We start from the raw sequence: 72,089 nt of genomic DNA, 5'->3' as shown, positions 1-72,089 counted from the left end.
CAGGGGCTGCACCTAGGGATTGGGCCTGCCCTCTGCCACCCAGGAGCAGGCCTAAGCCAGCAGGTCGTTATCTCCTGAGGGGTCCCAGACTGTGAGAGGGCACAGCCTGGCTGAGGGACCCCCCCTTCCCCCCCGAGTGCACAAATTTTTGTGCACCGGGCCTCTAGTGTGTATATATATATATATATATATATATATATATATATATCCCATGGTGTAAAAGTACCACAGATATTTTTTTATACACTCATCTACTGATGCACATTTGGGCTGTTTCCAGATTTTAGCTATTCTAAATTGTGCTGCTATGAACATGGGGTGCATATGTTCTTTGTTATTGGTGTTTTGGGTTTCTTAGGATATATTCCTGGAAGTGGGATCCCTGGGTCAAATGGCAGTTATATATTTAATTTTTTGAGGAAATTCCACAATGTTTTCCATAATTGTTCCACCAGTCTGCATTCCCACCAGCAGTGTAGTAGGGTTCTCCTTTCTCCACATCCTTGTCAGCACTTGTCATTTGTTGATTTGTTGATGATAGCCATTCTGACAGGTTTGGGTGATACCTCATTGTCATTTTAATTTGTATCTCTTTGATGATTAGTGACTTTGAGCAATTTTTTATGTCTCTTGGCCATCTGTATGTCCACTTTGGAGAATTATTTATTTAGGTCATTTGCCCATTTTAAATTGGATTGTTTGTCTTTCTTTTGTTAAGTTGTAAGATTTCCTTATATATTTTGGATTTTAACCCTTTATCAGATGTATCATTGGCAGATATGTTCTCCCATACAGTGGGTTCTCTTTGCTATGCAGAAACTTTTCATTTTGAGGAAGTTCCATTTGATGTAGTCCCATTTTTCCTTAGTTCCCTTTGCCCTAGGAGATGTATCCATAAACATATGGCAACGAAAGATGTCAGATTTTGTCTGTGGTTTCTTCTAGGATTTTTATGGTTTCATGACTTACATTTACATTTTGAGTTTATTCTTGTGTATGGTGTAAATTGATGGACTAAATTTCATTTTTTGCATGTATCTGTCCAATTTTCCAAACACCATTTATTAAAGAGACTGTCTTTACTCCATTGTAAGCTTTTGCCTCCTTTGTATTAATTGAGTGTAATAGCTTGGGTTGATTTCTGGGTCTCCGTTCTGTTCCATATGCCTGTCCTTGTTCCAGTACCAGGCTGTTTTGATTACAGTGGCTTTGTAGTATAACTTGATATCTACTACTCTGGTACTTCCAACTTTGTTCTTTTTTCTCAATATTGCTGCAACTATTTGAGGTCATTTTTGAAGCCAGTCCTTAGTTACAGCCATCAAAAGATTCTAATGAAGTCAAGGATCTACCAAACAGAATTAATATCATAACTGTTAGCTTACTGCCATTTATACCTCTTTATATGGACGCCATGACAGGTTTTACCTCTCTCTCTCTCTCTCTCTCTCTCTATATATATATATATATATAATTGAAATCTTATACTATTAAGCAAGCCTCCCATACTTGAAACTTGTCCTCTGCTTTGTCTCTGAGGCCAAATTTCCACCTATTATCTCAAATCTGTTAACTATATTTCTATTCTATTACCTTAAGCCTGAATTTCTTTGTCAGTAACTAGCTTACTATCCCAATACTTCTATGGATGACACTCAGTCTTTTTGTTAGTTCTCTTCTCTCTTCTTCAGCCATGGAAAATGACATCCCATTTATAAAACCCGAACTTGTGCAGTGGTCTCTCTGCTTATTGATTCATGCAAACCAGAAGCCTGTTTTTCAAACCTAGCAATAGTGCCCAATATGAGTATTAGCCCTGGCTAGTGAGGTTGAGTTGGTTGGGCATTATCCCATGTACTGAAAGGTTGCTGGTTCAGTTCCCAGTCAGGGCACATGCCCAGGTTGTGGGCTCGATCCCAGGTAGGGGGCATGCAAGAGGCAGTCAACCAAAGTTTTGCTCTCACATCAATGTTTCTCTCTCTCCCTCTCCCTCCACTCTCTCTAAAAAATCAATCAATCAATCAATATAAAATTAAAATGAGTATTAAAGAAGGACCAATTCCCAGGCTCTAATGCAGAAAGTTCACCTGGCTCTCACTGTCTGTCAGTCTGTCGTTTTCATAGCTGAATATAGAGGCAGCTGCCTTCTGTCTGAGCTTTGGTTACTTATCTCTTTCTGAACCTACCGCTTTTGATTCACAGTGACATTATATAATTTTTCTCTCTCATTATCCACATTCTGAAATCATATTGGAACTCTTCATGTGCTAGATACTCTGTTAGACATTGGGCATATAACAGTAAATGAAACATGATCCTGACTTTCAAGAAGCTTTTCTCTAACGTGAAAGACAGGTAAATAAGCATGGCCGAACAGGTGAGTGCCAAAATAGCAGTGATAATAGCACAGGCCTTTGGGAGGAGGTTCCTAGAACATTTCGAATGTGAATGTGAGTTCAAAGGGACAGTTCATTGCAGAAGCCATGCATAATCAACCAGTTAACAGGGCCAAGGGGAAACATGCTGAGGCTTATCAGTCAATCAATAAAGAGAGAGGTCTTTGCCTCAAAGCCTTCTTATTACTTCTTACCTGGAAGCATCAGATGGTGGGAACCTGTTGCCTGAGAGTGTCATCACGGTGTGACTGCTAGTCTCTATCCCTCTTCCATTTGAGTGCTTCACATTCATTGCCTTCTCCTTGTCTAAAGCTTTTATCTTTGTGGTGGTGGTGGTACTGCATTATGCTTTGGAGAGCATTAGTTTTGAAGTCAGACTGACATGGATTTAAACCCTGTCTCTGCCCCTTGCTAAGTTTGAACAATTACCCAATCTTTTAAACCCCAACTTCCCCACATATCAAATGAAGCTAATAATCGTGTTTCTGTGAGATAAGGCATCTAGAGGGTGTAGCATGTTACTGATACATACAGGATACATAATAATTATTGGTTTCTAGTTCAAATTAGGGTTCTTGAACAGATGTGCAGCCAATTCTTGGAAATGCTCTTCACACCAAAATCCCTCCCAGATTTCCACACAATAGAGCATTCTTTGACATTAATAGGGGTTTAGGACAATTTAAAAGGCACAATCTACAATTTCTCACACTTACCATGTTTTATGCCACTGTGGCTTTGCCTCTGTAGTGACACCACAGAACTATTGTTACTCATGCTTAAAGGTTCCGTTTAAACATCAAGTGCTCTGAAGGGCTGTCCCTAATCTGTACTTGCCTCTCCAAGTGACAGTACTCATTTTCTTCCCTGTATTTCAGTAAATATGTAGTCCTTAAAATATGGTCCATCTGCATCTTATACTTTTCATAATATCTTTTTAGACACATCAAACTACATTTCAGTTATTTTTATGTGTCAACATATGGAACCTACATTTTATTTCCATGCCCATATTTGCAATACCTAACTGCATGCCTAGTAACTGCTTAATACATATTTGAGTAGGCAAATGGAAAATGGCTAGACAAATAAAGAAGTGATTAAATGATTAGGGAAAAATAATTTTTGTGTGTACACAGCTCTAACAAGAATTAAGAAGATGAGTCAGACATAGTCCCCTTTGTAAAGTGACAAATAAAACAAGTAATTGATAAATTCTACATAAATCAGAAGAAATAAATATTAAGAACTACAAATTTTGAACTTATGAACTTTATATACTGATGTAGTTCCAGTGTAAATGGATTTCTCATACCATACTCAAAAGTAAGAGAAAGACATATATTAAAGATCACCACTAACTAGCATTCCTTACTATGGGTGAAGAAATGATAGCTAGCATATTGTTATAGTGGATGAGATAACTGATATCAGCAACTACATGCCAAAACATCTCCTTTAACAACAGAGTTTTTCTTTTGTTACCATTCTGTAGTTAGATCTTAATGATTGATTTATTATTCAACCAAAGCAGTGGTTCTCAACCTTGGCTGCACATTAGAATCACCTGGGGATCTTTTTAAAATCCAGATTTCTGGGCCTCATCTTCCGGAAATTCTGTCTCTTTGTTATGGGGTGGGGCCACAACATTAGTAACAAAGAAACAGAATTTCCGGAGGATGAGGCCCAGAAATCAGGATTTTAAAAAGATTCCTAGGTGATTCTAATGTGTAGCCAAGGTTGAGAACCACTGAACTAAAGTAATATCATGTATTACATATTAAGATGTTTTATTTGAAAATGATTTAAAAAATAATCAAAAGTGCTGCCTGGATATTATTTTCTGCATGCCTCATAGTGAAATTCTTCTTTTGCATCTTTTAAAATAAATCTTAGGGATTCAAGTAAAATATACTGGTATGTTGAAAACGAATACCCTATTAATTAAATGAAAAGCAAGGCACAATTTGAATTTAGCTTAATAAGCAAACCAAAGTGAAAACAGCTGTGTCCCATTAGCTTCTGATTTTCTGCAAAATGGAGAGGAACTCAGATATACAAAAAGAATGTCTAAAATTGAGCAGCTTGTGGTTATGTTGCTATAGCTGCCAGAGGTCTTTCTGATGCTTTACTGGGTTGGCAAAGAAATGCAGTTTGCAATAGTTACAGTAAACACTCTTATTCACTGAAAGAATGCTGACATTTACCACAAGCCTTCCGTTTCTCTATAGAGTTAAAATATGGATGTAAAAGGAAAAAGAAAAAAATCAAATTACCTTATGAACATTGGATCCACTTTATATTAGCCTAGGAGGGAAATCCTGCAGTTTAAGGACAAACATAAGGGTAGAAATATTCCAAATCAGGTATATGCTACCTCTAGAAAGCTTATGTGGTGCCTCTGAATAAAAATAAACCCATTTGGGGACCATTTAGGAAGTGGAGGTGATAGTGATAGAAAAAAAAGGGAAATTGTCTTAAAGAAACTCCTTTCTTTAAGAAATCTCAATAGATGTACATAGCCACATTAAAAATAATACACACACAAAAAAAACCCATTACTCTTGCTAGTTTAGCTCTGCAGCTATAATGAGAAATATATCCAAGAGGAAATAATCAAAGTTAGAGAATAGATTATGTTCTTTTGGAATGGGCACCAACACTACCTCCATCCTGACATTTTTTAAATGAAAGAAACATTATTCTTTTCACAATAACTGATTAAACAGAATCATAAAAAAACTCATCTAAAGTTTAGCATAAGAAAGGGACTCTAGACTATGAGGGGGCGGGGACACATGGTCAGACTACTTTTCCTTTCAATTTGCCTCCTTTGATTACAATCAGCAATACCACATTGACCCTTGAAGGTTCAGGCTCAAATATGGACAACTTCTTAGCACAGAATAAATAACTCTATCAGCACATTCTTCTTGCTTATCTGCAGATATAGTAGCTGCTGTGTGCAACATCAATAAATGGAGCTGCCTTATTTCCATGATCGCATTGTCCTTCCAGGACTGCGAATAAGTTAATAAGGAATAGAATATTTGCTTTTTAGTTATAAGAAGATTGCAAGATCATAGTCAAATCGATTTGTCTGTAGGACTTGTGATGGCACTTGAGAACAGGCTGATGGGTTGCCAGTGGGGAGGGGGCTTGGGGAGGTGGGTGAAAAAGGTAAAGGAATTGAGAAGTACAAAGTGGTAGTAACAAAATAGTCATGTGGATGTATAGTACAGCACAGGAAATATAGTCAATAATATTATAATCACTATGTGTGGTGCCAGGTGGGTATTTGAAATATTAGGGGACCACTTTGTGAAATATATGATAGCCAAAACACTATGTTGTGCCCCTGAAACTAATACAAAATAATATTTAATTTAAACTGTATGAAAAAATATTTAAAAATTAAAAATATAATTAATGAAAAGTTCAAAAACTATTAAGAAAATTCATTTTCTAAGTAGAGATACTATAGTCAAAAGAAAAAGAGAAAATGAAAAGAAAAATATTAACTAAGGTAAATAATATAATGACTGGTGTTATTCCATAAAAATCAAGTAGGCTATGGTGGTTCTCTATAGTCAGAGAAAATTACCTCTTTATAATTTTCTCTTTGTTTCTCTCTCTCTTTCATTGTTCTCTTTTTTGATTTTTAATCTAGGAGGGAGTAACTTATGCAAAAATTTGCGTTCACCACAGCAATGATGAGTCAACATAGACTTGCATAGACTATATATACCTCTGGCTTATTTTCTTCCTTGTTGCAGGATTATTTTACAATGAATCCAGTGCAGCTTGTACATTAAAATAGTCTAGATTAAATGGATACAATATTATAAGGAAGCTAATTTAGACAACTGTAAATAATTGAAGATCTACTTTTATACCCAAATAAGCCACTGGTAAAATGTTTATTTGAATATATTCATATGTGTTATCTTAATAGGCACTACTTAGCTTATCAATTAATCTAAAGAAATGTTAAAGGACAAATTTATAAATAAAATCCCCATGGACAGAAAATAGTGTGGTGAAGGCCTGGGGAGAGAGGATGGGTAGGGAGGAGGGGGTTAGTAGGGGAATAAAGGGGACATCTGTAATACTTTCAACAATAAAGATAAATTTAAAAATAAATAAAAATGCGGGTATTTTCTTTATAGAAATGTTACAGTTATTCTGTTGGTCTATATAAATTTTCAAGAATAGAATTTCTGTGCTGGCAGCCTGATATTTATATGTGAACTATACCAGATCATCAGATAATTTAACTGATTCTAAAATTACAACATGGAAACACGGAAATGAAGATTCAGGTTAACAATTTCAGTTCTTCTAAAACAACAGCTGAAGTAATCACAGTATCAAGAAGATGCCCATGTTTTAATTCAGAAAGCAATTAAGCAAAAGCAGCTCTTTAGCTAAGGTGAAATAATAAAGCCAAGCAAGCAATTCTAACATTTTTCTTGTGGGAAGTGTGTGTGTGTGTGTGTGTGGGGGGGGGGGGGGGGGAGGGAGGAGGGTGTTTATGATAACGTGTGTTGTTGTTTGTTTGATTCTCTCTCTTGGAAGCTGTTAGATGACAGAAACAAAAGCTTAGATGTTATTTTTCTTTTAATTTCTTATCACTGTGTTTCAAACTAATACAAAAAGAACAGCTCTTCAAGTCTTAGCTCCATTGGTTTGAAGCAAGACATGTATTTCAGTGATGGGAACGCTGTCCCATGTAATGACTGCTTGTTGAGAATATGGACCACCAGTCTCAGGAGAGGGTCTTCACCTGCAGGTGTCATCTCTAAGCTGATATGCAGAACTCTGGGCCTTTTGACTTTCCTGACGACTCTGCCTTAAATGCAGGAGAAATTTATATTTTCACTTTTCAAGTTACCATTTTGAATAAAGTTCCCATTATTTCCCTTTTAGAATTGATTCAGAGTAAACTGTATTTTCCCAAAATAAAAGAAATGAGAAAAATGGTGAGTAATTATACATTGATTCAAAATAATGATACAATCGATTGAAAAAGAGAAAAATATGTAGATTTGACTATGTGAAGTTGTAATAATATAGTGTGGCACAGGCACAATGAACAAAATCAAAAGGCAAAACCAGCTGGGACTAAAAAAAAAAAAACACCTATAAAATGTACAATAGTTAAAGTGTTAAATTTTCAACATGCAAATAACTTATAATTCTTTAATAAAGATAAACACTTTAGTAGAGAAATTAAATGTAATCTAAATGGACTATTCATAAAAAATTATGAAAATAATAAACTTATAAAAGTTGACTTTTTCACCAGAAAGAAAGACCTATTGCAAACAAAAGTTATCTTTAAGTTATATGATGAGAAATATTATTACAATTGAGTGTCTTAGAATGATTACTATTAAACCCATAATTTAAAACATTTTTTTAAGAGAAAATTTTTCTGTTTTAGAGAACAGGAAATTGTTCTAGGAAAATTGATTGGAAAGGGGCACATAAATGTATTCATAAGATAAAAGTATGTGTAGGCTGCATTAAAGAGTTGTTACTAGTTGGAAATACCTATTTAATTACTGTGTGTCTTACTACAACAAAACACTAAAATAATTATATACTATATATGGGGTGTCCCCAAAAATTGTATGTACACTTTAACAGCTGATAACTCAATTTTGAAAATGAACTGTATGTTAATAAATACTGACTTTTTAATTATTCAAACATTTGTTTGGGACACTATATATATATATATATACATATATATATATATATATATATACAGACACACATGATACAGGCCTATGCAGCCATTAACATAATAATATGTCTTCAATGAAAAAGAAATACAATTAAACTATAGTAAATGAGAGAATTGGTTTATTCTTTTTTTTTTTCCTTTAATTAAATTTATTTATGTATTTATTTATTTATTTATTTATGTTTTATCTTTATTGTTTTTATTTTTTTTATTTTTTTTATTTTTCGCTTAAAGTATTACAAAGGGTATTACATAAGTGTCCTTTTTTCCCCCCCACCCTTGACAAACCCCTACCCTCCCTTACCCCCCAGTGTCTTATGTCCATTAGTTATGCTTATATGCATGCATACAAGTCCTTCGGTTGATCTCTTACTCCCCTCCCTCCTGCCCCCCAACTCTCTCTGGACTTCCCACTGCAGTTTGACAATCAGTTTGAGGCAGCTCTGCCTCTGTATCTATTATTGTTCAAAAGTTTGTAATGGTCTTTATTATCCATGAATGAGTGAGATCATGTGGTATTTTTCCTTCATTGACTGGCTTGTTTCACTTAGCATAATGCTCTCCAGTTCCATCCATGATGTTGCAAATGGTAGGAGTTCCTTCTTTTTAACAGCAGCATAGTATTCCATCGTGTAGATGTACCACAGTTTTCTAATCCATTCATCTACTGATGGGCATTTAGGCTGTTTCCAGATCTTAGCTATGGTGAATTGTGCTGCTATGAACATCTGGGTGCATATATCCTTTCTGATTGGTGTTTCTGGTTTCTTGGGATATATTCCTAGAAGTGGGATCACAGGGTCAAATGGGAGTTCCATTTCCAATTTATTGAGGAATCTCCATACTGCCTTCCATAGTGGCTGCACCAGTCTGCATTCCCACCAGCAGTGCACAAGTGTTCCTTTTTCTCCACATCCTCTCCAGCACTTGTCGTTTGTTGATTTGTTGATGATGGCCATTCTGACAGGTGTGAGATGGTACCTCATTGTTGTTTTGATTTGCATCTCTCGGATGATTAGTGACTTTGAGCATGTTTTCATATGTCTCTTGGCTTTCTGAATGTCCTCTTTTGAAAGGTGTCTATTTAGATCCTTTGCCCATTTTTTGATTGGATTGTTTATCTTCTTTTTGTTAAGTTGTATGAGTTCCCTATAAATTTTGGAGATTAAGCCCTTATCAGATATGACGTTGGCAAATATGTTTTCCCACGAGGTGGGTTTTCTTGTTGTTTTGTTGATGGTTTCTTTTGCTGTGCAGAAGCTTTTTATTTTGATGTAGTCCCATTTGTTCATTTTCTCTTTAGTTTCAACTGCCCTAGGAGCTGTATCAGTGAAGAAATTGTTTTGGCATATGTCTGAGATTTTGTTGCCTTTGTATTCTTCTAGAATTTTTATGGTTTCCTGTCGTACATTTAAGTCCTTTATCCATTTTGAGTTTATTCTTGTGTATGGTGTAAGTTGGTGGTCTAGTTTCATTTTCTTGCATATGTCTGTCCAATTTTCCCAACACCATTTATTGAAGAGACTATCTTGGCTCCATTGTATGTTCATGCCTCCTTTGTCAAAAATTAATTGAGCATATTGGTTCGGGCTAATTTCTGGACTCTCTATTCTATTCCACTGATCTATATGTCTGTTCTTGTGCCAGTACCAGGCAGTTTTGAGAACAGTGGCTTTGTAATACAGCTTGATATCTGGCATTGAGATCCCACCTACTTTGTTCTTTCTCAGGATCGTTGCAGCTATTCGGGGTCTTTTTTTATTCCAGATGAATTTTTGGAGAGTTCGTTCTAGATCTTTGAAGAAGGCCATTGGTATTTTAATGGGAAGTGCGTTGAATGTATAGATTGCTTTGGGTAGTATGGACATTTTAATGATGTTGATTCTACCAATCCAAGAACATGGTATGTTCTTCCATCTGTTTATGTCTTCCTCTATCTCTTTTTTCAACGTCCTGTAGTTTTCTGAGTAGAGGTCTTTAACCTCTTTAGTTAAGTTTATTCCTAGGTATCTTAATTTTTTTGGTGCGATGGTAAATGGGATTGTTTTTCTGATCTCCCTTTCTGAAAGTTCACTATTGGTGTATAGAAATGCCTCAGATTTCTTGGGGTTAATTTTGTATCCTGCTACATTGCCAAATTCATGTATTAAGTCTAGTAGCTTTTTGATGGAGTCTCTAGGGTTTTGTATGTATAATATCATGTCATCTGCAAATAAGGACAGTTTTACTTCCTCTTTTCCAATTTGGATGCCTTTTATTTCTTCTTCTTTTCTAATTGCAATGGCTAATACTTCCAGTACTATGTTGAACAGGAGTGGTGAGAGTGGGCATCCCTGTCTTGTTCCTGTTCTTAGGGGAAATGGTGTTAGTTTTTGTCCATTGAGTATGATGTTGGCTGTGGGCCTGTCATATATGGCTTTTATTATGTTGAGGTATGATCCTTCTATTCCCACCTTGCTGAGAGTTTTTATCAAAAATGGGTGTTGGATTTTGTCGAATGCTTTTTCTGCATCAATTGATATGACCATGTGGTTTTTTTCTTTCAATTTGTTTATGTGATGTATCACATTTATTGATTTACGGATGTTGTACCATCCTTGCATCTCTGGGATAAATCCTACTTGGTCATGGTGTGTGATCCTTCTGATGTACTGCTGGATCCGATTTGCTAAGATTTTGTTGAGGATTTTGGCATCTATGTTCATGAGGGATATTGGCCTGTAATTCTCTTTCATTGTGATGTCTTTACCTGGTTTTGGTATTAGGGTGATGCTGGCTTCATAGAATGAGCTTGGAAGCGTTCCTTCCTCTTGAATTTTTTGTAGTAGTCTGAGGAGGGTAGGTTTTAGTTCTTCCTTGAATGTTTGGTAGAACTCCCCTGTGAAGCCGTCTGGCCCTGGGCTTTTGTTTGCTGGAAGCTTTCTGATGACTGCTTCCATTTCTTCCATAGTTATTGGCCTATTGAGGTTTTTAGATTCTTCCTGATTGAGTTTTGGAATGTTGTATTTTTCTAGGAATTTGTCCATTTCCTCCAGGTTGTCTAGTTTGTTGGAGTAGAGTTGCCCGTAGTATTGTTTAACAATCATTTGTATTTCTGTGGGGTCTGTTGTTATTTCGCCTCTATCATTTCTGATTTGGTTTATTTGGGACCTCTCTCTTTGCTTCTTGGTGAGCCTGGCTAGGGGTTTGTCAATCTTGTTTATCCTTTCAAAGAACCAGCTCTTGGTTTCATTGATTTTCTGTATTGTTTTTTTGGTCTCTATTTCATTGATTTCTGCTCTAATCTTTATTATCTCCTTCCTTCTGCTCACTCTGGGGTTTTCTTGTTGCTCTCTTTCTAATTCTTTGAGTTGTAGAGTTAGATGATTGACTACCATTTTTTCTTGTTTTTTGAGATAGGCCTGTAGAGCTATAAACTTTCCTCTCAGGACTGCTTTCATTGTGTCCCAGAGGTTTTGGATTGTTGTGTTTTCATTGTCATTAGTGTCCAGGATGTTTTTAATTTCTTCTTTGATGTCATCGGTAACCCAATCAATATTTAATAACATGCTATTCAGCTTCCAAGTGTTTGAGTATTTTGGGTTGTTTTTATTGTAGTTTATTTCTAACATTATGCCATCGTGGTCTGCGAAGAAGCTTTTTATGATTTCAATCTTCTTGAATTTGTGGAGACTTTGCTTGTGACCCAATATGTGGTCTATTTTTGAATATGTCCCATGAGCACCTGAGAGGAATGTATATTCCGCAGCTGTGGGGTGAAGTGTTCTGAAGATGTCAATTAAGTCCATCTGATCTAGTGAGTCATTTAGGATTGCTGTTTCTTTGCTGAGTTTTTGTCTAGCGGATTTATCCAGTGATGTCAGTGGTGTATTAAAGTCCCCTACTATGATTGTATTGTTGTCGATCTCTCCCCTGATATCTTCCAGAAGTTTTCTTATGTATGTGGGTGCTCCTGCATTGGGTGCATATATGTTTACCAGGGTTATATCTTCTTGTTGTATTGATCCCTTTAGTATTATGAAGTGGCCTTTCTTATCTCTGGTTATGGCCTTCATTTTGAGATGTATTTTGTCAGATATAAGTATTGCTACCCCAGCTTTCTTTTCCTTTCCATTTGCGTGAAAGATATTTTTCCATCCCTTCACTTTCAGTCTGTGTGAGTCCCTTCTAATGAGGTGGGTCTCTTGTAGACAGCAGATATATGCGTCATGTTTTTTTATCCATTCAGCCACTCGATGTCTTTTGGTTGGAGCATTTAGTCCATTTACATTTAAAGTTATTATTGAAAGGTACTTGTTTGTAGCCATTTCTTTTTTGTGTGTGTGTGTGGCTGTTTTCTTTCTGAGCTTGATATTTCTTCTTTTTACACCAGTCCCTTTAGCATTTCTTGCATGGCTGGCTTGGTGGTGATAAACTCCCTTAGCCCTTTTTTGTCTGTGAAGCTTCTTATTTCCCCTTCAATTTTGAATGATAGCCTTGCTGGATAGAGTATTCTTGGATTCAGTCCTTTGCTTTGCATCACTTTGTAGATTTCCGACCATTCTTTTCTGGCCTGATGTGTTTCTGTTGAGAAATCATTTGATAATCTAATGGGAGATCCCTTGTATGTTACTTTCCGTCTCTCTCTTGCAGCCTGTAAGATTCTCTCTTTATCCTGAACATTTGCCATGGTAATTATGATGTGTCTTGGTGTGGGTCTTTTCGGGTTCACCTTGTTTGGGACTCTCTGGGCTTGTGTGACTTTTTTCTTCCCCACCTCAGGGAAGTTTTCTGATATTATTTCTTCGAATAGGTTTTCTAATCCATGTTCATCTTTCTGTTGTTCTGGCACCCCTATTATTCGTATGTTGTTTCGTTTCATGTTGTCCCAAAGCTCCCTTAGGCTCTCCTCCTGTCTTTTAATTTTTTTCTCCATTTGCCGTACAGTTTGAGTGTGTTTTGCTTCCTTGTCTTCTAATTCACTAATTCGGTCCTCCGCTTCTCCCAGTCTACTGTTGATACTTTCAATGGAGTTTTTTATTGAAGCTATGTCACTCTTCATTTCTTCTTGGGACTTACTTAAGTTGTTGATTTTTTCATCTGTTTCTTCTAGCTTCTTGCATAAGTAGTTGAGTTTTTCATCTGTTTCTTCTTGCTTCTTGAACATCTGGTGCATGTACTCTAGGAACCTTATTCTGAATTCTTTTTCCGTCATGTTGCATATCTCTGTCTCACTTAGCTGCTTTTCTGGCGAGTCCTCCTTTTCTTTCCTTTGGGGGTTTCTTTGCCTACCCATGTTTGATCTCGCTGACATATGTAGATGTTGAGATGTTCAGTGGCTGCTCCCTGGGTGGCAGGGGCTCCTTGGGTTGTGGTTGCTGCTCAGACGGTTGCGGTAGCAGCTGCTTTCCAGTTGGCAGCAGCTCCTCTGGTGGGTGTTGTTCACAGCTGTGTTGGCTCTTCTGGCTGGTGGGGGGAGGCTTCACGTACAGCTGCTGTTCCACAGACAGAGGGTGTGGTGATCAGGAGGCTGTGGTGATCAGGAGGCTGCGGTGATCAGGGGGCTGCTGTTGCTTGGATCTGCTGCGTTGATTTAAAGGCACAAAATACAACAGAGCAAGGCACAACGTACCAGGCACTGAACACAAGTATATTCACAATATTAATAACCCCAAATAAAGGTGACCACCCGAATTGAGAGAATTAGGGGATAAGGGAGAAAGAAGAGAAGAAGATAAAAGAGAGAACAGAAAAGAAAAATAAGAAAAAAACAAACAAAAAAGGAGTGCAAAAATAGAATTGGGAAAAAAGAGGGGGGAAAAAAAGAGAGCGAAAAAAGAGAATGAAGTAGAAGCGGGGAAGAGACTATTGGTATGAGGAGCAAACTCCAATAGAACTTCCACTAATCTCAACAAATTCCAGCAACAGATCCCTGGAGATGAATGCAAACTACAAACCACCAATAATATCCAGAGGGGTAAGGGAAAACAGAAGCACAAAAATATCCGGGGTGGGGTGGGGGAGGGAAGGGAAAAACCAGCAGAAAAAAAAAAAGAAAAAGAAAAACAACCTCACAACCAGTCCTAAAAAAGAAGAAAAAACACAAAACAAAACAAACAAACAAATAAAAAAAAAAAAAAAAAAAAAAGCCCAATATATTCAACAATCAAGAAAACAATAGAAAGATAAGAGAGAAAAAAATGTTTGGAAAGTGAAGAAGGATAAAGAATAGGTGTATAAGGATTTAGAGCAGTAGATTGGAAATAGGATATATAAGTAGGGTGGAACTAGACAGGGGGTAAAAAGAGGGAATTGGGAAAGTCTGGAGCAGGAATAGGGTAAGAGAAACAGGACACCAAAAGGGGAAAAGTAAGGAAGAGGGTTTTAGCAAAGAGGTGAAATTGAGATAGGGAAAATTAATGCTAAAGGAACGATGAAAATAGAATGGAGAACACTAATCCCCCCCAAAAATAAAGAGAAAATAAAATGGCACTTTAAAAAATGGTAAAATGGTAGCAGTAATAATACTGGTTAAAAATAAAAATGTGGTAATTGAAAGGGTAAAATCAGGTGATGGAAAAAGAAGAAAAAGAGAAAAAAAATTGGTTTCTTAGTAAAAAGGTGAAAAAATTAAAAAGAAAAAGAAAAAGAAAAAATTTGCAGTAGTGATGGTCTTTTGGTTCTTCTACTCTTCAGCCTGGTTCGCCTTAGTCCTGCCAGGTATTTAGGAGAGTGTTGAATTTGCCTGCATTACACTGTTCCTCCGTGTTGTAAATCACAGTCCTGATTTTAAAGCAGGCCGTATTTGTGATCCAGTCTGCCTTAATTTGTATTCCCCTAAGAGTCAGTTTGTGGCTCAGCCTCTGGGTGGCAGTGTTTTTGGGTTGGCCTCTGAGGCTATACAGCTTCTCTATCCTTTTTTAATCCTTACCCTGCTCTGTGTTGTTGGTGGGACTGAAAATCCCTCTATAGGCCAGACCCTGGTAACTCCCAGGGACTAATCAGCTTGTTTTAATCCTTTATCTCATACAGGGTGGAATCTGGGTGTGGCTGTGCTCCTTGCCTGGGGGGCTGGGGGGGAGGAATTCCACACTCTGGAGGAATGGCTGCCCCAGTCCTGGGCCCAGGAGGTCTCAGCACTCAATTCGCTGCTACCTCCTCCGGCTCCCCCTCATTCCTCAGCCTCTCCCCAGATTCCACTCATCCGCACCTTCGCCCTCTCTTCAGCACAGGTGAGTGTCTGTATCCGAACTGTCCTATGAGCAGGGTTCAGTGAAAACAAAGAAACAGACAAACGCCGGCCGGCCGCAGAAACGCTCCTCTCTTACCGGTCTGGGAAACGCTCCTCTCTTACCAGCACTGCATGGTCTGGGAAACGCTCCTCTCTTATGGGCACTGCATGGTCTGATCAGTTCCTCAGGATGCCTCCTTTAGTCTCAGTTCTCCGCAATCACAAAATCCAAATCTCAAATCTCCTGGCGCCAGCAAACCCGCGGAACTCCTTACCCTGGTCAGGGTCTGTGTCTGTCCCAAGAGACGTGGCTGTCTGCCATGCGGTCTCCCTCCGACCCTCTGGGCTCAAGTCTGGCAAACTTTCCTGCCCAGATCCCTGGTTTTTAACCTTTCCAGGGGAGGTCTGCCCTTCCCGGCTGCAAACCGTCTCACCAGCTGAGTAAATTTGCCAATTCGGGGTGGGTGTTATTAGTTTCAGCTGGTTACTCCGTTTGCTCCGGGACAAGACCTGGGACGCGTCTGCCTATATTGCCGCCATCTTGCTTCTTGTTCGAGAATTGGTTTATTCTTAATGTCCAAACCATGTATTTTAGAATAATTACTTGGTTACTGAATATTTCATATACAGCGTGTCCAAAAAATGATTATATACTTTAACAGCTGATAGTTCAATTTTGAAAATGAAATGCATTTTAATAAACACTGCCTTTATAACTATTCAAAGTGTGTATATACATGTGGGGGGACACCTTATATATTTGTCTTGATAATTTTACAAGGTTTAAGTTTTCATGCAAGGGAAATTTGATATTACTGTCATATATATTTCACAACTCTTGTTCTAAATCCTTGCATCATGTTGAGTTTCTGCAGACAGAATTCACTTAAATGTGTGCATGCTCACATACACACACACACACACACACTCATAAGCAGCACTCACACATAGACACATACTCTCTTTAGATAAAATAAAGTATTTTTCCTCATCAGTTTTGCTGAGGAAAGCTTTTCGTTTTCTCTCTCATAGACTTGCTTGTGAGAAATTACAACTTGATTCAAAGAAAGATGTGATCAAATACCAAATAAATAAATAAATAAATAAATAAGACAAATTCTTAAAAAAAACACAAAGTCTTGCTAGACTTTGTGACAGTTTGGTATGCTGCAAGGAGGGGTGAAAGACAGATCAAATTTTGTGTGTGTTTGGCTCTAAGGTTTTAAGAAATAAACAATCAAATAAAGAAGAAGAAGAAGAAATTAATACAAGAGCATATCTAAAAAATTCCTCAGAGCATAACAGAAAATAACCCTTTGACAGAAGAAAAAATAAGAGAAAACGGAAACCCTGGAACTCAGCATATGAATCTCCAGCTGCAACAGAAACTACAATTTTGAAATATGAGTATAACTTTTGCAAAGCATGAAAAGAAAAGCCCAGTATAAGACTTTTCCTGTCCCACCCCCAAAGCTCACAGCATATCAGAGTGCACAGATGCTACTATATTGTTCCTACTGCACACATTTCTAAGAAACAACACGCACAATTCCCTAAGTCCCCTACAAATTACCTATGCATCTATATCATGGTATAAAATCCTCTGCTGCTCCCCTAGTTGCAAGTCTTATGGAGATTCTTAGAGCTTGGAAGGAAGTAAAAAATCCATGCCCAAGAAATGTCATGGGCATGCTCTAGAGTGAGCCCACCCCAAGTCTTGTCATGAGGACTTCTAATAATTTTGCTCCCTGTGGGCCAGAACCTTAGGGGAAAGTTTCAGCAGAATATGCATCAGCCTTCCAGGTGTGTTTTTAATATGCTGCTGCATCAAAATGAGCACATAGGGGATTTTGGAATTATTCTTGGTCTGTTTTACTTTTACCTTGGGTCTGTCTGGCTCTAGTAGGACTTTTGTTCTTTGTTCCCCTGACTTCATCTGTTCTTGGGTTTAGCTGGCACAAATGGCATTAATTGGGTCTTTGTTCTCTATCTCCCATTCCAGGGTGATTTAAGCTATGTATTCTCTCATTAGGGAAGGGAAGCATAAACCATTTGCATTAAAATGTCCTTGTGATTTAAGATAAGGTCTTGTGATTCACAAACTAGCTGGAAGTTGTTCAAATCATTTGGCCTTAATTAATTTTCTTGTTTCAGTTTTCCTGTTCTCTTTTCCTGCCCTCTATCCTGCCACAAGGTGAGAGGCTAACAGGGAAGGAAAGAAGAAAAAAAATTACATGAAACATAAAATATAAACAAAAAGAATTATAACGTGAAGCAGAATGTGCTACCAACATTATATGTAAAGTAAAGTAAAACCCAGGGAGAAGAAGTGTATTTTCTTTGAATATCAAGAAAATGTTCAGTGTTCACAGAATAGTGGAAGTTAAGTTGGATGTAAGCATTAATGGGAATTCGTGAAGCAATTGTGTTAGACAATGACAATGTTCTTTAAAAAGACAGAGCCATTATATTACCACCATAAAGGAAAATAATAAGGTTTGTACTTAGATAAAACTTAGAATGTCAGTACTGTGATGACTGCACCATACTGTTACAAACTATAGAAATTATTATTGTGCTGCCACAGCATACCTTTCAAATTGTAACAGTATCAAGTGGCCCCTTAGGTTTCAACGACACACAAGGTAAATAAGTAATTGGTTTTACTTTTTAAATTTCACCAGGAATATGAGAATTCTTATATTAGAAAATGTCAATGTATATAGTGTAAAACTTGGAAATTCCTTTTTTATAACCATCTACACTATTTTTATCAAATCATAGTACACCCAACAATTTTGTATCTCCTTTCAGGTGTCTAAAATATATAGACATATATATTTACACTTATGATAATATGGTATATGTGTATAGTTATTATATGTGTATAATAATCCACATGCTGCTTTCTTCACTTAAATGTCTTGAGGGAAAATTCAAATATATTTAAGCTCCATTTTTAAACGTTTTATTTTATCATTTAAATTATTAAATATGTCTCTTTTAACCCCATTGACCTCCCCTAAGCCACTTCCCTTCAGCCCCCCACCCCCCCCGCCCTCCCCCCTGCCCCCCGCCAGGCACATGCCCTCAGCCCCCAGTGTCTGTGTCCATTGGTTATGCTTATATGCATTTAAGCTCCATTTTTCATTTTAAGGGTTGTCTAAAATTTCATAGTTTGACCACACTGCAATAATTTAAAACTATTTTTGGACATTTAATTTGATACAATATTTGTTTGTTTAGAAAAAGAGCCCGAATTTCTGCTTTGGCTATGATAGAATAACAGAGACAAGATTTAACCTCTCACATTTTAAAACTGGAAACCTGAAAGTAATACATGAAACAACTTTTTCAGACATTGGACAATAGGCAGGACAGGTCTGTAATCCCTGAGAGAAGGGAACAAAACAGGGTGAGCCATAAAATTCACCCTGGCTTTGCGCTGCAAACACATAATGGACCACAATGCCTGGACGAACAAGCAGGAGACAGAGCTTGGAATTCAGTGTCGGATGAGGTTGTTAAAGTTTGCAAAACGAAATTCTGTAGGGAATAAATTATGCAGAAAAAAGATACAGTATTTTTTAGGTGTTCTCTTGAAGTAAGAGGATTTCAAAAATACATAAATAGTGTAAAATTCTAAGAGGTTGGACAAAGAGTTTCTGAAATTTCCCCCGAACTAATTTGGAAGTAGGAATCATTAATTTTTCTACCAACAGAATAAAGAGCTCTTTTTGTTCACTCAAAGTTTTCAGTAGACACCCCTAAAAGAACCAAGCTTTAGTAAGGGGGCTAAACTTTTGCTAGTGAAAAGGATACTATAGATTTACTGAAAATAAAAGCACATAAGACAAGCCTCCTATTCATCAAACTGAACTCCAGTTGCATAAGGGCCAATCAGAACAAAGAAATTGATTCTATAAAAATCACAACAATATTCAAATACTCCGCAACATAAAATTACAATGTCCAACACCCAATAAAATATTACTAGATATGCAAAAAGTGAAAAAATATAATCTATAACTAAATGTGCAAAATAACCAAAACAAACAAAGCTTCCAAAAGCAGAAATGAAAGGATCAGCATGACAAAATGTTAAGCAGACATTATAGTATGTTATTTAAAGGAAAATGTGAATGGAGTGAAGAGAGAAATGCAAAATATTAAGAAATATAAAAAAAATCCTCAAGATAAAAACACAATGCCTAAAATGAAAAGTTCACTGATTATGGTTAAGATCAGATGAGATAATTCAGACAGAAAATGTGTAAACTTAATAAAACCAATAGGAACGATGAAAAATGAAGCACAGGAAGAAAATAAAACCTACAAAAGTGTCAGTAAGTTGTAGAATAGTATCAAGTGGTTGAATGCATGAATATATATGTAATTGAAGGCCCAGAAGAAGATAAGAGATAGGTGTGTGAGCAAAAAACAATCTAAAGTGATGGCCACACATTTTTTCTAATTTGATAAAAACTATATACCCACCAGTTCGAAATTGACACCCACCAGCTTCTTTGAATCCACTGCATGTTTTATTGCAAGAGAATACATTTTCCCAGTCTCCTCTTAGCCAATGACCAACATAGTCAGGGTACTAACACAGGTCATTCATGCCCCATTAGGGACTCCTCTGATGGGCAAGCTCTGTTTGAGGGCTACCCATTAGTTTGACCTGAGGTTTCCCAGTGTTGAAACAATGCTAGCGACATGAAATGTTAAACGGCTGCCTCCTGAGTGCCTCCAATTTTTGCTCTTTTTTTTTTTTTTTAGTGTTGGCTAAACTTTTTCAGTGACAAAATGTCCCAAGGATACTTAAAAGATTCAGAGGAAAAGAACAGTATTATTACACAAGATATATTACTGATTACCTTAGTTTTCTTACTAGAAAATAGGTTATTTAAAATATATCTGCTTTTAAAATGGTCTTTTAATTTACAATTTGAACATATTTCAAAAACCAAATCAATATTCACTTGAATTATATAATTTAATCAGTTGGATATGCTCAGAGGATAAACCTGTTTATATAGAACTCTCTATCCATCATTTCTATATCATTTTACATCAACTGTAGATATAATGATTCACTTGCCTTATTCAGGAATACTTCCTCAGATAAAGAAAAATATTTTTCTGAAGATTTATCCGGGAAGAATAGCTTGGTTGAAGATATAGTATATCTGATAAATACAATGAAAATATTTAATAAATTACTGTATATTCAGTGGCTTTTTCATGTAAACCCCCATTAGGAATACTTATGAGCATCTCTAACATTTTATTTGTTGGATGAAGCTGAGTATTGAGTGTCCTTAGTCAAATATATATAGTAATATATATATTTTATATCACAAGTCATAGAGTGATCTGGTTAGTGCTTTACAGGGTATTGTTCCTGAGACAAAAATAAATATATATATATATATATATATATATATATATATATATATATATTACATATACATGCATATCTATATATATAAAAGCCTAAGCGACTGTTATGATCGAACGACCAGAGCTACTGGAATGACTGGTCAACCATTCACTATGATGCGCACTGACCACCAGGGAACATATGCTCAGCACAGGAGCTGCCCCCTGGTGGTCAGTGTGCTCCCACAGACAACCTCCTGTGGCCGGCCAACTTCCTGCAGCCCTTCCCTAGACCCCCCCCCCCCTTGGCCCCAATTCAGGGGGGCTGGCCGGCCAACCTCCAGTGGCCCTTCCCCCAGCTGGCCAACCTCCTGCGGCTCCTCCCCGCAGTTGGCCAACCTCCCGCAGCTCCTCCACCTAGCTGGCTAGCCTCCCATGGCCCCTCCACTTAGCTGGCCAACCTCCTGTGGTCCCTCTCCACCACCAGCTGGCCCCCCATGATAGGCCTAGGGACCCCACCTGTGCCTGAATTTGTGCATCAGGCCTCTAGTATGTATATAAAATATATAGTATATTTAAATATATACAGTACTCATATTAGTACAAATAAAAAATAAGTATATTTCCATTTATTTTGGTGAGGAACCCTTAAATGTATATGACCTGGATTTTCAAACTGTTTCTCAAACGAAGACACAGCTCCTTTCAGGGGGCCCTTTTCTAGAGCTATTGACTCCTCTAGTAACAGGTTCCCTGCCGTGGGCATTTAGACTTAACTGTTTGCTCATTGTAAACTACTGAGATTCTCTATACTCTGCTAAGAATTTTACAAACAGTCTTTTTACTACTTGCTCCTCAGTCTTATTAAGTACAACGAATAAGTATTTTTAACGAATATACCAACTGAGCTTAAGCTAATAAATGAGTGCCAGAACTTTACATCAATGTAAGACTATCAACATAGGAATATTAGTTTTAATCACCATGCTAGCAGGCCATGTTGTGTTATATCAGTTGCTTATATGTGTGTTTCATGCCTCAGCCTGGGACCAAAGACCTTATTTTATATGTTAGTATTTCTCACCCTTGGACCCTTGCATTGATACATAATAGGTGCTCACCAGATATACAAGAGAACTAATAATTTCTTCAGGCAACTAAAGCTCACATAAGAGCTTTATTTAGGATATACATTTATATCTACAAATTCTATTAAAGCCTGTTCAGATGTTTTAAAAGAAGAAAAGCCCAATCAGCTTTGATTGACATAGCTACAATCTGTGCAATCTGCCTTGAACAAAATTAGGACAGAGAATCAACTGGGCTTGACGTGGGAGTAAAACCTTTCAAGTCAAAGTACCCTAAGTATGATGATTACATCCTACATGCTGTGTAGGAGTGATCTGACTTAGGAATGCTAGTTAAATACCTGGCCTGTGCCTGGGAATTTTTAGGTAATTTAGATTTTAGTCATAATTTAACTCAAATGCAATGATATCTTTTAAATGGAGAAAAAACTATAATTCAGAGGACTACGTACTATTTCCCAAAATAGTATATAGTAAATGTGTAGCCTTGTGTAGATGGTGTAACATGTGTTTTTTATATTTTATATTTGTGAAAAATTTACTTTTTATTAAATTACGAGAAAAAAATATAATACAGCTATTTCTGGTGGTGAGGTTCAAGGGAAAAAAGTATAAGGAAGGGAGGTAAAAAGGGAAGGAGAAAGAGTGGGTGGGGAGAGAGAGAGAGAGAGAGAGAGAGATAGAGAGAGAGAGAGAGAGAGAGAGAAGATTGGTCACAGAAATGCCTTACATACAATTATCTCTCTTAAACCATTAGAACCAGTGGCCTGTTCTAATGTGTTTTCTCCTCCTCCTCCTCCTCCTCCTCCTCCTCCTTCTTGTTCTTCTTTTTCTTCTTCTTTTTCAACATCATTAAACCTGGAAGTTGCAATCTTACATTGCTACAAAAAATATGCTGAAGAGTTATAATTATAGATTAGATGTTCAAATTCCCATGAGTAAGATACACTTTTTTATTTGTTTCTTTTTAAATTAAATACTCAGATGCAAGTTCATGTTGAGTTGTCTGAAATATGCTTTTATTTAATTATCTACAATGTATTGTGATTAAAGGCATTTAACAGATTGGCTAAAAATACTAAAATAGAGCTGAGTTGATAAAGTAACAATTTGAGTGGAATTTACACTTAAAGAAATGATTAGTAAGTCTATAAACCACTTTCTTAATAATAGAACATGTTTTTACTTTATCCTTTTAAACAATAAATTTCTATTTTCCTTTATGTAGGCACCTTTAGTGATACACAGGCAATTTTAAAACTTTCTCAGAACTCAGTGTGCTCACATTTCCCAGGATTCTCCAAGATCTACAAAACAGTAGTATGGCTGCACCTCAGTCATCAGACTGGAATGTATGACCTAAACAACTGGTAAAGACATGAAAGGCTTATATGGCATGATGCTGCCTTTTAGCAAGCCCAATATTGTCAGGCCACCTTATATAAAAGAAGACATTTTTCTTTATTTCTTGGGTCAATAATTTTGCTATGCTGTACCATATTTCTCTAACCTTCAGAAGCATTATTCTAAACCTACAACATATGCAATTTTCTAAGAAACACTAGACTCACAAAACTGGATTATTTTAGTCATAGAAACATTTTGTGTATGTCTCAGTGTACATGAGTAAATATCAACATGGAAGGGAAAGTTGAATTTTTATCATCTTAAGCATTCAAACGCAACAGCTTTTGTAAACAGTATACTAGAGAGTATTTATCCCCAAAATACAAAGAGAAAAACTGAATAGAATTAATATTTTTAAAAGTGGTTGATTCCTAAGTTGCTTAAATCACTGTCTTATCACTTACCAATTAACAGAAATTCTGGCATTACACTGTTTAAATTAGAAGACTTATTTTACACTTAAGACCTAAGGTGGAGTACCTACAGGTTTGGTTAATTCAGTAGCTCATTGGCTCAGCAAGAACCCAAAGTCCTTTCATTTTAGGATCGATGATCATTGCTGCTGACTTAGTCCTTTGTGCTTCCCCTCCTGTCTGAAAGATCGCTGTAAAGGTTCTAGGTCGCATCTGCATGCACATTAACATCCATCAGGAGAAAGGAGACTTTCCCTCTCTCCTGACAGGTTTCTTTTAATTGGTGAGCATCCAGGGGGCAGCCACACACTTGCCCCATAACTCACTGTCTGTAGGATAACTCAATCATATTCAAAGGGAACGTGATCATCATGCTAGGATAAGACCAATTAAGCAGATGGCTTTAGGAGTTCTTTTACAAAGGAGCAAAGGCATAGGAATAAATAGGATTGGGGAGACTCAATGTAGTACCCAATGTTATTCTATAATGTCATATTTATAAAATTGATATCTTGTGAAAAGGGTATTGACTACATTTCAAATGATATAAAAATTTAGAGTTGCTTTCTTCATATACTAGTATATAGTAATTTCTCAAAACATTGATTAATAAAAATCATTATAATGGGAAATTTATGGAAAGATAATTAAATAATTGAGACATCTTAAGATTAAGATATCTACCAGAGCACAGATTAAAAAGCCAGCCTATTCCAGAGCCTCTCAACCCTTAACTTTCTTCCCTCCCAAATAATTTGGAAATGTTCCATCCATCTATACTCTAGAATCAAGAACTCAGCTTTGCACATGGGGAAAAATTTTGTATTTTACAGATCAAAATGACATCAATTACAATCAGCCTTTGAGTCTCCATTAACTTATTTTCATGAATTGTTCATTATCAAAAATTTTTTTAAAGTTTCATATTCTGGAGACCAAGATGGCGGCATAGGTAAACACCGGAGATTGCTGCCGCAAACAACCACTTCAAAAATACAACTAAAAGATGGAATGGACATCACCCAGAACCACAGGAAGGCTGGTTGAGGAGAGAATCTTCAACTAGAAGGAAAGACAACAGCATACTGAGGCTCAGAGGAGGTGCAGTGTGGAAAATATAAAGGTGTGGAGGTGCGCGCACAAAGCGGGCTGGTGGCTGAGGGTGCAGTTGTCGTTTTCAATCAGGAGGGAGTCTCAGACTCTGAGCTCCAGATCCAGGCGAGTCTCTAGGGACTCAGACTCAAACAGGAGAAGCGGGATTGTCTGGCATCAGTTGGAACATGAGGGCAGCTTTCTCTCTGAGGTTTGCAGCAGTTGCTGGGGTTCTGAGAAGCAGAGCCTCTGGGAACGGGACTGAGAGCAGCCATAACTGCTCCCTCCGCCCGCCCTGTTGATCCCCTGCGACCTGCCCTGCCCAAGCCCTGCACAGAGCCATTTGCCAGATCGCCTCAGGCAAAGGCTAGATTAGCACCTCTCCAGAGGACAGAAGTTTTCCCGCGGCAGACACAGCTGATTCTCACAGCCAGTCAGCCTGGTGGTCAAATCCCTCTAGTATTAACTACAACAATCAAGGCTGAACTAGAACAAGACTGCGCACAAAGACAACAAGGGGGTGCACCAAGAAAGCATAAAAAATGCGGAGACAAAAAAACATGACAGAAATGGAGGATATAGAGCTAAAAAATGCAATTTTGAGGGTTTGCAATAATGTGCTAGAAGCTGCCAATAAACTTGATGAGAGCCTCACGAAATCTAATGAGACCCTCGATGCTATGATAAAGAACCAACTAGAAATTAAGCATACACTGACCGAAATAAAGAATATTATAGACACCCAATAACAGACCAGAGGAGCGCAAGAATCAAGTCAAAGATTTGAAATGTGAAGAAGCAAAAAACACCCAACCGGAAAAGGAAAATGAAAAAAGAATCCAAAAATACAAAGATAGCGTAAGGAGCCTCTGGGACAGCTTCAAGCGTACAAACATCAGAATTATAGGGGTGCCAGAAGATGAGAGACAGCAAGATATTGAAAACCTATTTGAAGAAATAATGGCAGAAAACTTCCCCCACCTGGTGAAAGAAATGAAATTACAGGTCCAAGAAGTGCAGAGAACCCCAAACAAAAGGAATCCAAAGAGGACCACACCAAGACACATCATAATTAAAATGCCAAGAGCAAAAGACAAAGACAGAATCTTAAAAGCAGCAAGAGAAAGAGACTCAATTACCTACAAGGGAATACCCATACGACTGTCAGCTGATTTCTCAACAGAAACTTTGCAGGCCAGAAGGGAATGGCAAGAAATATTCAAAGTGATGAATACCAAGAACCTACAACCAAGATTACTTTATCCAGCAAAGCTATCATTCAGAAGTGAAGGTCAGATAAAGAGCTTCACAGATAAGGAAAAGCTAAAGGAGTTCATCACCACTAAACCAGTATTAGACGAAATGCTGAAAGGTATCCTTTAAGAAGAGGAAGAAGAAAAAGGTAAAGATACAAATTGTGAACAACAAACATGCATCTATCAACAAGTGGATCTAAGAATCAAGTGAATAAATAATCTGATGTACAGAATGAACTGGTGAATATAATGAATCAGGGACATAGAAAGGGAAGGGACTGACTATTCTTGGGGGGGAAAGGGGAATGGGAGATGCGGGAAGAGACTGGAGAAGAGGAAGAAGAAAAAGGTAAAGATACAAATTGTGAACAGCAAACATGCATCTATCAACAAGTGAATCTAAGAATCAAGTGAATAAATAATCTGATGTACAGAATGAACTGGTGAATATAATGAATCAGGGACATAGAAAGGGAAGGGACTGACTATTCTTGGGGGGGAAAGGGGAATGGGAGATGCGGGAAGAGACTGGACAAAAATCGTGCACCTCTGGATGAGAACAGTGGATGGGGAGTGAGGGCAGAGGGTGGGGCGGGAACTGGGAGGAGGGGAGTTATGGGGGGGGGAGAGGAACAAATGTAATCTGAACAATAAAGATTTAATAAAAAAAATAAAGTTTCATATTCTGGGAAAAATTGGGGAAATATATTTTTTCCTAGGATAAAATTAAATATGGGTAAAATAATGTATGTATACATTTCATAAACAAAAGGAAATATTCATTGCCCACAAATCTGTGCAAATTATTTTTAATTAAAAGACATGACAGTCAGAAGCTCACACCTCGACAATTCTTACATTTAGACTTTAACATTAAGAACATGCAGCTTGGCTTCAGTTCACACTGTTAAAAAGGTGAGCAGGGAGGGTTCTGTTTATATCATTCAAGACAATTTTGAAAACTTTTTCCTACAAGTGATGTTTGCACTAAATTTTAGCTTTAATGGCCAACATGAATATCATTTTATTTCTTGAGCAACTCTTACAAACCCCTTCCATGAGATCTTTTCCTTCATAAATGGTATGCAGCATGGATGATGCCATCATTTTTACGAAAAAATTCCATTTCCAAAATCCTAATAGTTTGCATGGATAGCTAAGCCAACAAAGATATAATTCTATGGTTTTCCTTCCTTTTTAGTTTCAAATAGTTCAAAAGAGATTGCCTATAGCCCTGACATCTGTAGTTCAATGGTAGATGAGCCCAAGTATATTCTTTGAACTTTGCATTCTTAATCAGGAAGAATGTTTTGAGCTTTCACATTACATTTGAAAATGTGAGATGTGACTCATACTAAACTATATGTGCATACTATTTTCTCATTCAGTCTTTTCACTCATCATATCTCATATAATTGATTTCAGCCATCAGCTGAAAAGAGAGATGCGGCATTATGTTATGAGCAGATATAAAACGTACAAGAAAATGTAGTGCCTGGTTATCCCAATAAGGAATTCTGCTTTTTTTGTGCATTGAAACTGTTAAGCTAGATATATTTTTTGTAAAGGATTTAAAATGTGAACTTATAAGAAAATTCGTTTTCCTGTCTTTTTAAAAATAATGTTTCTTTCTTTCATACAACTTTTCCTTTTGAAATAATACTCATTTCTGTTTTGGAGGGAAAAAAACAGCTTCACCCATATGTTAGCATAAAAGCCACTATGAACGAAGCATCTAGACCTGTAGGCAAAACTATTTGATGCGAATCACACTAACAGAAACAAAAATATAGTATTTGTATTAAAAAGTTATAGGAGAGAACTGTTTTTTAGGATGCATTTTTAGAAGAGTGCAATAATATTATGCTGATGCCGATATATATTTTCTTCCATTCTTGAAAAATTACTACTATAATTCTCTACATAATGCAGTGGTGGGTTATCTTAGAAAATATAAAAATGAAAATACAAATGAAGACATCTACTGTGTAGCCTTCCCATCCTGGAAGGTTCAGCTCCCAGGTATGATTGAAGCTTGTATAAAATTCAGTGGTTGGCCAGACCTCACTTCATGACCTTTGCTTAAGGGCAGAAGTTACATAAGTTTGTTCCTTGGAATTATCATGTGATCTAAAACTGGCCATATGCAATCCTTAGGCAATAAACCAGTTGCCCAAGCACTGATGGGGAGAGGAGAGAGAGAGAGAGAAAAACTAGCTCAAAATGAGACAATAGGCAGTTATAGAATATGCTTTCCTCATAAGCAGCTCCTTTATACGGTGCTTAACTAGTTGTTTTAAAATTTCCATGATATTTTTAGTTGTGCTGTAAATAAAATTGTATCTCACTTTGTTTTTCTTGTTCAGCAAAGCCGTTTGAATGATTTGTTGTCTCATTTTTAAAAAGTACAGTTTATTGATTTTTTTTACAGAGAGGAAGGGAGAGGGATAGAGAGTTAGAAACATCAATGAGAGAGAAACGTCGATCAGCTGCCTCCTGCACACCTCCCACTAGAGTTGTGCCCGCAACCAAGGTACATGCCCTTGACTGGAACTGAACCTGGGACTCTTCAGTCCACAGGCCGACGCTCCCTGCACTCAACCTAGTGGGGATCAAGCCTGCAGCCCAGCATGTGCCCTTGATAGGAATTGAAAACAGGACCCTTCAGTCTGCAAGCCGACACTCTATCCACTGAGCCAAACCAGCTAGGGCCCACTTTATTACATTTTTGCAAAGTAGTTAAAAGAATAGACCAGAGCATGAGACTCCCTGGATTTAAATCTTAACCCTGCCACTTACAGACCTTGTGAATTTGGAAAAGTGACTTGATGTTTGCGTTTCATTTCTCTCTCTACATAATGGAAATAGAAGCTCAGAGCTATTATAACTATCCAATGAATTAACATTTAAAATATCTCACAAATAGCCGAACCGGTTTGGCTCAATGGATAGAGTGTCGGTCTGCGGACTCAAGGGTCCCGGGTTCGATTCCGGTTAAGGGCATGTACCCTGGTTGCGGGCACATCCCCAGTGGGGGGCGTGCAGGAGGCAGCTGATTGATCTCTCTCATTGATGTTTCTGACTCTCTATCCCTCTCCCTTCTTCTCTGTAAAAAATCAATAAGATATATTTTTAAAAATCTCACAAATAATAATTTCTCATTAAATATTAGTTATTATTAATAAAATAATTATTATTTCACAAGCATCAAGCTTTTAACTACTTCTTACAGAGACTTGGAGAAACAAAACCAACAGCAAAGTGTAAATCAAGCAAAAGTTGTGGAGCAAAGACTGTGCATAGCATCAGTTTTAGACAGTGGTGAGCAAAATTTAAACTGACTTCAAGAAGTTCACAGTTTAACAGGAAGAACAGTAACTAAATGAAATAAACTGGAGTATATTAAACTAATTGTAAGATGAAAGAATAGGATGGCCTCACAGAAGGCTTATTGTGTTTTGATGGACAAAAGAAATTTAGTTTTACCAATCCTTATCTTTATTGATAGTGCTTTATGTGTACTGTCAAAAAATAAACAAAAACTTCTGTGACAGAATGAAGAATTTTACTTATTTTGAAATTAAGATACCATAAAATCTAGCATTTAAGTGTAAAATTTAGTATTTTTTAGTATATTTATAAAGTTATGGAAATACCAACACTATCTTATTTTAAAATGTTTTCATCACCCCAGGAAGAAAGCCCAGAGCTATTAGCAGTCAACCCCTCTTCACACCTTCTCAGTCCCTAGAAATAATTCATCTACTTTCTATCTCTAGAGATTTGGCTATTATGGAGACTTCATATTTATGGAAGCATGTGATTTGTGGTCTTTGTGCCTGGATTCTCTCACTGAGTATAATGTGTAAAAGTTCATCCATGTTGTAACATGTGTCAGTACTTCATTCTTTTTTATAGGTGAACAATATTCTATTGTAGGGTTAGAGCAAATTGTGTTTATTCATCATCAAGTAATACATCTCTGGTTGTTTCTACTTTGGGGCCATTACAAATAATAATGCTATAAACATTTGTGTGGACATACATTTTTACTTCTCTCAGGTATATTACCTAAGAGTAGAATTGCTGAGTCATATGATAAAGGAATTATTGAACTTTTCCAAAACGGCTGCATTGTTTTGCATTCCCACCAGCAATGTCTAAGGGTTGTGAATCCTCCAAACTATATAACACACTATACACTGTACTAAACTGTAATGTGAAGAGATGCAGGTTTATGGTGTCAAACTAAAAGCTTGGGGTTGTGGGGAAGCAATGACAGCACTACCATAAAAGTCATAAAAATGTGTTGGTTACTTTTCTGTATTTAGAAAGGATGAAACAGGGAAGCTTTGAAAGATACTGGAAACTTCTAAGTCTTGATCTTGATGGTGGTTCCACAAATATTTTCTTTGTGACCATTCACTGAGTGGTAATGTTACATTTTATTCAATTTTCTGCACGTATATTATACTTTATATTTTAAAAATGGGTGTTATTTTGTTTTGCTTTGTGGTTTAAAAAAGAAAAAAAACTTAATAGTTACAATATTTTTATTTCTTAAGAAAATACTTCTTTCCTGAACTTTCTGCTTTGCCTCAGAGGGGAAGATAAATGCATGTTGGAGGCGGTTACTTATAATGTACATTTTTCTCAGCTATTTCTGAACTCAGTTACACATGAGTCTCATGAAAATTTAAATTGCTTGGTTACTTTCAAATTTAAAATGTTCGGTATAAATTGAGAATAAGCATCTCTCAATAACTATTATAGAGGCTCTCTTCTCTGTATAGTATATGGGCCATTAGAATATTATTTGGGAGGAAAATGTGTAATGGGAAGAGTGTGTAGAAGCCATGTGGCAAGGCTTCTGTTCCAATGATAGAATTGAATTACTTTAGTCCTGAACGTGTCCCAAGGATAAGTGGCTGCATTATCAATAAAAGTGGAATCAGTTGAAAATTATTTGCATTAAAATTCACTATGTGTTACCTTTTCAACTCTATATGCAAAGATATGCAATGGGCTGGATATGACTATTTTGAAAGGAATTATTTATCTTTTAGGTTTAAGACCAAAGCAGAGATTGCACAGCAAATGCATATTATGAAAGTCTATTTTATAAATAAAATTTAACTCACCTAGATTCTTTCATGATTTTGAAAAAAAAATACCACAAGAACTACAGTCAACTATTTCAATAACATGCAAAAATTGGTCCCATTGTCAAAAACTTTGAGATAATAAAGTAATCAGAGAGTGATATAATTTAATATTCTATGTATAGGATTAGAAATCAATGACGAGAACAAGGATTTTGTCCTTGCTCTTTTTCTGTGGTAGAATCTGTGATTTGGGCCATAGATTTCTTCTTCATAAAACCAATGAATAGAACTTCTGACACTGGTTTTCAAACTATATGTATTCTAATAACCTTTAGGATTCTCAGAAATGAATCAAAGATATCTGTAGGAACAACAGGAGAGTTGGTCAAGAATCCCATAGTTAACTCAGAAAAGTAACCTCATATTTTAAGATACATATATATATAAAATCAGGCATTATATAAATTGTCAAGAGAATAAAAGGAGGTCCTGCTGCTAAATTAAAAAAAAGAATATCAATGATATGATAAAAATGATTTGATATGATTTTAAAGTGCAATACATTGTTCTTAGTATCTCACATAATGCCTTTCATTGTTAAGTACCTATTAAATGCCTGTTGAATTTATGAAATAATAGGTTAGCTCACAATTATACAAAGGGGTTCTAATTCCCATATATGAAAATTCACTGAAAACCACAAAATGTAATAAGGTGTTTGCTCTCAAGTCTAATAGGTTTTAAAGCCAAAAGATATATGAATGCAAAAAGTTCCCACCTTCTTATTCACTAGTATATGTGAGAAAAACCAAGTTCACAAAAGATTATGTTACTACACCCTGGGTTTCTATTGCCAAACACAATGTTCTAAGCATTACAACAAACTGCTACCAATTAATCATTCAATTTTGAATTCCTTTAACTTAGTCACCTGTGAAATGAAGAGATTGGACTAGGTAAACCCTCAAATCTTTTCAGCTTAAAACCTGACTCTAAATCTTGATAAGAAACCTAGTCAATTTTGCCAAATGCTTTACATAAAGAAGGAAACTAATCAATTTCCAACAGATCTGTCAAGAAATATTTTTGAACAAACTAATATCCCTTCTTAATATATTAAAGAACAATACCTTGAGAAGCTTGTGAACTGATAAAGGAAAGTTCAATAGTAGTTCTTCCATTTTCCTTAGAGACATATTTATTTTCAAATTACATTTATTCAAGTAAAGAATAAAAGGGCTAATATGGAAATGGCATCTAAAATTCATCATTTCAGGCCCTATTATTGACTTGTGCCTCTCAAATAAAGTAGGAGTGCTTATGATTCACTGTACATTAACTTAGAGCTTCTCCTTCTAAAATAAATGCCTTAAATTAACAAATATAATCAAAACATTTATTGAGAATTTTGTATGTTCTAACTGAATTAAAAATAAATGTGACAAATGAAAAAGTTCATAATAGTTGTCTTAACAACAGCAGTAGAAATTTGGAAAAATCTTCAGTAGATTAAGTTCAACTTAAATTCTAATTAAAATTTAAAACATTGGAGCCAAAACACAATGAAGATGAAATCAAAATAATTTTAGTACCCACCCTCTAAATTAAGTAGAATACAGAAAAATCTTCAGGAAATGTCAAATTGATCTGTGGTACCCCAAAGAAATATATCATTCATGGCAACATGAAAATGAAAAAGAATCTTTATCTTCCTCAATTGGTTTAGTTTGATTACTTCTAACATCTATACCATATTCTTAGGTCCTTAAATTTCAGAGATTGCAATAACCATAGCACATCCCCACAAAAGCATCAGTGTACCTGCCCTTGCACATATATGATATGTTGTGTTATATTTTCACCGAAAGTCATCTGTGACTTCCACAGGTCATTGCAGAGACACTTTGAGGGGTGTTGACAGACATATCAAGCTTTAAGTATTTTCTTTTGTATCATCTCCCTGAACTTACCAGTTTTAAAATTACCAATGACAGCATTAACTTTTTGAAAGTGCCCATTAAAATAAAATGTAGTAAGTAAATAAAATGTTTATGGGTGAGTTACTTTACAAAATGTACAGTGTTGATTCCTGCTCTTCAACAAACTCCTTGGTAGCAAGACAACCCTCCATCTACACCACACATGCTTTATCCTCATCTCATGCAACACTGTGGCGGAAGATGGAACATGGTGAGATGGCACCCCTGCCTCTTGCTTCCTCTATTGCAATAAGTGAATAAAGGCTTGTTACTTTCAACTTAGCTTGTTATCCTAATTGAGCATCTCAATGTCTGATTGTTCAACAGACCTACAATGACCAAAAGCACTTTGAAAAATGAAAAGCACTGGCTAGGCTGCTGATCAACTGAACGCTGTCTGGGTGTCATTCGTTCCTTCTTTGCCCGATACCTCCTTCGCCCTTACAGGAGCTGATCATTCCTTGAAGCAGGATAGTCCAAATGCATTTATTTCCCAGAAGCAGAACAAGCAAGAGTGTGCCCTCAGCTAAAGTGTCACTGAAAGAATACCGTGCAAAGCATGCAGAAGAGTTGGCTGCCCAGAAGAGGCAACTGGAGAAGATGGACAAAACAGTTCTCAAAACGAGAATTCCAGCCGAAACCGGTTTGGCTCAGTGGATAGAGGGTCGGGTGGCGGACTGAAGGGTCACGGGTTCGATTCCGGTCAAGGGCATGTGCCTTGGTTGCGGGCACATCCCGGTGGGAGATGTGCAGGAGGCAGCCGATCAATGTTTCTCTCTCATGGATGTTTCTGACTATCTCTCTCCCTTCCTCTCTCTAAAAAAAAAAAAAAAAAAAAAAAATCAATAAAATATGTATTTAAAGAAAAAAAAGAGAAAGAATTCCAGTGGCAAGTGGAGATAGAGCTGCCTCTTCGAAACCAGAGGAGATAAAAATGCACACTAAAAGTCCATGCAGCATCTGACAAGCACAATTCTGTGGATGATAGTTTATGGGATACTGTTCTTCATATGTTTGCACCCCTTCTTGGTGCTATGTGTTTTAACCAAGGTCCCCTCTCTGAGAAAGGTTGTTTCCCCAGGTAGGGATTTTCCCCTGAAGTTAGGGAGGGAATAAAACCCCTTAACTAAGTGCCAGGCGGGTAGTTAATCACTTTAACTAGAACAATCACGCTTAAGCTACTTAATCTTTACTCCCTGGAATGGAGATAAGAAACGCCCTAACCTTTGCAATAGAAATTGACAGGATTAAAATCGACTGGTATAAATACAGATGTAACAAGACAATAAACATCAGATCCTGATCAGATCCTAACCAGAACTTGGCTGGAGATCCTGGCTAGAGGTCCTGACTAGGCTGCTGATCAACTGAAGGCTCTCTCTGTGTCATTCCTTCTTCGCCTACTCCTTCCACACCTTTGGGGATCCCTGGACCTGCTGGGGTTGGACCTCAGCATTATTCAAGAAAAGAAAACAAAAGAAAAAGAAAACAAAAGGAATTCCTTATTGAGCTGCTATTCTGGGCACCGAATTTAAGAGAGCCCGCAGGTTGGGTCGCTTGTGGGCGGGAGGGGGCGGGGCCTCGTGGGTTTCCCCGCCCACCACAGCAGGTCCAATCGGTCCGGGAGGTCTGGAAGTGGTGTTGGGGTGGCTTGCGTGTATTTCCGGTAGTGCCTGCGCCTTAGCCCTGGAAGGTGTGGACGGGGCTGCTTCCCTGACTCCTGGAGGAAGATGTACTACCACATCTCCTTGGAGCACGAGATCCTGCTGTACCTGCACTACTTCGACCCCAACCTGCTCAACACGGTGAAGCAGAAGCTCTTCACCGAGGTGGAGAGCACCTGCACCGGCAAGTATGGCTTTGTCATTGCTGTCACCACCATCGACAATATGGGGGCTGGTGTGATCCAGCCAGGCAAGGGCTTTGTCCTTTACCCAGTTAAGTACAAGGCCATTGTTTTCCGGCCCTTTAAAGGGTAAGTTGTGGATGCTGTCGTCACTCAGGTCAACAAGGTTGGACTCTTCACAGAAATCGGACCCATGTCCTGCTTCATCTCCCGACATTCCATCCCGTCCGAGATGGAGTTTGATCCTAACACCAACCCACCGTGTTACAAGACAGTGGATGAGGACATTGTGATTCAGCAGGACGATGAGATCCGCTTGAAGATTGTGGGGACCCGTGTGGATAAGTAGGACATTTTTGCTATCGGCTCTTTGATGGATGATTATTTGGGGCTTTTGAGCTGAACACAGCGCCTCCTGCCTTGCTTGACCCTTATTGCCGGAAGCCGGTCCATCCTTGCTGCTTGACACAGTCGCTGCAGGAAAAAAACATCTGCACAGCATATGTTTCAAGGAACCTGGCATATATATAGCATATTGTTCTTAATATGTTTGCTCTCCTTAGTGCCATGTGTTTTAACCAAGGTCCCCTCTCTGAGAAAGGTTGTTTCCCCAGGTAGGGATTTTCCCCTGAAGTTAGGGAGGGAATAAAACCCCTTAACTAAGTGCCAGGCGGGTAGTTAATCACTTTAACTAGAACAATCACGCTTAAGCTACTTAATCTTTACTCCCTGGAATGGAGATAGGAAACGCCCTAACCTTTGGACTAGAAATTGATAGGATTAACATCGACTGGTATAAATACAGATGTAACAAGACTATAGAACACAGACCTTGGCTGGAGATCCTGGACGGAACCTGGTTGGAGATCCTGGCTAGAGAACCTGGCTAGGCTGCTGATCAACTGAACGCTGTCTCCGTGTCATTCGTTCCTTCTTCGCCCGATACCTCCGCCCAGACCTTCGGGAACCCCTGCACCTGCTGGGGCTAGACCCCAACATACGGCGCCCGGACGTGTGTTGCCGATTAAGTGACGCTGGGAAGCACTTGCAGACTTCGCCTGCTGCCTTCTGGTTGGAGCACTATGGAGGAAGAGAGAGAGAACGACAAACAGTGGTATTTTACTCGGGAAGAGCTGGAAAATAGCCCATCTCGTTACTTTGGGCTGGACCCAGATAAAGAACTTGCTTGTCGCCAGCAAGTGGCCAATCTGCTCCAGGACATGGGGCAACGTCTTTATGTCTCACAATTGACTATCAACACTGCTATAGTATACATGCATCGATTCTACATGGCCCACTCCTTCACACAGTTCCATGGATATACTGTAGCTCCAGCGTCCTTATTTCTAGCAGCTAAAGTAGAGGACCAGCCCCAAAAATCGGAGCACGTCATCAAGGTAGCACATGCTTGTCTCCATCCCCAGGAGTCACTTCCTGATACCAGGAGTGAGGCTTACCTTCAACAAGTTGAAGATCTGCTGACATTAGAAAGCTTACTTCTGCAGACTTTAGGTTCTGAACTGACAATTGATCATCCACATATACATGTGCTAAAGTGCATGCAACTTGTTGGAGCAAGCAAGGACTTAGCACAGGCTTCTTACCTCACGGCAACCAACAGCCTGCATTTGACCACATTTAGCCTGCAGTACACACCTCCAGTAGTGGCCTGTGTCTGCATTCATCTGGCTTGCAAGTGGTCCAACTGGGAGATCCCAGTCTCATCTGAGGGGAAACACTGGTGGGAGTATGTTGACGCCACTGTGACCTTGGGACTTTTAGATGAACTGACACATGAATTTCTACGGATTCTGGAGGAAACCATCAAGAGGCTCACAGGTACTCGGAATTGGAGGGCATGCCCGGCTGCCGCGAAAACAAAAGCAGCACACCGAGGGGCAGAGGCAAACCCTTCAGAGCAGACAGTCCTCAATGTGATTTCCCAAAGCGCTTCAGACACAACTACTGCAGGTTTAATAAGCACGCCAACCTCGTCTACCACAAGTTCAGTGCCTTCCCTTCCAACCACTGAAGAGTCATCCAGCAACATAAGCAGTGTGGCCATATTGCAGTGCGAGCGCTGGCTGTCCTCCCAACCTTCTTTTAAACTAGAACCTGCTCGGGGTCATCAGACTAGTGAGATTGTAGCCTTTACAGGAGCTGATCATTCCTTGAAGCAGGATAGTCCAAATGCATTTATTTCCCAGAAGCAGAACAAGCAAGAGTGTGCCCTCAGCTAAAGTGTCACTGAAAGAATACCGTGCAAAGCATGCAGAAGAGTTGGCTGCCCAGAAGAGAAGAAGCAACTGGAGGAGGTGGACAAAACAGTTCTCAAAAGGAGAATTTCAGCCGAAACCGGTTTGGCTCAGTGGATAGAGGGTTGGGCGGCGGACTGAAGGATCACGGGTTCGATTCCGGTCAAGGGCATGTGCCTTGGTTGCGGGCACATCCCCGGTGGGAGATGTGCAGGAAGCAGCCGATCAATGTTTCTCTCTCATGGATGTTTCTGACTATCTCTCTCCCTTCCTCTCTGTAAAAAAAAACCACAAAAAAACAATAAAATATGTATTTAAAGAAAAAAAAGAGAGAAAGAGAATTCCAGTGGCAAGTGGAGGTAAAGCTGCCTCTTCGAAACCAGAGGAGATAAAAATGCACACTAAAAGTCCATGCAGCATCTGACAAGCACAATTCTGTGGATGATAGTATATGGGATACTCTTCTTCATATGTTTGCACCCCTTCTTGGCGCTATGTGTTTTAACCAAGGTCCCCTCTCCGAGAAAGGTTGTTTCCCCAGGTAGGGATTTTCCCCTGAAGTTAGGGAGGGAATAAAACCCCTTAACTAAGTGCCAGGCGGGTAGTTAATCACTTTAACTAGAACAATCACGCTTAAGCTACTTAATCTTTACTCCCTGGAATGGAGATAAGAAACGCCCTAACCTTTGCAATAGAAATGGACAGGATTAAAATCGACTGGTATAAATACAGATGTAACAAGACAATAAACATCAGATCCTGATCAGATCCTAACCAGAACTTGGCTGGAGATCCCGACCAGAACTTTGGCTGGAGATCCTGGCTAGAGGTCCTGACTAGGCTGCTGATCAACTGAAGGCTCTCTCTGTGTCATTCCTTCTTCGCTGACTCCGTCCACACCTTTGGGGACCCCTGGACCCACTGGGATTGGACCCCAGCACAGTTAATTACCATGTTTGTCTATTATTAGATAGGATACTTACTATGGGATCCAGCCATTCCAACTTCCATGTACTAAGAGAAATGAAAGCATATATTCACGTATGACATATAGAAATGAAATGAAAGCATATATTCACAAGGACATATAAAGGTGATTATAGGAGCTTTATTTGTAAAAAGTCAAACTGGAAACAACCTAAATATCTATTGTCTGGTGAATGGATAAATAAACTCCAGCATATCCATACAATGGAATATTTTTCAGTGATTAAATTAAAATGAATATGCAGTAGGACATGGATGCATCTCGAAATAATTAGGCTGAGTGAAGACACCAAATTAAAAGTTAAGTATACCACTTGGTTCTATTTATATGGAAAAGTAAACTCATCTGTAGTGGCATAAAGTTGATCATTGGTTACCTGGGCCTGGTGGTAGTCTGGGGAGTTGGAAAGGCACGAGAAAACTCCTTTGAGTAATGACATTTCACTTTGCAATTGTGATGATGATTTCACAGGTGTATACCTATGTCAACACTTCAAAGTTTTCTCTTTAAATATATGCAGTTCATCATGTGTCTATTTTACTTTGATAAACTGAGAAAAATGCAAATTAATTAAAATGGTATACCAATCTAGAGACATTAAGAACTGATAAAAACAATAGCATGTACTTCTGTATAGCCATTAAGAGCATTATATTTCTAATTAGAAACACAAACTCTTTTTGTTAAAGTTCATGAATTAAATTCATTTGAAAACAGATTTTTATATTTTATTTTAAACTTCAAGGAGGGTTATAGCACTTTAGAATGATTTTAATTAAATGACAGTTGATTTAAAATTGTATTTGATGAATAAGCCTCAGTTAACTGGGAAAAAAATCACATATATGGGAAAGCTGAAACCTTGAATATAATGGGTAGTTAAGTCCATTTTCCACAAGGCATGGGATTCCACACCTAGAACAATTTAACATGTGGTGAGAACAAACGGATTGTAATTGCTGTTCAGCTTCATGCCTGCAACATAATAGAGAAGGCATAGTTAAAAATTGTATAACAGATAGAAAAAACTGTGCTTTTAATTGGAAGTGATACCCAGCCATTGTGAGCAGCCCTATCAACACCATCCGCTCCTCAAAGGAAAGTAGCTGATACTGCATCTCTGAGTGGAGTTGGTTCTCTCCCCTGACAGCAGAAGGTAAGAGGCAGTGAAAGTGCTCAGGAGCTCACGCTTGTTTACAAGGCTGATGGTTTTTCTGTTGACAGTACTGGTTTGTGAACTCATTGGAGCTGATTAGCAGAGGAATTGCTTGAGACTTGAACCAGACTGGGAACAAAGCAAAACAAAAGGCCAATCGTCCCTCCCCTCTCCTCCCCAGCTTCCTGCACAGAGCACTTCCAAACAAATGTCTCGTCCAAGATCTAAAGTGATTGCCTGTGTACACAGTGGCAGCTGCAGGAGATATATATAGTGCTCATCCCTGCACAATACACATGAGACATTTAAGTAAATATTACTATGGTATTTCCCCTCTTTATTCTTTTTTTTCTGTGATTAAGCTGGAATAAATCAAAGTGGTCTCCAGTTAAAGCAATGGAACATTTAAAAATTCTCACATACAATTATGCAACAATGAATTGTTAAAATTAATAGTTACTATGAAAATTACACAAACATTGTGAAATATGATGGGGAAGACATCAGTTATCCAAACTTGACCTAAAGAGATATTGGCAGTGAACAAAATATTCAATTTCATTGAACTCTAGTTTCTATACTTCATTCTATACTTAATGTCAGAATGGACGTGAGGAACAAGAGGCCTAAAAAGGAAAACAGCTATTTGCTCCTGTGTTAGGAAGGAGTCGGTGTATAACGGTACTGTGCAGAAACAGCTGTAATATTTTAAAGCTTCAGTACAAATTCCTAATTGCTTCTTTTTGTTCTGCACACCTTGGAATGGAATCTTAAAATTAAAGTAGAACTTAGCCTGTCTAAAATAAAACAAGAATAAAACAGGCTTGCCAAATGTTAACTATGTTAGAGCAATAGAAGAACTTGTATTTTAATTCAAGTATAATTGGCATATAATGTCCTATTTGTTTCTGTGTACACCATAGTGATTTAATATTTATATATTACAAAATAATCCCTATAAAATGTCTAGTTACCTACTGTCACCACACAAGGTTATTATAATATTATAGACTCTATTTCCTATGCTGACATTTTTAAGAAGTATAAACTAAATTTCCAGTTATAAAATAAATAAGTTAGGGGGATATAATATGTAATACAATATAGAAGACATTTTAGATGTGATAGTCACCTTTGAGCTCACAATGAGTTCACAATGACTTCACATAAACCAGTCTCTCCAGGAAAAGTTTACAATTATGATCCTGGTTTGCAAGTTGATACCAACTTGTTTCTCTGTGATAGTCTGATTCTTATACAGAGATCAAATAATTTATTTTCTTATGAACAGATATACTGTTTAAATTTATTTATTTTGATTATGAGTTGAAGATAAAATCCTTCCATGAAAATTAAATAGAAAATACCAATATTCTATTGAAAGTAAACTGCCATCCTAAGTAACCCATTAATTTATGTCTCCAGTTTCCAGGGTTACATATATATAGAATATTTTATTTTATAAACACACATATATTATATATATAAATATATATATATATATATATTTCAAAATTAGCTAAGTATCTTCATATTTTATGTAGCTTTTCACAATTTATTTGTCCATTAAAATATTTATGAATGGCACATGTCTCCTGAATTTGCCACTTTGTACTGTGAAGTATTGAACAAATTATTTTCCCCTTCATTTCTTTTTTCATCTATAAAATAAGAATGTCTTACCTCAGAGAAAAGGATTCTCTGAAGATTGAGTTAATGGTGGCCAAAAATGCAGATTACTGCCAGGAATAAAATAAATTTTCAAGATTTTTAGCTCAATAGTTTTATATAATCCAAGATTTGTGGAAAGTATGAGAAAACCATGGTGAAATAAGACTAATGTAACCCCTTATTTCTCAGGAGTTAGAATTAAACATGAAAACCAATAGTAGCTACACATTATTATAGTCATTTATTTAATACTAGAGGCCCTGTGTACAAAAATGCATGCACTCCAGGGGGGAGTCCCTCCACCTGGCCTGTACCCACTCGCAGCCAGAAACCCTCAGGCCTAAGCTGGCAGTTGGACATCATCCCTCTGGCAGCCTGAGAGCCCTCAGGTGATGTTCGATGTGGCTTAAGCCCGCCTAAGTCACAGCCAGACATCCTTAGCATGGCCGCTGCGCTCACAGCCTTCAGCTCAGTTTGTGGATGAGCAGAGCTCCCCCTGTGGGAGCGCACTAACCACCAAGGGGCAGCTCCTGCACTGAGCATTTGCCCCTTGGTGGTCAGTGCGTGTCATAGAGACTGGTCATTCCTGGTTGTTCCACCATTAGGGTCAATTTGCATATTACCCTTTTATTATATAGGATGAAATATTATTTTAATACAGAGTATGGAAAACCTGTCAATAATCAGCATCTTATATTTTGTATATTTATGCATGTGTAAGGAAGTGCCCAGATACAGATAATCTATACTAATAAAAGGGTAATATGCTAATTAGACCAGATAGACTGGACATCTTCTGGATATCCTTCTGGACAAAGCCACGGTGGCAGGGGCCGAGGCAGAGGTGGTTAGGGGTGATCAGGCTGGCAGGGGAGAGCGGTTAGGCGCGGTCAGGCAGGCAGGCAAAGGCAGTTAGGGGAGATCAGGCAGGCAGAGTGGTTAGGGGTGGTCAGGCAGGCAGGCAGATGAGCAGTTAGAAGACAGTAGTCCCAGATTGTGAGAAAGATGTCCCAGATTGGAGAGAGTGCAAGCTGGGCTGAGGGAACCCACCCTGCACAAATTTCATGCATTGGGCCTCTAGTAAAAAATAAAGCATCATGTGTAAAGTGCAGCAGAAAATGCTATAATTTATAGGAAGACACATTTATGGACCATTTGTATAAGAAAGAAAAATTTTATTGAAAATGCAGAAATGAATACTCTTTAACCTAGTTTCTAAACATGGCCATTGCAGGTCTTTATAGCTTTATGATTATAGGATTTTAAGTCACTATTGTGAGGTGACCTCAGGAATTCCAAAAAATATGTCCAGTTAAAACCATGATTCCTAAAACAAACAGTAAAAGTCAGTGATGATGTGAGAAAGGACTGAAGAAAGTCTCAAAACAACAGAGAAGAACTTATGTAATATTATAGGCAACAAAAACATTACTTTTACAAATTCAGTATAATCTATTTTTTTCTCCATTAATGTTGGATGAAATTTACCCAAGGGCTAGGAGGGAGGAATTTGTAAGCTTGATTTAGGTAAATACATTGTTAAGTAAAATGGACATGCTAAATTAATATTTTGAGCCTATGCTAATTAAGTAAATTTCCATATAACTAATGAAATTCTTATTTTCTTTTATTAGTTTGTCCTAAAAGTAGTAAAAATCATTTTGCAAACTGTGCCTGGCTCTTTTTAAGTAATTTCCTGGCTAGTTGAAGACTACTGAACAAATGCTACTAAGAAAATTCTAGTTATATATATGGACTGAGTAATTGTTTTTAATTCACTTTTAAGTGTGCTCATATGTATTTAATTGTGAAATGGGCATGAGCCCTGGTGCTCAGCAGTGCTCTTGAAACACAAGCTAATGAGTCTTGGGAGCGCAATGTGAGAGATTACATTTTCAAGTGTTAGATCAAATGAACACATGTTCATTTCCTTCTTATCCGGAGGTGGCATTCAGATGGCTAACTACCGATACATAAGTTTTTTCTCACAGACAAGACATTTGGCTTCTTACTCAACTTCTTACTTGAGAAGACTGTTGAGTTGGCAGCTATAGTCATTTTCCATTTTCAGAAATGAATAAAATTGCAAGTTTTGGGGTGAGTCTTAAAAAGAACAAAACAAAACTTCTTTTTGTTCTTTCACCAGACACATATGGATCATTGGAAAAAGAAAGTGTTATCCTTCTGTCTCTAATTAAGCTTTCATGCATCCCTAGCCTCAATTAAGTTCGAAAAACGGAGACCTTGTATAAACGAGATTGCATATGTGAAAGTGCTTGGAAACTGCAAAGCATTATACAATTCTAAAGCATAAACACTCCTGTTAATATCATAGGATTTTTTCCATCTTTTTCATGAAATCATTTCTAACTACCTTATTATATAACATAATCTCCTCCTTTTAAGTCTCATTATTGTATTTTTGCTAGTCATTCCTCAAAACAAAATAGAAATTTAGCACCACTAAGAATGTGCTCAAACCATTCCGTCCACATGGAAAGCATTCCTCCTTCCTTTGCCTATATAAAATGTTCTCACTCCCTTATTTAAAAATACTTATTGATCACCTGTTATCTACCAGGCACTGTTCTGTGTCCTAGAATATCTAAATGAAAGGGTCAGAAATATTTCTCCTTGGGAAGCTTTGATTTTCCCCCCTCCCTTTCCTCATGAAAATAGGAAGGAAGGCCAGCAGGTTGTAACTTGCTGGGGGACAGTGAAATCAGAATTTGCAACAATAAACAAGCTCTAATACATGGGGAGCCATAGGAAAGAATATGGATTTTATTTTAGATGCAATGGAAATCTACTGGAAGTTATTAAACAACAAGCAACAATGGTCTAGTTTATGTTTTTATAAGGATGTTTTTTCTGTAAGTACTACCCTTAAACTGGGGCAACAGAAATGCACTACCTTGACCTCCATCATAGAAAACTCTGTATATAACAAACAATGAATTTATTAATTGCTTGTCTCTATCACTGGGCCATGATGGACAGCGTCAGCACAGGACATCTTTGTAACTATAAATACTTATCCTTGAGACAATATTCAGACCCCAGGCAGTACTTCTCCACATCTCATGCCCATGTCCTTAAGACTAGGGGGACTGTGTTTTACTGTCATAAAAGTTTGTGAGCTGTGCCCTCATCAAAATCAGAAATAGACACCATTCCAGTGTGCAAGGAGGATTTGGGCAGCAGGAATAGTTGGGTTAGAAGTTAGGCAAATGCTCTTACTTGTTAAACCTATTTTCTCATTTAGCATGAATATAATAGATGTGTGCTTATGGATATAATTTTCCAATAGTGTCAAGTGTTTATTAGCTCGTATCTCTTTATTGTCCAATTCATGTTTCTATGAATACTTATAAAATAATTCAGTATTTACAATCAAGGAATATTTTACAATCTACACTAATAAAAGAGAAACATGCAAATTGGTGTCACACCGCTACCCTTCCCATTGGCTAATCAGGGCGATATGCAAATTAACTGCCAGCCAAGATGGCGGCTGGCAGCCAGGCAGCTTGAAGCAAACATGAGACTTCCTTGCTTCAGTGACGGAGGACTCCAACGTTCCCCGCCTGCTGCTGCCTGCTTCTGAGCTTACAGTTTGAAACATTGTTACAAATATAGAAGCTAAACAAAACCCCAGAAACCTGCTTTCCGGTAGCCGGGCTTCAGCCAGCGGGACCGCAACATTGTTTCAATTATAGAACTCAAACAAACCAGATACCTGCTTTCAGCAGCCGAGGCCTAAGAGCTAGAGCCAAGCCTCAGAGCTAAAGCTGGCCCAGAATAAAAAAAAAAAAAAAAAAAAAAAAGAAGCAGTTGGGAGCTTCAGTCACCCACCAGCCTGAAAACGGGCCTCAGCCCCTCACCCAGACTGGCCAGGCACCCCAGTGGGGACCCCCACCCTGATCCAGGACACCCTTCAGGGCAAACCTGCCGGCCCCCACCTGTGCACCAGGCCTCTATCCTATATAGTAAATGGGTAATATGCCTCCCAGCACCGGGATCAGCAGAGCCGCGAGGCCTCCCGGCACCAGGATCAACATGACAGGGGGCAGCGCCCAAACCCCCTGATCGCCCTGTGGGTCTGTGTGTGACAGGGGGCAGGGCCACAACCTCCTTATCCGCCCTGCTCTGTTGGTGACAGGGGAAGGCGCCCCAACCCCCTGATCTGCTCTGCTCTGTGCCTGATAGGGGGGAGCTCCCCAACCCCCTGATCACCCTGCGGCTCTATGTGTGACAGGGTGCAGCACCCCAACCCCCTGATCAGCCCTGCTCTGTGTGTGACAGGGTACGGTGCCCCAAACCTTCCTCCCCCACGGGCCCTGCTCTGTGTGTGACGGGGTAGAGCCATAACCTCCCCATCGGCCCTGCCCTGAGTGTGACAGGGTGCGGACCCCAACCCCCTGATCTGCCCTGTTCTGTGTGTGACAGGGGGTGGTGCCCCAAGTCCCCTATCCGCCCTACTCTGTGAGTGACAGGGGGGAGTTCCCCAACCTCCTGATGGGCCCTGCTCTGTGTGTGACGGGGGTAGCTCCCCAACCCCCTGATGGGCCCTGCTCTGTGCATGACAGGGGGGAGCTCCCCACCCCCTGATCGACCCTGCTCTGTGCGTGACAGGGTGCGGCGCCCCAACTCCCCAATCAGCCATGTTCTGAGCCCAACCCGGGGCTGCACCTAGGGATTGGGCCTGCCTTCTGCCACCTGAGAGCAGGCCTAAGCCAGCAGGTCATTATCTCCCGAGGGGTCCCAGACTGCGAGAGGGCATAGGCCTGGCTGAGGGCCCCCCCCCCCCGCCCCGCCCAGTGCACAAATTTTTGTGCACGGGGCCTCTAGTTTTATATAATTTCTTATTTTTTTTTAATTTTATTAGTGTACATGCACAGATCAGGAGGGAGGCCAGAACACTATATATAGCTCATGGGCTAAGCTAAATGGAGCCAAATTTCTGTTTGTAAAGTTTTTATTGGAATACAGCCACACTCATTTGTTTATGTATTTTCTGTGGCTGGTTTTGGGTATTAAACACAAAAGTACTAAAATATTTGTTACCCAGACCCTTATATTAAAATTTTTCTCTCATGTTCATCTACATGAAGTGCAATGCTAATTTTTGTATATGCCTAGATGTTGCTTAAGAGATGGTAAAAAAAATAAGTGGTTAGCTGTGAAGGGTCATAAAGGTAATTTCACAAGAAAAATAGAAAACTATGCCCTTACAGAACAAACACCAGCACTGCTCTAAGCTTTATTCATACTACCTCCAAACAGGAAACCACTGAAATTTCCATCAGTTTAATTGATAAGTACATTGTACTATGTCTTGTACTATATTCATAAAATGGAACAATTCTCAAAAATAAAAAGAAGTAGCTTTCACATACACTCAACAGCATGCATGAATTTAAAAATAGCATGCTCAGTGATAAAAAGCAAATTAAAAACAACACATTGCATGATTCCATTTTTTTAAATTCTGAAATAAGTAAAACTCACAAAACTAAATGGAACAAAAACAAGTACATTGATTAAAATTGGACAGAATATCTGAGTAGACATTTTTCCAAAAAAGACATGCAGATGGCCAACAGCCAAATGAAAACAAAAATGCTCACCTTCAAGAATCATCAAGAAAGTTTAAATAAAAACCAGAATGAGATATCACCTAATACCTATCATCAAAATACAGATGTAAAGACTTGGCAAGGTTGTGGAGAAAAGGGAACCCTCTTTCACTGTATGTGGGAATGTAAATAGGTACAACCACCTTGGAAAACAGCATAGCAGTTTCTCAAAAAAATTAAAAATACACCCTAGCTGGTTTGGCTTAATGGATAGAGCACCAGCCTGCGGACTAAAGGGTCCCAGGTTTTTTTTTTTTGTTTTTTTTTTTTTGTTCATCAGTTTATTTATTTTTTTTTTTCGCTTAAAGTATTACAAAGGGTATTACATAAGTATCCTTCCCCCCCCCCCCCCTTGGCAAACCCCTACCCTCCCTTACCCCCCAGTGTCTTATGTCCATTAGTTATGCTTATATGCATGCATACAAGTCCTTCGGTTGATCTCTTACTCCCCTCCCTCCTGCGGGTCCCAGGTTTGATTCCAACCAAGGGCACATGCCTGGGTTGTGGGCTCGATCCCCAGTGAGGAGCATGCAGGAGGAAGCCAATCAATGATTTTCTCTCATCATTGATGTTTCTATCTCTCTCTCCCTCTCCCTTCCTCTCTAAAATCAATAAAATATATTTAAAAATAAATTAAAAATAGAACTACCATATTGTAACGAGAACCTGGTAGTCATGTGAACAAACCTCCAGCTGGGAATCCTATTGTTTATCTGGGTAGTCATATGTCCTGCTAATGGTGATGCAGTATCAGGAAATTCATTATTAAATGTGAAAAAGGGGAATAGAGGTTGAGCACAATTAACAATCTCCATCATACCCCTTTGTTAATATTCCTCTGGTTAGCACATTTTCAGGCATCATGCCCTTGACACAGGCTTTTCTAAACCAACAAACTGTGTTATGCAACCTTTCTGTTAAAAACCCACCCTAATACTTGTACATTTTGCTATCACCTGCCATAGTACTTATTCATCACCAGAGGCCCGGTGCACAAATTAGTGTACCAGTGGGGTCCCTTGGCCTTGCCTGTGGGAGTGGGCCAAAACCAGCTCTCCGACACTCCCAAGGGGTCTTGGATTGCGAGAGGGTGCAGGCCAGGCTGAGGGACCCCATGGTTGCACCATCAGGGCCTGGGAGGGATGCAGGAGGTTGGCCAGCAGGGGAGGAACCGAAGGAGGGCTCCAGGGCATGTTCAGCCCATCTTGCTCAGTTCCAATCGGCCAGACCTAAGCAGCAAGCTAACCTACCAGTCTGAGCGTTTTGCCCCCTGGTGGTCAGTGCACATCATAGTGACTGGTCAACTGGTTGACTGTCGCCCCCTGGTGGTCAGTGCATGTCATAGTGAGCTGCTGAGTGGCCTTAGCATATCATTAGTAAATTATGCTTTGATTGGTTCAACAAACGACCGGACACTTAGCATATTAGGCTTTTATTATATAGGATTGTCTTTCTCTATACTCTACTATCTGGTAGGATCACAAACATTTACAGTTGACTATATGAATGAATGCATGAATGAATGAATGAATGAATAAATAAATAATTCATGTGTCTCCTTTCAAGCTAGCTGAAGTTTAATAGGTTACTTGCTCATTTCTACTAATTTTTGTTTTTCCGTTAAGTGCTCTATTTTTTCCTTTTCCCACCTTCCTGTGTGTAATGCTGACCTGTTGTGCAATAGGATATATGAGAATTCAAATGAATGTTAAGACCTATAGGTTAATATTTATTAAAATTAAACTTGCCAGTGTGCTAACTAGTATAATATTGGTTAAAATGAGATAGGAAAAATTGAGCTAAAGGTATAAGAACTTATTTCATGGAAGAGACATTTAGAATAATTGAAAGTAACTCAAAGAGCAATTTAGGAAAAGAGAACTCTCCAAATATGAATGAGTGTATTAATCAATTACTTCTTTTGTTCACTTTTTCATTAAGCAGTTATTGAGTTTATGCAAGCATGCAGCCTACATAATTGTTACAGAACGCTGATTGATTCTATACATGGTAAACCCTCTGTATATGATTTTATTGGAAGATTAGGGAAATTATTATAAATAAGTAGAAAGATATTCAAAACTTGAAATGCTTTATCTTCAACTTGAAATTCACTGATCTCACATTATTTTTACTTTAAAAGATTCCTATCTTTGGCATTCACAATAAATTAGCATTTCAGGTTGTACCAACTGTTTTATGGCTTTTGAAGCAACTGCAAAGGACACCATTGGCAGGCTTTCAACTATATCTCAGACCAAAACAATAAAAATAAATAAAAGAAAACAATATAATCTTTCTGACATTTCCATGAAAATTGAATGCTCTCCCTCTACAAACACAGAAGAGCAGTTTCATTACTGAATGCCAAGGATCACATTTCCATAAAATACCAAGAGATATTTCCATGTCACTCAATCATGCAGCTGACAATCTTCAAGAAAAACTGCTTTTCAGTGAGATGTGATACTTTAATAAGCTAATTAGTTAGCTCAGGAGGGTGATTCTGTGACATTACTTATAGAATTCCTCTAAAATCTACTTATTCTTACTGTTAATTTATAATAAATCATATCATCTTATAGAGCTAACTTAAATGTATGTTTTTAAAATGAAAATCCTATTGAATAGCATTTTTTTCTTTTATGGCAGGCTATTGATTTCTATATTGTAGTGATTTTAATACATTGTGAAATATATAATTTTACTTATTGGAATATAATTAGCTCTACCATCAGTGCAAAAATTTCAGTCTAGAGATCATCTCCGATATATATTTAAGAAAAATAAGCTGAGTCTTAATAATTATGTTTGCACAGTTTTCTAACCCCTTTTTCTGACAACTTAAACAACACTACCATATACTCTTAAAGACATGGGGGGATAGGGACCACTGATTATTTTACCACTCTCTAATGATATCACAAAAGACTTACCACATAAACAGCATTCACAAAAGAAGGCTGACTAAATGAAATGTTAGCAATGAAATTAAAAATTAGTACATGATTGCCCATAGCCCTACATGAGATTACTCTTTGATGTGCTAAGACAAGTCAAAAGCTTCACAGGGAGGAGAGGGTGGTAGAGGGTGGGTCTAAATATTAGTGAAACACCACTGATGATCAACAACAAAGGGGCTAGAGATGCATGTTCTAGGTATTTGAGAATAGGGTTGAAAGAGAAGGGAATATTTTATACTAGGGTAATTATTTTAAAATATATATATATATTATTTATTTTAGAGAGAAAGAAAAATGGAGAGAGAGATAGAAACATCAAATGATGAGAGAGAATCATTGATTGGCTGCCTCCTAAAAGCCCCCTACTGGGGATCAAACCACAACTTAGGCATGTGCCCTTGACCAGAATCAAACCTGGGACACTCAAGTCTGCAGGCCAATGCTCTATCCACTGAGCCAAGCAGGCTAAGGCTGGGTAATTTAAATGGAGTTTCTGTGTCTTGCTCATGTGTGTGGTTGAGAAAGTGTGGGCTGTTCAGCTGGCTTAAAGATTCATTACCTTTAACTCATTGTCTCTCACCTACCTTAAATTTTTTCAGCAAAACAACTATTAATTATTCTTTAAGCCTGTGCTGTCAGTCTCTTTTTGCCTTGTACATGCTGCTATTTTTAATAAGACAGTGACATCTTTCTCCACCTATTACAGCCTCAGAAAGGTTTCAAGACAAAACTATAACACTTTTCTTTCAGCAACCCACTCCCAGTTCAAGTGGATTCCTACGCCTTCAGAAATGATTTTCATTGCGTACTTAAAGTCAGGGAACATTCATTGTCACTATGTTAGTTAGGGTTCTCCAGAGAAATAGATGTAGTAGACATGGATTCTATATACATTATATAGATGATAGATAGATATAGTTATAGATATATAGATATAGATATAGATGGATATGGATATATGTATATTTATAGTCGACTGTAGATCACAGTGACCCAATTTCTTAAACTAAACCTTTTTGTTTATCTATGCATTTACATATCTACCTAGAGATCAATATACCTATAGAGATAGATATCATTTTCTCTATATCTATACTAATAATAGCCTAGGTTGTTGTCACGCCCTCACACTGTACAAGGAGACTGCGTGTACAGCCGGAGAGCATGGATGGCGGGCTCATGTGCAACGAGGAGTGCACAGGTGGGCGGGGACTTGACTCTGCATGTATGGCATGGAGGGAGGATCCGGGGTACCTGCCACCTCATGTGGAGGAGCCGGGTCCTGCAGCTCTGCACGCTGTGGAGGCGGGACCCCCAGCACTGGCCTACCTCTTTGGGGCAATCCATCCAGGAGCCCCAGATGGGTGTGTGGGGCCTACCTCTTTGGGGTTATCAATATCAGGGCTTCCACACTGTGAGAGGGCACAGGACAGGCTGGGGGACCCCCTAAGTGCATGAATTTTGTGCACTGGGCTTCCATGCACAACCAGTCAAGAGGAGGTGCATGGAGCACCTCTCGCGGGCTGAGACTTGTGGCTTGTGTGGAGAGGCAGGGCTTGCGTGCTGGGGCCAGTGCGGTGAAGGAGGAGCCTGTGGCTCGTACAGCAGAGGTGGGTCTTGGGTCCTGCGGCTCATGCAGGGAAAGTCTGGGCTCCCACGGTTTGTGCAGGGCAGATATAGGGTCCCGCAGCTTGCACAGGGTGGATCTGGGGTCCTGTGGTCTGGGGTCCCTTGGCTTGCACAGGATGGGTCTGGGTTTCACACGATTTCATGCACTGGGCCTCTTGTAGATATAGATAGAGACATATAAAGATATTTATTTTAAAAAAATATAACATGCAATTATCCATATTCATATCTATATAGATATAAAGCAGGTACATAGATTTAATTTAAGAATTTGGATCACACGATTATCTATAGCTACATAAATTGGTATCCTATCTAATAAAAGAGTAATATGCAAATTAATGGTCACTCTGTCACAAAGATGATGGTGCCCATAGCCACAAGATGGTGGCACCCAGTCCCCTCAGCCCCGACAGAGTCTCCAGTCCTGTCAGCCCCACCGGGGGAGTGCGGAGGGAGGCGGCAGGTAAATGGCACAGCTGGATCCACCTGAGGGCTGGACAGACAGAGCGCGAACAGCAGGGCATGGCAGCTTCCTTCGCGAGGCGGTGGTGAAGCCCCCAGGCCCGGTAGACAGAGTGTGGACAGCAGGGCATGGCAGCTCCATTCACATGGCAGTGGTGGCGGCAAAGCCCCCAGGCCCTGCAGACAGAGAGAGGACAGCGGGGCGGGGCAGCTTTGTCGCCGTGGCAGAGAACCCCAGGGAATGGGCCTAAGCCGTCAGTAGGACATCCCCTGATGGCTCCTGGATTGGAGAGGGTGCAGGTTGGGCTAAGGGACCCCCCACCCCCGTGTATGAATTTTGTGCACTGGGCCTCTAGTAGTTATATAAAGAGATTTACTTTAATGAATTAGATCATGTGATTGTGAAGGCTTGGAGACTTCAAAAAACTATGGATGAGGCTTGAAGGCTGAAAACTTAGAAAACAGTTTCAACTTAATCAGAATAATGTTGGGAACTATGGTCCGCCAACCCGTCATATAAAATAAATCATCACAGTCACTATTGCCTCCTTAATTTCTTTTTTTAAAATTTAAATTGTTTATTGTTTAAAGTATTACATAAGTTTCCCCCCCCCCCCCATTGACCTCTCCCTGGCCACCCACATCCCCCAGCACATGCCCTCACCGCCCCCCCCTTGTCTGTGTTAATTGGTTATGTTCATATGCATGCATACAAGTCCTTTGGTTGATCTCTCTTACCCCCTCACCCCCATCTTCCCTCATAGGTTGCACAGTCTGTTTGATGCTTCTATGACTCTGGTTCTATTTTGGTTCCTCAGTCTATGTTATTCATTATATTCCACAAATGAGTGAGATCATGTGATAGTTATCTTCCTCTGACTGGCTTATTTCACTTAGCATAATGCTCTCCAGTTCCATCCATGCTGTTGCAAATGGTAAGAATTCCTTCTTTTTTATAGCAGCGTAGTATTCCACTGTGTATATGTACCACAGTTTTCTAATCCACTCATCTGCTGATGGGCACTTAGGCTGTTTCCAAATCTTAGCTACTGTAAATTATGCTGCTATGAACATAAGGGTGCATATATCCTTTCTGTTTGGTGTTTCTGTTTTCTTGGGGAAATATTCCTAGCATAGTGCTTGATTTAATAGTAGACACTTAATACATGTTAAATTAAGAAACACATCTAAGCTGTTAAGCTCTACCGAAGGAAAAAAATATCTATCTCAGTATCTAGAATACATTTGTCTGCACTGTAGGCAAACTAGCAGATCAGGGCTGATATGATAAATTTCATAAGCAACAAAGATTGATTAATAAAGACATATGGTTATTTTGCATGGTGTGAACTCTCCTTTTGGAAATTTTAGTCCCCGTGGCAAAGCTGTACTTTCTTGAAGGAATATATGCTATGTCTTTATACATTGGCTGTCGTCTTGGCTCTATCACCAAAAAAAGCATTCTTACTCATTGTTTATTTTAAAAATCATCACAGTTAAAGTCTTAAAATTCTTGCATGTCAAAATAATATAATAGCATCTGTGTTCAATGCTGTTAAAGACAGAGAAAATCTGACACACGAAACACATACTAGCCTCAGTTACTTTTTTTAGCTTCTGAAAGAGTAAGTCAGAATCCATAACCTGAAACACATACTTTAGAAAAGTTTTTGTTTTAACCCCAAATAGATACAGAGAACAGACTGATGGTTGCCAGATTGTAGGCAGTTTGTAGGGTTGGAGGGCTGATTGAAAACGTTGAAAGGATTAAATAGTACAAATCTGTAGTGACAAAATAGTCACAGGATTGTAAAGTACATTTCAGGGAATTTTGTCAATAATATTTTAATAAGTATGCATGGTGTCAGGTGGGTTTTTGAAATATCAGGGGGACCACTTTGTAAAGTATATAATTGTCTAAAACTATGCTATACACCTGAAATGAATGCAAAATTATATCAAATGTAAACTGTAATTGAAAAATAAAATAAGAGAAAATATATTCATTAACTTTCTAAATTTGTTGTTAAAAAAGGCAATCTTGACAATCTGTTTAATGCTGCTCCGCCTCTGAATCTATTTTTGTTCATCAGTTTATAATGGTCTTTATTATCCATAAATGAGTGAGATCATGTGGTATTTTTCTTTCACTGACTGGCTTATTTCACTTAGCATAATGCTCTCCAGTTCCATCCATGCTGTTGCAAATGGTAAGAGTTCCTTCTTTTTTACAGCAGCATAGTATTCCATCGTGTAGATGTACCACAATTTTCTAATCCATTCATCTACTGATGGGCACTTAGGCTGTTTCCAGATCTTAGCTATGGTAAATTGTGCTGCTATGAACATATGGGTGCATATATCCTTTCTGATTGGTGTTTCTGGTTTCTTGGGATATATTCCTAGAAGTAGGATCAGTGGGTCAAATGGGAGTTCCATTTTTAACTTTTTGAGGAAACTCCATACTGTCTTCCATAGTGGCTGCACCAGTCTGCATTCCCACCAGCAGTGCAAGAGTTTTCCTTTTTCTCCACATCCTCTCCAGCACTTGTCGTTTGTTGATTTGTTGATGGTAGCTATTCTGACAGGTGTGAGATGATACCTCATTGTTGTTTTGATTTGCATCTCTCAGATGATTAGTGACTTTGAGCATGTTTTCATATGTCTCTTGGCTTTCTGAATGTCCTCTTTTGAAAAGTGTCTATTTAGGTCCTTTGCTTATTTTTTTATTGGATTATTTATCTTCCTTTTGTTAAGTTGTATGAGTTCCCTATAAATGTTGGAGATTAAACCCTTATCGGTGATAACATTGGCAAATATGTTCTCCCATGCAGTGGGCTTTCTTGTTGTTTTGTTGATGGTTTCTTTTGCTGTGCAGAAGTTTTTTGGTTGGGGAGGGTTGGGGGCGGGGGGGGTGGTAAGAGATCAACCAAAGGACTTGTATGCATTCACATAAGCATAACCAATGGACACAAGACACTGGAGGGGTAGAGGAGGCAGGGGGAAGATCAAGGGGGAAAAAAGGAGACAAATGTACTACTCTTTGTAATATTTTAAGCAATAAAAAAGGGCAATCTTCCAATGTGGGATTAAAAATATTTCAAGAAACCCATTCCTCCTGTTTTTGTATTTTTAAATTCTGTGTACTTTGTGTTTTAAACTTTATACCTCATAATATCCTTTTTACTTAGTTGTAATATTTATTTTAATATTGTTTGATGTCCTAACTTAGTAATGGATTTCTTAGTAAAGTTGATAAGATAGAAAAATTAGTCTCACAGTGACTATATATCAAATATTTATACAGCACTATACCTATATCTTAATAGGTTTGCTTGCTTTGCTATTTCAAATTGTTGTGTTGCCTTATTAACATCTCATTTAATTCCTTTTAGCAACCCATTTCTGAGGAAAGATGTTGTTAATTTCTACCAAAATAAAATTAATAAGTATAAAACTATTCCAAGTTAAAAATAAAGTTTCATAGTAAAACAGAGAAATGAGTGGAAAATAAAGCATCTATCTGGATGATTCATATAAGGAATATAATTACCTGAGTACATCTCAGTCTCTTCCCTTAATTATCAAATTGATTTCCAATGCTTTACTTAACTGGCTGAACAGCTTATGTTCATGTCATATAATGTGTAAGTTTTTGGATCTATTTACTGATCCTCAAAGTTGACCAATATGAAACTTATGATCCTTTGTAAAAATTCCCATAAAACCATACAGTATCAGGTTTAAAAAAAAAAACACAGGGAGAAGATTGGATGGCCTCCTTTTTAAAAAATGTGTGCTTCAAGAGTTCCACAAATGAAAAAACAAACTTCTGCTGTTATATCTGTAGACATGGAAAAAGCACCAGTTGCTGACAAGGCTCCCTCTAATTTCAGGTGTTCCAGCTGTCACAAAGTCACTCGTCCTTAAGCAGAACTCCCTCTCCTCCATTTGCCTTCTATCTTTAGCTCTAGAGTTGCCTTAAGCGGTCTACTTACCCCGAATGTCATCTCTAGGGGAAATGGAGTCATCTGAGTTTACTGGGAATGGAATGCTACCCTGAGAGCTAAAGAAAGGAGAGGGACAAGGGCATACCCATTATCTAGTTCATGTCTGAGGATAAACAGAGCCCAGGAGCTAAACCCTGTTTAAAAAACAAGGCCTTTGATCAAGCCAAGAGGTAGCCCTGGAGTGTGGATGTGGGAAGAAGGGGAGAGAAAATGGGGACATCTGTAATAGTGTCAACAATAAAAATACAGTTTATATATAAATTAGGAGGAGCCAGATGCATCTGGAATGACTACTCCTAACACAGTTTGACCATCGCAGCTGGGTGCTCTGTCAAGTGTGAGGAGTGTGTGCATGTGTTGAGACTACTGAATGGTATAGACTCTATACTCTAGAGTCAAGGTAAATTTTTATTTCTACTATTTCTCAGTTCCTGCTGTGACAGCTTCCAGTGACACAGTGGCTCTACTAAAGTATGCTCTATTTTTTCATGTCCTCCTGAAACCAGCATGAAGGATAGACTAATTGATCAAGACATTAATTGATCAGAAAACCACATTTCTATAAATAAAGCCTAAACTTATGTTAGCTTTTTTTGAATAACTTATTAATTGACTTATAATGAGCCTAGAATCAATTACATCCTAACGTATATATGGCTTGTTTTAGGATCCCAAGTGTAAGACCTACATTTTTTCTGTTAAATTTAATCCTGCCAGATCTGACCCAATATTCAAGACTACAGAGACCGTTTTAGATTCTGATTGTTAGCCAAAATGCTAACTCTCTCTCCTAGCTTTATGTCATCTACAATTTTGAAAAGTACACGTATTAACTGACAGAAAGTTCATAGTATAATTGCAGAAGTACCTTTCAGCAGGATTATCCCCAACATTATTTCCCCTGTTACCTAGATTTTGTCAACTTTAATGATTCATTGTATCCTTTCATTACAGCCCTTATAGGAAATAATTATTTTAGAAATAATTAAATAAATAATAAATCAAATACTATTATATGCTTTAATTATTTGTCATAAAATAAATATATCAAGCACATATGAAGTGTTTAGAAATAATAAATCTTTTAATCCTTAAAGGAACTCTATGAGGTAGATATGCACTATTCTTGACCATTTCATAAATGAGGAAACTGTGGCACAGAAAACCTAAGTGACTTGCCAAAGTCATAGAGCTAAGTGGCAAAGCTGCACGTGAACCCTGATACCTTTCTCTAGAGTCCAGGCAGATGATCACCAATCTCTACTGACTTGTACATTATCATAATTGTCAAATAGGACCAACTTAAGGAAGGGCCCCAATAGGTCTGATTCTAAGATATCACCACTCTGGATGAAACAGATGTGAAAAGGCACAATAGTGTGTGTGTGTGTGTGTGTGTGTGTGTGTGTGTGTGTGTTTTAAATATATTTTATTGATTTTTTTACAGAGAGGAAGGGAGAGGAATAGAGAGTTAGAAACATCGATGAGAGAGAAACATTGATCAGCTGCCTCTTGCACGCCCCCTACTGGGGATGTGCCCACAACCAAGGTACATGCCCTTGACCGGAATCGAACCTGGGACCCTTGAGTCTGCAGGCCGACGCTCTATCCACTGAGCCAAACCAGTTTGGGCAAGTGTGTGTGTCTTGACATCTCATGAAACCTGGAGGGCCTCAAATGGCCTACCCACCAGTCCCCTCCCCACTCTGCTGCCTTGGGTAACAACCTTCGCCAAACAACACTTCTTCCCAAGAGGATCAGGTGGTTTCTAATTATCCTGGAAAAGCAGGCTTCAGTACCAGGAGTTATTCAAACAAGCCAATCACATCCTCCCCAGGGGTCACTGCAACATTCTGATACCACAAAGTCTGCTTCCCATAGCTCCTGGTTCCTCAATATGTAAAATTATAACACAGTTTTATAAATTTTTCTTTTGTTTTAGACTAGCACATCATTTATAAAATAACATGTTTTAAATTAAATTTAAGAATTGCAAAAAGTGTTGTTGTTTTTTTTTAATCCTCACCTGAGGAAATGTTTATTGATTTTGGAGAGAGAGAGAGAGAGAAACATCAATGTGAGAGAGAAACATTGATCAGTCACCTCCCGTATGCACCTGGACCCACTGGGGATCAAACCCACAGCCTTTTGGTATATGGGACAATGATGCTCTAAACAACTGAGCCACCTGGCCAGGGTGAAAAAAGTTTCTTTTTAAACACATAAAATGTTATTGAAAAAGAAGATAATGATGTATCTGTCTTTACCTCTTATTGTATTTCTATGAGTTACAATAAAAACTTCAGGATTTCAATACAATAATTTATTAGATGATAATATGTTTATAATATGCTTATTGTAAGTATAGGACACTAGAACTTAACTGCATATGACTGACTCCACAGAGCAAGGGTCAGAGTTATCCTTTTAGTCAAAGACCCAACTGAGGGATGTTCCCTTTGAGTTACTGAGAAATGACACATTGTTCTGAACATTTCTCTTTTAACATCTCTTTCTCTGTCTTTCTCCATATGCTAGAATCTGGTACAGGCTATGCTATAAGCTCCTTCCTAGGGGCAAACAGTGGCTAACACTCAATGTATTCCTGAGTGTCGACTAGGAGATAGGATAAATAGAAAGTCAACTCCTCAGACACTTCATCTTGGAGACCCAGGTTTCTGTCCTGTTAATTTGACTTCCAATATAGATCATTATATACTTTTTATGTGGTTTGTGGTGTTCTATATTAAATATGGTTTGAAACTTTGTATCTTACCCTCTGTTTACCTTGACACCTTACAAATAAATGCTCTTCTATACAACCCTTGCTAAATGCTCCTGTGAGAGAAGAGCTTCAGCATGCAGAGCATTATGACAATAGTGGGAAGGCTTTCCTCACTTTCCGACCCAGAAGCCATTCAAATGGTGCAGGTGGCTAGTATGTCTGAATACAGTGACTCTTCAAATGATCCATCACTCCACCGCAGATATAAAACAGAAAAACTGCTGGATTTGGAGAAATCAGTCCCAGGTCTTATCCCAAACCCTTCTACCTTCTAGGTACATGTCTGTGGACCTGTGTCTTTTCTGTCTCTCCATGGTTAAGAAAACCTACTCTCGCCCTAGCCGGCTTGGCTCAGTGGATAGAGCGTCAGCCTGCGGACTGAAGGGTCCCCGGTTCGATTCCGGCCAAGGGCACATGCCTGGGTTGCAGGCTCAATCTCCAGTTGGGTGCGTGCAGGAGGCAGCCAATCAATGATTCTCTCTCATCATTGATGTTTCTATCTATCTCTCTCCTTCTCCCTTCCTCTCTGAAACCAATAAAGAAATACATTTAAAAAAAACAACAAAAAAAAAACCTACTCTCGAGCCAAATTTCCTGAGTTGTGACCCTGATTCTATTACTTTTAAGGTATATAATTTGGGAAAAGTTACTTAAACTCACAATTGTCATCAATAAAGTGAATATAGCCCAGCTGGTATGAGTCAGTGGTTGAGAACTGACCTATAAATCAGATCAAGGTTCAATTCCTGGTCAGGACAATGCCTGGTTGGCAAGCTTGATCCCCAGTCAATGATTCTCTCTCATCATTAATGTTTCTATCTCTCTCTCTCCCTTTCTGAAATCAATAAAAATATACTTAAAAATAATAATAAAAAATAAAGTGAATATAATAATATAATACACTGTATATGTTGTTACAAGGAGTGACTTTATATCTGTAATTCTCTTTTAAAAGGAACTGACACATAGTAAATGCTGCATGGCCCATTGTTGGATATTAAGTGTATATGACTTGGATAAATTGTAGAGTGTTCATAAATATCAAATATAATAATGTATCTGAAAGACTAAGTATTTTTAATAACTACATAAATATATTATTTTGAATCACTGAATAATTATGCAAATTAATATACCATTTTTTCCTCATGTATATCTCTTAATTAACATTAAATCTTCATATGGAGAATAATACAGAAGGCTTGTTATATAATAGTATTGTTCCTGTGATTTTATTTTACCTTAATGATTTATTTTTATTTTTTTCATCACCTTTTGTCCCCTCTATGCCCTCTTCCACCTTCACTCACCCTCCCCCCACCCAACATCACCACACTGTTGTCCATTTTCTATGTTTATTTAATATATCTTCAAATTTGCCCATGCCGCCTAGATAAATTTTCTAATAATTTGGGAATGTGAGCTATGTTATATGAAGACTTGAATTATATCCTGGGAATAAGTCTTTCCTGTTAAATCTCTCTCAGAACTATCCATATTACCATCAATATTATTCTTGTTAAATATATTTGGTGAGTTCAAATTAATGAGAAGTATGTGCTTTCTCCCGACAGGATCCAGTCTCCTTTCAGATCATTTTATATGTAATTGATTAGTAAACATTAAGGAAAAATAAATATAAAGAATAGAGTAAAAATAGTTACTATGAGTTCTTTCCTACAACTATCTGCATATGATGTTAATACTGATTTAGCACAATGCCTTTTTCTAGAACTTTTCTCTCTGTGTGCATCTGTGAATGTGTGTGTGTGCATGTGTGTGTTTTAGTTTTTTTCTAGTGGGATACACTAAAGAAAGAAAAGTGCCTACTTGTCATATACTAGTGCTTATATATGTGCCAATTTCTACATTTTTAAGTAAACTTCTGAAAGTGTCTTACTCTTACTTTGACCATGAAGACGTTTTCCTCAAATGCACATTGATACATTGTCAGAGTAAATCACAACTGTTTCCTGAGATGAAACTTGGTGGAGATGCGTAGTTTGTGCCTAAAACTCTAAAGATACTGTGAATATAGGAATAAATTTAAAAGGTTTATGCTCTTAGGCTTATTTTTACCTTCCTAACTACTGAGATGTGTTTATTGTAATTTGGGGGTCAAAGGCCATATATCTCTGTACAGAGAAGTATTCATTAAAATTAATTAATTAAAATCATTCATGTTCTGCTGTATAGTACACTAGACACCATTCTCCACTTGGGAGAAGATTTAAATCAAATTATCGCAGAATACCTGCAAGGACAGTAACAGAAAAGCTCTTATCAATAGTCATCAAGAATGCCATGCTTTTAGTCCGGCCAACAGTGGCTAGGTTGGTTGAGTGTTATCCTGTGCAAGGTTGCTTGTTTAATCTCCATTCAGAGCACATACCTGGGCTTCGAATTCAGTCCCCAAATGGGGCATGTATGAAGGGTAACCTATCCATGTTTCTCTCTTCTCTCTCTCTCTCTCTCTCTCTCTCTCCCTTCCTTTCTCCAAACATGCAAACAAGTCCTTGGGTGAGTGTCTGCAGAGAGACAGCGATGCCTGATGGAAACAGGTGTGTCCAGGGAATCAGCAGAGGTGGTGAGCAGGAGCACAAATAACTCATGTTATTCACTATTCTGTTGGATCATTCAGAACTGCCCTGAATACCCATTGTTACATGTATGCTGGACTTGGTATTTTATATATGCTTCACTATAGACTGCAAGTTTGTGTCCCATCCTTATGTATATGCCAAAACCCTAATTCTCAAGGTGACAGTATTAGGAGGTGAGGTCTTTGTAAGGTGAATAGGTCATGAGGGTGAAGCTCCCCTGAATGGATTGGTGTCCTTCTATAAGGGACTTCAGAGAGCTCCCTAATCCATTCCACTACGTGAGGAAACAGTGCAAGATGCCCATCTCTGAACCAGGGAATGGGCCTCACCAGACATCTAATTTGCTGACACCCTGTTCTTATGCTTCCCAGCTTCCAGAATTGTGAGAAATGTGCTTCTGTTATTTATGAGCCACCCATCCTGAGGTACTTTTTAATAGCAACCCAAATGCACTAAGGCATGTCCCAATCCTTCCACTTCAATCACAAAAGAATTTCTCAAAGAATTAGGGTTTTGCAATTGAGATGTGGGTAAGAGCACATGCAATATAGAACACACTGACATATATAGAAAAATGGATAGCTGGTTTACTTTTCAGAAAATATTGTATTTTTTTAACAAAGAAAGAATTTAGAGAGATTTGAGAAGCAATGAAAGTGGCAGTTAGATTGCCAGCCCTCCATATGCCCATTAATGGCAGCTATAAAATCTTTGAAATTTAACCTAATGGAAAGTAGGATTGACATGCTCATTAAAATTAAAGCACTTGACCCAAACTGTCACCTGCAAGGACACTTCCTTAAATGGGGCTACCAGCAGAGTCAGGATATCAACGCTGTGGGTCTTCTCGTTCCCAGCACAGGAACTACCGAGGCCCCAAAGTGGATAATGTCATGATGATTTTGGCCTTAAAAATATGTTCCCTGAAGTACATTTAGAAAAAAAACAAAAACAAAACAAAACACAATAATGCAGCAATGAAGCACCTAACTGAACAGGGACCCTGGAAAATTCTCCAAAATCCGTGGAAAATTATTGATAGCACCTGCTTTATTTATTTTTTTTATCATTCCAATATAGCTTTATTTGTGTATGTATATAACTCATTAATTGTGGTACAATACACATAACATTTACCATCATATTCATTTTTTAAGTGTACAGTTCAGTGACATTAATGCATTCACATTGTTGTGCAACTACCACTATCATCCATGTTCAGAAATCCTTTCAACTTGCAAAACTGAAATTCTGTACCTGTTGAACAATAAGTCTCTATTTCCACCCATCCCAGCACCTAGGACCACCATTCTACTTGCTATCTTTATGAATTTGACTATTACCAGCAACTCATAGTAAGTGGAATCAAAGAATATTTTTAAATGAGTGGGTTATGGTCCCTAGTTATCTAAAGCAAGTGCTATAAAAATAAAGCATGTGTTTTAGATAACTACGGGCCATAACCCACTCATCTAAAAATATATCTAATAATGATATTATTTTTAATTTTAGAAGAGTCTACTTCTCCTTCCCCCTCAAAAGGAATTCTATACTAAGAACAATTAGCTCTGAGCTCACTCTAAAATTGTCACAATAAAAGCATATCATCATTTTTGTAGAGGATGTTTTTCTAGAAGTGGTGTCAGAAGTGAATCTACTCAGCACGTGCAAAATCATTTCACATTATTAAGTCACTCATTAGAAGAACAAAATCCTGATCGTAAATTACACTTTCCTGACCCTTGGTCCAGCAAGAGGTGTTTCTACCAACCTGAACTCTGACTTCAGGGTCAGTTTCTGTTAAAACACACATGGGTTTTTGGTAAGTTTACAAAACTTGGGCCATGATAGGTTCCTTTCTTCCAAATCAAAGACTGAAGAGCCATGTCACTGAAAATAATTGTAGATTGTTCCAGAAAGACTTATCATTTGTATGGAAAAGAAGGTTTATCTGGTATCTATTGAATATGCAGTTCCATAATATCAGATGCATACACCAAACGTTCTCTCATCTATCCATTGAAAAGTATAAAGCATCATGTACTACCTGAGAACATAAGTTCTTAATGTTTATAAAAACTTCCCTGCAATGTCATACACTTATTACATCCGTTGTTAGTAATTTGTAATGATATTCAATTGTGGAGTAATTGTGCTTAGTGCCTTCTGATTTTCCATGGAGAATGCTGCCTGGATAGTCACACACCTTCAATATATCGTCAAAGGCCCTGGCACATCATTTAAATGAAAGGTAGATGCGAGCCTCCCCTCCACCAGTATTCCACTGACCTCACTTCCCATTCCCCGCCCCCACTGGAATTTTAGATTCAGTAGTTTCTTTTCTATTTTATTTATAAAGAGACTAGTGACACAGCGCGCGAAATTGCACAAAACCCAGACCAGTGGGAAAACGCGTGAGACCCGGGATCCCAGAGTCAAGTCCCCACCCACCTGCACGCACCTTGCTGAGCACGAACCCCTGCCCACCCGTGCACACAGCCTCCTGGTGACCGGTCTTTGGTAGCTACCGCATTAGGGCCACTTGGTTTTTATAACATAGATAGGTTGATCTCTGCCAAAAAGAAAGGATCACATTTATAAATTTAATTTGGGTAAATAAGTTTGGGGCAGGGTGGTTGCATGGTGAAATAACTTTTGTAATATGTCAACTTGATCAGGCTAAGAAAGTCCTAGTTACACAGCATGAACTCGGGTGCTGACATAAAGGGAATTTGCAGATACAATGGAATTCCCTAATTAGGTGACTTTTAGTAAGAGAAATTATCCTGGATAACTTGGTTAGCTTGACTTAGTCAGCTGAAAAACCTTAAAAACTTTAAATAAGACTGTCAGTCCCAAGAAACAGAAGAAATTTTGCATATGGACTAAAGCTCTGACTCATCTCCCTGGAGTTCCACTGGCTTGTGATCTTGCCCTTCTGGCTGCCTGTCCTGTGGATTTGGGTCTTGGATCTCCAGCTTCCACAACTCTGTAAGACAAATCCTTGTAATAGATTTGTGTGTGTGTGTGTGTGTGTGTGTGTGTGTTTGTGTTAGCTTATTAGTCTATTTTAAACTCTTTTTTTTTAAGTTTCTGCAGAAATTCGAGAGATTTGGGATACCTTAAAACTATTCTTCTAATCCAGAATTCAAAATCTGAGGCCTAATTTTGCTCAATCAGGATGCATTTACAGCCCATTGTAGAAGGTGAAATCACCGATTTCATGACACAAAGATTAAAATATTATCTAGTCTAAAATAGTAAAACCATGATTTAAATTAAAAAAATGTAATTCCCTTAATTTGTCACATTAAACGCTAGTTATTTCATATTATTACCGATGATTCAAAATTATACATCTTCATCATTAAAAATTAGATCAGTTGCATTATCAAACATAAATAACAAAATCAGATAACATTTTTCACATTGTATTAACTTAGTTTTAAAGCATTAGGTAATAGTTTATATTAGTGATAGTAATGGAGATGTGAGAACCTCCATAGATAGCTTGTGAAAAGAAAATTGATGTAGCCATTTTGGATAGCAATTTGGCAGAATCATGTAAAAGTCCAAGTGAATATCTGCTATAACCTAAAGATCGCGTTTGGACATGTATTCTAAAAAAAAACGTTCTCAAGCTTATGCAAGGAGGCACAAAGAATGATGTTTATTGCAGCAATCTATGTAATCCTATATAATAAAGAGCTAATATGCAAATGGTCATCATACCCTCGCACCCTCACACCCTCACGCCTTTGCGCCGGGGCTGGGGGACCTAAGGACGTGCCCCCCACCCTGAAAGGCTTGATGGGGGTGGGGCTGGCCGGGTCTGGGTCTCGTGCGATTTTGAGGTGCGCACGGGTGGGTGGGGACTTGACTCTGGGTCGTGCAGCATGCCCCAGACTCTGACAGGAGAAAGATTTTTATATATATTTTACTAATTTTCTTTCATTTATGACATTTCTATTATAGAGAAAGGGCAAATAGCAATATTTAAATATTTTCTTTAATTAATTTCCTTTTAATGTTCACAAATTTTGTGTACCATGCCACTAGTCCTATATAATAAAAGCCTAATATACAAATTGTCCCCTTGCACGGCCATTAGACCAGGAGTTTGACAGCTTGCTATGATGTGCACTGACCACCAGGGGGTGGTGCAGAACATGGTTGGGGTCGGTAACGTGGCACTGGCAGCAGTGGAGGCACTGCCGGCCCTGATGGGCCCAATGAGAGCAGGACTGCAGCAGATGGTGGAGCAGGTGAGCATACAGTGCCAGGCCAAGGCGGGTGCAAGCCGGTGCCCAATTACCCCACTGATCTCCCCACAGACGCCAACTTGGTGAGGGGGCAGCACCAGGCTAAGGCAGAGTGCCAGGCAGGGCTGTGGGGCTGTGAGGCAGGGGTGTGAGCTGGTGCCCAATCTCCATAGGCCACCCCGAGGGACCCCGCTCATGCACGAATTCATGCACTGGGCCTCTAGTAATAGTAGTATAAAAATAGAAACAATATAAATATTTGTCTTTTTGGGATGTTTTAATAGTGTCATTATTATGAAAATTTTCACACAGAGTTTACAAACCAAATATACTACTAGGGTAATGAAATTCTTAATGTTTGTAAAGACTTGGAAATTCTCCTCAAAATTCAATGATCCTCTGACAACTAATTCAACAGTCTGATTCTTAGTCTTCTTATTTCAATTTCTCACTATATATGCACTAATTTTTTAAAAAAACTAGCAGCAACCACAGTAGAAGTAATGAGTTTGTTTTAAAATCTTAGTGTGATTATTCTATACTAGGGGAACAGTGCACAAATTTGTGCACCTTGAAAGGAACTGTGGGCTGTGAGGCTGCAGTGGGCACAGGGGTGGGTCTCAGTCCATTCTCTGCGCCACCACCCGGCCTTCCCATCGAGGCCCCAGGTCCCCTGTCTGCTGGCAGCCCTGCTCCTACTGCCAGCGCTCCCACGTGCTGACAGCGCAAGCCCCACTTGCAGAAACTAGGGCGGGTGCCAGCAGCAGTGCAAGTGGCGGCTGTTGCCCCAATTGCCCCTCAGGAGCAGGGGGAGGTGGAGAAGCCCTCAGGGGCAATCAGGGCTAGCAGCTGTCTCTGGCACCTGCTAACAGTGCTGGGTGAATGGGGCCAGCACTTGGCACCAGCAGTGGGTGCGAGTGGTGGCTCTGGCACTGGCTGTGGGTGCGAGAGACCCCAATCACCCCTCAGAAGCAAGGGGAGGTGGAGAAGCCCTCAGGAGCGATCGGGGCCAGCAGCCACTGCTCATACCCACTGACAGTGCCAAGTGATCAGGATCGGCATGGGTGCCGGCAGTGGGTGTGAGTGGGGCCATCACTGGCAGCAGGTGCAAGTGCCGGGTGGGACTGTGGCATGCAGGAGCAAAAAATTTTCAGTAACCACCAGAGGCTCACCCCAATGACCAACTGGCACCCGACCTTGGTCTGGTGCCACCACTCACCTGTTCCACCATCCTGCTGCGGGCGACGCCTGCCAGTTCCGCACATGCCCCCTGGTGGTCAGAGCATGTCATAGAGACTGGTTGTTAGGTTGTTCAGTTGTTCCACTGTTCAGTATATATATATATATATATATATATATATATATATATTAGAGGCACAGTGCATGAAACATACACTAGAGGCCCGTTGCATGAAACCTGCTCATGGAGGGGGGGGTCCCCTCAGCCCAGCCTGCACCCTCTCCAATCCAGGACCCCTCAAGGGATGTCTAACTCTTGCCACAATTTCATGGACATAAATTCCAATAAAGGTGATATGGAAAAAAAATTACCATTGAGACAACACTGAAAAAAATCTACACAAACATTCTAGCAGTGCCAAATTGGCTTACTTTAATTTAAACCACATTAATTTGCATGAATTTACAGTTCAACTTTGCTGGGCTCAATAATATGTAAGAATTAACTTCCCATAATTAACACAAATTTGAAATAAATTATTGAGAAGTGTTAAAATGCATTGTTCACGAACAAAATGAACTTTAACAAAAGATGAATAACAAACACCCAGTTATAAAGACATTAGAGCAATAGGAATTGTGCAACAAAACACATCAAGAAGAGCGATTTCTATTTCAGTACCAAAGGCTATTAAGGCATGCATGTTTATGCTAATTTCATTTCTTCTGGTGAAGGTTTTAATTGTACTCATTTAAAAAGTTAGACTTGAAAACTTAATGTTTTTGTGGAAAGTAAATTTTTACTAATTTTTAAATGAACACTGAAAAATGTTATTCAAAATTAAATAATTGTTTATGGCATGTTGAGAAATTAATAATTAGTATAGCTTTTTTGTTGTTGTTTTTGAATGTCAGCTTACTCTCAATTTATTATAAATTTTCTGTTGAGAGAGGGTGTATGAGTGTGAGTCATTACATCAATATTACTTTTTTATATCAATTTAACAACACATTAACCACAAATGTGCAGCTGCTATTAGTACTTACCTCCTTTAAAACACATTGCCATGGAAAATTATTGAAGCATTTAATCAAATGCTAACAAGGTAGCTTTGGCTGTGAATAGAGCTATACTTTATTTGCTTAAAAATGCTTTCACATATTAAGTATTGTACTGACCTTGCTTCTATAGATATTATTTAACAAAAATAATATTCACTAGAGAAGTAAAGACTGACATTTGGCCTTAAGGACTTTCTTTAGAAAAATAATATACTGGTCACTGATGATATACAGAAAAATATAACTAGCATTCAGACTATCTTTTACTTAAACCCCTAAACAGACTTCACACCCACCACCAAAGCAGTTATGCTAATTATGTAAATTTTTTACCCTGACAGTCAGCTGGAGAACTTTGAAGTCCCTCCCATTGACCAAGATGGCATCAGGGGGAGGCTCTTACATTGAGCAGCAACAAGAGCTTGAAATATGAATGGACAGAACACAAAAAGAAGATGAGTGGAGATGGCCCCAGTGCACAAAAAAATAGGAGATAATTGGATAGTAAAACAAAAACAACAACAAAACAAACAAACAAACAAAAGCATCCCCTCCCTATACCTTTAAGAACAGCACAATTGAGGAGGAAGAGAGATTGGTCTTTGAGAATGAAATTCACCATTCTCCCAGGTCCTGTGGCTCCTGAATAAAATATCTTTCCTTTTTCACCAGAACCTGCCTTATAAGTTTGGCTTTCGTTGAGGCAGGCAGCTGAAATTCAGGTGTTTTTTTTTTTGTTGTTGTTGGGTTACAAATTGGTTGAGCTAAAAAAACTCAGAGATTAGTAGAAATCAGAATTTCAATCAAAATCAAAATATGGTTTACTACAGTTTGTCTTTTAATCGCTTCCCTTAAATGACCCACATGTCAGTTAAAGAAATTAAGTTTATCACTTATTTATTTAAAATCGTTATTTTCTCTGATTATAAAACTACATATGTGTTTATTGTGAAAAATTTTAAAAATATAGAAGACTAAGGAAGAAAGTAAAAGAAAGTCCTTAATCCTACCATCCAGGAAAAACTCACAAATTTAAATATTTTATTCAGACACTTTGAGACATACATGCATGTGTCTATACACACACTCACATGCACACACACACACACACACACACACACCAATGTCAGAGAGGAATTTTCTAGTTTTTTTGGTCACTCTGTGTAAAAATGCACTCTCCAAACATATGATTAGCATTTCATAAATGTTTTTTAAATTGATGAATCTTCCTGATTGAAGACATGAACCTTCTGCCCAGCTGATGTTGCTCAGTGGTTGAGCCTCAATCAGGAACCGATAGGTCACGAATTTGATTCCTGAACAGTGCACATGCCTGAGTTTTTGGGCTTGATCCCCAGTAGGGAGCTTTTAAGAGGCAGCCAATCAATTAATGTTTTTCTCTCATCAATGTTTCTATCTTCCCTTATTTTCTCTCTAAAAATCAATAAAAAATTTTTAAAAATGAAGGATAAAGTTAAAAAGACATGAACATTCTATGCTCTTACATCCTGTATACTGTATGAGCAATTATGCAGAATGTATTTGGAAGCATCGATGATGTTTCAAGGGGCCTCAGGGACCATATATCATTACGCCTTCATCAGTAAATGTCTCTCAACCATGCAGTTAATGCAGTTAGTTCAGAGCAGAGACCAAACTCTATTGAAGATCTTCTAGCTCTGGATCTGATATATTTTTTTTAACTTACGTATTTAAAATATATTCTAAAAATATATGTTTATAAATATACTAGAGGCCCAGTGCATAAAAATTCATGCACTGGAGAGGGGGTCTCTCAGCCTGGTCTGCCCCCTCTCACAGTCTGGGAGCCCTCAGGGTTGGGAGGCGACCTGGCAATCAGGTGAAGGTGATGCCCCCATCAGACCTCTGCTGCTACCACTGCTGGCAGCACAAGCCTCGGCTGGCCCTGGTTACCTGAGCCTCAGGCAGCCCTGGGTGGCTGGGCAGCCGCCATCCAAGGCTTGCCTGTGCCTCAGGCCAGCCCTGGGCAGTTGGGGGGCTGAGGGGACTAGGGGATTCCGGAGGCAGATTCATGGCAAGGCCTGTCGCCCTGGCAAGGCTGAGGTGACTGGGTACTCCCATCTTGTGGCTGTGGGCATTGCCATCTTTGAGGGCGGAGCAGTCAATTAGTATAGTCCCTCCTTATTGGCTGTGGGTGCCACCACCTTTGCAATGGTGTGAGGGTCAATTAGCATATTCCCTCTTTATTAAATAGGACTAGAGGCCCGGTGCATGAAAATTCATGCACTGGAGGGGGGTCCCTCAGCCTGGCCTGCCCCCTCTCACAGCGACCTGGTGATCAGGGGAAGGTGATGCCCCATCACACCTCTGCTGCTGCCACTGCTGGCAGTACAAGTCTCGGCCAGCCCTGGTTACCTGAGCAGCCACCATCTGAGGCTTGCCTGCACCTCAGGCTGGCCCTGGGAAGCTGGGGGGGTGAGGGGACTGGGGGACTCCAGAGGTAGGCACATGGAGCTTCCGGGCTTGCCTGGGGGCAGGCCAGGCCTTACTGCACCTGTTGCCCTGGCAGGGCTGAGGGGACTGAGTGCCACCATCTTGTGGCTGTAGGCTCTGCTATCTATGAGGACGTGGCAGTCAATTAGCATATTCCCTCCTATTGGCTGTGGGCACCACCATCTTTGCCCACCTCTGCGGGCCTGGTGTGAGGGTCAATTAGCATATTTCCTCTTTATTAGATAGGATATCACTATTTCTACAATGGATTTGTGGTTGTTAATGTTCTTTATAATAATCTGTCCAAAAAAATTAATTTTCTGGACAAAAGAAAAAATAACTTTCTGTTATGCTTTCTTTTGATGAGTTTTGGACTATCAATATGGCATGTTGACTGGATATAATCAAGTGCTTTAGTAAAACCATCCCAAGAGTAATAGTTGCAGCCAGGACTTAACTTAAGTTGCAACGAAGAAATCCTTGCTATTGCCAAAGATGATCAGACAATATAAATAGAGGTATTCAACTGCAAAATCTTAAATGTTCTGATCAACGAAATAAAGGAATATGAAGTAAAATCTAACACTTCTAAAATCAGAAAATATTCCACGGCGGGGAAGAAAACAAAAAGCCCTCAAATCACTGAAAGCACACAACATCAAAATGTACAAGATGTAAAACAATGAGGTAATGAGAATTACACCCACATCCACACACACACACACACACACACACACACACAGTATAAAGTAGGAAGTGAAAGATTTATGAGTAAACTATTTGTAAATTGTTCCATGTAGAGAATGTCTCTGTGTTAGCAATATTGAAATATTCACATATTTGCTTTTTCCAGATTGCATTTTATCTTGATTGTGTCACAGATGTTTTGTTTCAGTGTGCTCTATTTATGCAATATTGGTATGAAGAGGAGAAAATACAGTGATTTGCCTAACTACTCACAAAAGTTTTCTAGTTTCTAGTTCTGCTTGGCAAAAAATGCCACCTTACTGGAGTTTCAAGATTGTACTCAGCCCTGACCAGTTTGGCTCAGTGGATAGAGTGTCGGCCTGCGGACTGAAGGGTCCCAGGTTCGATTCCAGTCAGGGACATGTACCTGGGTTGCGGGCACATCCCCAGTAGAGAGTGTGCAGGAGGCAGCTGATTGATGTTTCTCTCTTATCAATGTTTCTAACTCTCTATCCCTCTCCCTTCCTCTCTGTAAAAAAAATCAATAAAATACATTTTTTAAAAAAGATTGTACTCAGTATCAAAGTATTTAGTTATTCTAGAACATTGTAATCACTAGCCTAATTATTTCCTGTAGTCATGTTTGTTAATAATCTCAAGCAAATAACAAACATTAAAACCTATGTATGCTTTGAAAGTTGGGACCAAGAGCTACTTAACTTACAATTTTCTGTACTCAACACAATATTAACTAAATATATAAATGTCTCTTGACTGAATAAATATGTTAATATTTTTTCAAAGAAAACTATAAAGTTTCCTTTATAAGTCTATGTTGTCTGTGAATGTTCAAAGTAATCATTTGACTATTTTATGTTTCATCAAGACATATACATGATTCTGACCTAATCAATGCAAATAATCAAAAGAAGATCATTGTTTTGTTCTCCAGCATGTTTATTTTCTTCAGCATTTTACTTCTAAGGCTTTCAAATTATTTCCCTAATTTTCATTTTCTTATAATGTAGTTTTAAGGAGTAATTAATCCTATAGACTTTCTTTTCTCTTCTCTCTTTTTCTTTTCTCTAAGTCTATTTACCAAGGTGACAAAAATAGCTAGAAAAACAATTTTACAACATAAAATTTCTCAAATACCATTTTAAAAAACAAGTTAGGTTTCTCAGGATATCTATTTAGTAATACTATTATCAATAAACTAGAGGCCCAGTGCACAACATTTGTGCACAGGGGGGGCAGAGGAGTCCCCTCAGCCCAGCCTGCATCCTCTCCAATCCGGGACCCCTTGGGGGATGTCCAACTTCCAGTTTAGG

At 38.5% G+C, this 72,089-nt stretch overlaps 2 pseudogenes; both read left to right on the top strand.

Moving 5' to 3' along the window:
• The first annotated feature begins 34,813 nt into the window (after window positions 1–34,813).
• On the top strand, window positions 34,814–35,332 carry LOC139006434 (DNA-directed RNA polymerase II subunit RPB7 pseudogene; annotated as a pseudogene).
• A 679-nt stretch (window positions 35,333–36,011) lies between these two features.
• On the top strand, window positions 36,012–37,305 carry LOC139021517 (cyclin-T1 pseudogene; annotated as a pseudogene).
• The last annotated feature ends 34,784 nt before the right edge of the window (window positions 37,306–72,089 follow it).

Source organism: Myotis yumanensis, unplaced genomic scaffold, assembly GCF_028538775.1.
Source record: "Myotis yumanensis isolate MYYU_CA2020_CCGP unplaced genomic scaffold, mMyoYum1.0.hap1 SCAF_1, whole genome shotgun sequence".
NCBI classification, from domain to species: Eukaryota; Metazoa; Chordata; class Mammalia; order Chiroptera; family Vespertilionidae; genus Myotis; species Myotis yumanensis.
This window is presented reverse-complemented; position numbering and strand designations above follow the sequence as displayed.